General features: G+C 39.8%; 2 protein-coding genes across 5 annotated transcripts; both read right to left on the minus strand.

Annotated features, from left to right (window-relative positions):
- Nucleotides 1–2,677: 2,677 nt before the first annotated feature.
- Nucleotides 2,678–38,867, minus strand: nipbla (NIPBL cohesin loading factor a). 4 transcript variants are annotated; one of them, XM_012882321.3, is made up of 49 exons: nt 38,485–38,867; nt 36,873–36,948; nt 35,406–35,555; nt 34,984–35,149; nt 33,864–33,964; nt 33,661–33,772; nt 33,336–33,496; nt 31,896–32,044; nt 31,666–31,756; nt 31,239–31,460; nt 30,158–30,418; nt 29,888–30,063; nt 27,237–27,447; nt 26,920–27,096; nt 26,513–26,686; nt 26,086–26,247; nt 25,881–25,987; nt 25,707–25,793; nt 23,803–24,034; nt 22,907–23,058; nt 22,729–22,809; nt 21,928–22,028; nt 21,668–21,794; nt 21,498–21,580; nt 19,609–19,741; nt 19,309–19,452; nt 18,516–18,602; nt 17,263–17,483; nt 16,997–17,099; nt 16,109–16,207; nt 15,756–15,902; nt 14,801–14,935; nt 14,217–14,315; nt 14,021–14,074; nt 13,821–13,929; nt 13,510–13,640; nt 13,163–13,303; nt 12,932–13,025; nt 12,600–12,754; nt 12,321–12,411; nt 10,853–11,026; nt 10,499–10,689; nt 10,270–10,377; nt 8,564–8,764; nt 8,256–8,402; nt 6,875–7,263; nt 4,509–4,683; nt 4,132–4,329; nt 2,678–4,037 (listed from the first exon to the last, which is right to left on the minus strand). In XM_012882321.3, the coding sequence occupies exons 3-49, from the start codon at nt 35,467–35,469 to the stop codon at nt 3,675–3,677; spliced, it is 7,086 nt and encodes a 2,361-aa protein (XP_012737775.2). In that variant the 5' UTR covers nt 35,470–35,555; nt 36,873–36,948; nt 38,485–38,867; the 3' UTR covers nt 2,678–3,674. The 4 variants fall into 4 exon arrangements, with proteins under 4 accessions (XP_012737775.2, XP_021164189.2, XP_012737772.2 ...); XM_021308514.2 differs by having other exon boundaries at nt 25,881–25,984; nt 29,312–30,063; XM_012882318.3 differs by having other exon boundaries at nt 29,312–30,063.
- A 3,400-nt stretch (nt 38,868–42,267) lies between these two features.
- slc1a3a (solute carrier family 1 member 3a) lies at nt 42,268–56,857 on the minus strand. Its single transcript, XM_012882323.3, has 10 exons — nt 56,681–56,857; nt 55,958–56,289; nt 55,231–55,368; nt 47,731–47,935; nt 47,163–47,205; nt 45,725–45,987; nt 45,396–45,629; nt 45,097–45,291; nt 42,752–42,886; nt 42,268–42,512 (listed from the first exon to the last, which is right to left on the minus strand). The coding sequence occupies exons 2-10, from the start codon at nt 56,139–56,141 to the stop codon at nt 42,305–42,307; spliced, it is 1,605 nt and encodes a 534-aa protein (XP_012737777.2). The 5' UTR covers nt 56,142–56,289; nt 56,681–56,857; the 3' UTR covers nt 42,268–42,304.
- Between the last annotated feature and the right edge of the window lie 15,232 nt (nt 56,858–72,089).

Raw genomic sequence — 72,089 nt, forward strand, 5'->3', positions numbered from 1 at the left:
TGAACCGTGGCACTGAATGACTGGGAAGACATGGCATGGGAAGGTTCACTTGGCTTATGCTTTTACTGTAGTTGTATACCTGCTGCGGTCTGGTTGAAATTTGTGGACAAACAAACCAGCGCAATAAAACTTTACAGACTGGTTAAAAGTTGATATGCTGACAGGGCTTTGTGTAAACTGTCCATGAACAGTAGCCTGATTTAGCATGATGGTCAGCTGCTAACCGAATGAGCAGAAGGAATTGGTGAGCTGTTGGTGCTTGTGACCAGGTGTGCCGCCAGGAATTTTGGGCCCTTAACAGAGGCCTGGGAGCTTTAGGATTCTTCTAAGGATCTTAGCTTTTCCTAAGATTACGCTCTTCTAGACTGAGATGTCTGATGTCTCTCCAGGTATCTGTTGGAGCTACTTATGTAGCCCCCATCCTCCAGAGTCGGGGCTGCTGCTCCAATGACCACAGGCACTAATTGTCTTCACCTTCCAGGCTCTTTCTAGATCTTCCCAAGCCCTATATTATATATACATAGATACATATCTATATCTATATATATATAGATAGATAGATGTAGATCTATCTAAATATATCTATATCTATATATATATATATATATATATACTGTATATACACACACACAAGCTTTTAACATGATTTCTTATCATAGGCCCAAAAACCAACCTGTTTGTAACTAGTTTTTTGACAGTCTAAATGCTTATCGCTCCACTGCAACAGAGTTGACGAAAGCAGCATAGCTAAGAAATACAACAACTGTATATTAAACCAATAATATTAAAAAAAGTATCTTAGCCTTATTTAGCGCATTAACTGGTGCTAGTTAGTGACTATGCTGCAGTTCGTTCAGAGTGGGTGAAATCCTCGCTCCAACTGGGGAGCGTTAATTTGCTGCGCAAAAGCTTTGACCAGACCAGATATCGCTTTTTATTTCATTTCAAACATGAAATAAAAAAAGAGCCTGAAATAAAAAAATGGACTTAAAAAACACAAATGTCCCTGAAATATATAAAGTAGCATTACTTACTATTTGACAAAAAATTAAATTCCATTATGAAATAAATAAATCTTGATGTAATATAAATGACAAAATAAGCTAAAAAAAAAAAAGTTTTGTTTTATGTCGTGTGGATATTAATGTGGTGGAATATTTATTAATGCTATGTATTTATTTAATTAAACAGAGTTCCATACTCAGGGGCTGGTGTCCTGCTACTTTTTGTGTGTCTCTGCTTCAACATGCCTGAATAAGCTGGACTCTGGATAACCTGACTGCAGACTGAGAAGGTAATTCAGCCATTTGATCCAGGTGCGTTGGACCAGGGACACGTCTAAAAGTTGCAGGATACTTGTCCTATGACGGAAAATATAATCAGTTTTGTTTTAAAAAAAAAAAAACAATAAGCAGATGTCTTGATCATCACACAAAGGGATGAATGTACATATCTATTTTGTAAAGGACCTAATTTTGCAGCTGGATCACTTATGGCGCATGGTTCATAGTTCAGTGGCAAAAAAATAAATAAAATAAAAATTAGGACACATGCAACGTTATCTCAATTATTCAAAATGTTTAAAACAGATATAAATTACAAAAAAAAAAAGCAACTATGCAACGTTTGAAAAAATCAATGGCCAAAGTGCCGCAACAGAAAAATCTTTGTAAAATAAATCTTTATACATTTGTGATACTTTACTTAAAAGTTTAACATACAAGGAGGCACTGAGCAGGTTTCAGAAGCAGAATACGGTGTGCGGGGAAGCTTAGGGATACATTTCTTTTGACAGGGTAAATAACTTCCCTGCATTATGCTGTTACATAGTTTTGCAACAGCATAGTAACAATCAAATACCTCAGCCAAAGCTACACATCAGAGAACAAAACACGTCATCAGTGAATTTCTAGAAATAATGGAAGGACGTGAATGGCAAATCTGAGGATATTTTAGACTTTTGAAGGTGTAATGTTAAGCTGATTAATTTTAAGACTCTGAAGAAACCCTTCGTCGCTAATTAACAATAATTTGGAAATAATGTAAAAAAATAAAATAAAAATCATTAATTTTAATTGAATTCCTTCTGTGTTAAAATCAGATATAATTGTTTAGTAGTTCCTGTGCTAGAGCCCGTCATGAAATCATTCAAAGTGCCTCCATAAGGCTCAAACAGACCAACAGCTGATTGGTTAACCTGAAGAACAACTCTACGGCAGACCAATCACCATTTCTCATACCGACTTAACGTATAAGGCCGGCAGATAAAACAAATTCCCGACACAGAACAAAATTCTTTAAAAATACTTTAAACTCTCTTCTACATATGAAATGCACATTCTGATAAGTTATTTCCTATTGTTTAAAACAAATAAATTATTGCAAGATTGAGTTTTTTTTGTTTAATGCATTTATATTTTTATTTAAATTATACGGTATAGAAATATTTAACAGCTTATTTGTTGGAACTGTGGCAGTTTAGTCCCTCTATATCGGAGAAACATACGGCGTGTAATTTGTTTTGAGTCTATGGACGTCAAACCAATGCTTGGCATTACTGATATTAGCTTCACCCTCATCACTTCAATGCAGTTACAACCCCGTCAGTCAATAGTTTTGGTTTGTTTTTTTTTTTCATTTCTAAAATGAACTCATATTCACACTTTGAGCAGACAAGTGAGAAAGAGAAGTAAAAAATTTATTGCAGTATTTGTTCCACCAAAAGGGTATGAATCCCCTTTCCTCTTATTACTAGGGTGACCTAATACAACAAAAATCTACATTTACAAAATATCTTCCTGCAATAGGCCACATATACTGCATGCGTAGTTCGAAATAGAATAAATTATATTCAGAGGACTCTGCCATTGTACAGCATGGACAAATAAACGTGAACAAAAAAAAGAAAAATCTTATTTTCTTCCCCCACCCCTCCCCTCCCCCCACCCAAAATATCTAAAAGCTATAAGGAAAAAAAACATCAGGGTGCTAGTTGTATAATAAACTCCAAAAAACACTTTAATAAGAACATCAAAAAGAAAAGTTTCCAACATTCACTTAAGGTTTTATTCTTTTTTTTTTTCTTTTTTTTTCTTTTTTACAGCTTTTTCGTATTCAGAGATATAAACATTTTAGTTTTTTTGTCATGTTAAACTATGATACAGTGGGAGTAGAAATGAATGAACTAGAATCTGCTGCACAACAGCGAAGGAGCTCCCACAACAATGTTGACGAAACATTTCCCCCCCCCCCCCCCCCGGGTCTCTTCTGATAGCCTTCTAAGGGATAATCGGGGTGAATTATTCCTTTAATGCCTTCAGGATTCTATCCTCTGAACATGTACACAAGCGAAACATGAGCAGTCCCTCTAATATAAGTCTCGTGGTTTGTGTCGTTTTTTTTTTTTTGTTTTGTTTTTTGCAAGAATAAGTCATGTAAAAGTATGTAGTGTCAAATATTCTTGCCCCCTTGTGTTCTCTTACAAAAAAAAAAAAAAAAATGAGGAAGAGGGGCTAGGTAGGAATCCAGTGAAGTTTGGCTGTGTTCTTGGAGGTGACAGGTTGAGGAGGGGGAGCAGGAGCAGGGAAGGAGACGGTTTGCGTAAAGTAGAAATGGAGCAGGAGGAACAAAACAAACAAAAAAAACAAAAAAAAAACAAAAACAAACAGGAGCCATTAGCTAGCCCCTCCTTCCCGTGCTGCATATAGTGAGCGTAAAGTCTGTACAACTTTGTTGCTCAGTTTGTGGTTGCTGGTCAAGGCAATCTTCTTGTATATGATGTCCGACTCCTTGATAGTGTCCACCCAAGGCACCAGTTTACGCCCGTCCCTTTTCTTGGCCTCCGCCCAGGGTCCCGAGTAAGAGCCCGCCATCCAGTGGATGGTGTATCCGTTGGCCGTCTTTTGGGTGACTCGAGCTATTTGCGGCCGGTCCTTGTATTTGGGGCAACAGAGGGCGATCACATCCATAGCTTCCACCGTCTCGCTCATTCGGCCCGGATCCGAGGAGTCGCCCGCTCGCCTTGACCTTCGAGAGGACTGCCGAGATGACAAAGTTTAAAAAAAAAAAAAAACAACGTTAGTGACGGGACAACAGGAGTTATTAAGTACGGTGTGAATTTCTCCGTCTCACCCCTGGGGTCCTTTCATCGATGTCGCTATCGTCGTCATCGGTCTCCGGTCCCGCCTGGTTGCGCGGACTGGGCCCTGATAAGGGCCCAGAGCCTCCCAATAGGGCGTTTATGGCTTTGTTACGGATGTTGGCGCTGGCAGAGGCCTCTCCTTCCTCGTCCTCTTCATCGGGATCCAGATGTTCCATCAGAACCTTGAACTGTATGCGATGAGACAATCGTATGAAAGATGGTAACACCCGGAAACAAAATGTACACACAGCTGGTGGGGGACGTATAGTTTTGCAAGAAGTTAGCTTCAAATAAATCTCAAATAAATTGCTGGGAAAAAAAACGGTAATGTGCTAAGAAATGTATCTGCGGCCGTTTTGCTACTTACGTCCAGGTACTGTTTGACTATCCGCCTTTTTACATCCTCCGTCAGCGTGGCGTTACCCATGTTGTTGAAGATGAAGTCCATGGTTTGCCTCGGGTTGAAGTTCACGTTGTTTTTCCTGTTCACCGCTTTATCGTACACCTTGGCTGACTCGGTCGGAGAGTACTTCTGAATTTTACTGTTGAGAGAGAGAGAGAACATTTCATGATTTCCAGGCGCTGTGAGATTCCCACCTTTGCTAAGTCATGAACTTTTCGAGTCCAAATGTGAAGTCTTCCTTCTGTTTGACTTGAAATGAGAACATTTTAAGTGGCTGAACTTAGCTTACATTACTCATGTTAAATAAACGGAACAGGACTTTATTTTCTAGGGTTGTCCACCTGTCACCTTGGCACCAGATTTAGGTGGTAAAATATTCCACCAGGAACTTCAACATTCCTTCGACAAACTCACGCATCATCAATCCTGGATTATTCCCTGACATAACCGTCCTCATACCTCTATGGATTGTGTAAAGACTTAATACTCCTACAGCAAAACATCAGAATACGTTCATTTTTATTCTTCTTAAAGAACTAAAATCTTTTTTTTTTCCAATGTCCTCAAGTGAAAGACAAACTTACTTTGTTGTTGCTACCAACGGAAAATACACGCAAGTCAGCAAAATATCATTAGCTCTGGTAAACACTGATATTATAATTAACACACATTTTCCTTCCTCTTAGCTTTCTTTTCCAGCATCACAATGTCCCCAAAGCTCTCTGTGAACATTAGCATCTCCACACCAGGATCTAGAACAGGGACGGGCATAAAGGAGTCCATCCATGGATATGTTTCTGGCCCCTGATGTGTTACAGCCCAACAAATATCACATTAAAGCAGTTCTCTGTGACTGTGATGCTGCGTGCTTTGATAATGTCACGATGACTCTCATTCCATACGTCATGCTGCTCTAGATATAAGGGTGTACATAATTAAATATACCGTATTTTTTGGACCATAAGGCGCACTAAACATTCTTCCCAATCACTCCGCCCCTTCACGTACGCAGCCCGTCTCTGTCGGGAGGACAGAGACTGGACTACACTGCCCCGTTCCTAACAAAAGGCCAAAATAAACCTAATTTTTATATTGAATTAACTTACTAGGTTTATTGTTGCTAGCGCTACTCCAGGCAGGGACTACCTGAAGGTACTGTGTACTGTGAGCTTGGTGGACTCTCTGCAGACATTTTACCCTTCATAATCGAGCGTACTATTGCCTACGTTTCTTGTGGTAAATTCCTACAATTCCCACACTCTCTGTCAGTGGGACGAAGCAGCAGAACGGATGTTAAAATGTGTGATTAGCTAGCTGAGAACTTAGAGCCTTTTCTTTTCCAGCAGGCTCCCACCTGTCAGTGTGAACAGAGAGGGACCGTGATACCATGCGTCCTGGAGACCGCCCGCTTGGAGCAGCTCAGTGTATCAAGCTCGGTGTTACATATTAAACAGTTCGATGTGAAGATGTCTTGATGCCGAGAAGTTTATATTGTGACACCCTGTACGTGGTCGTGAAAACTGAGCTCTGCACGTATTACCCGTTTGCACGGCGTCCGCCTCGAGTACTAGCGGCCCTCGGCGGAGTGAACTACGCCAGAGTATGTGGGGGTCTTTACATGGATGTACTTCTAGTTTAGACATTACAGTCAGGCAGTCTTGTAGACAGCTCAGGGGTCCAATCGGGTAGTGACACATTGTACCGTAATGATCCGAATATCCATTGAGCAGAGCGGCTTCGTTGCTAACCAAAGTCGTACTTACACATTTTAACAGATTGTTGAGCGTATTGTACCACATAAAATCAGTCAGTAAGCACAACGGTGACGGTGGTCAGCATTTATAAGGAGGGTTTGATTATCTTGATACCAAATAAACATTCTTCCTCTGACCCTTGAAAAGCCTGTCAAAATTTTTGACTTTTTTGGTTAAAATCTAAACAAAAACGGAGAAGTTTACTTTTGATAAACATTTTACTCCTCGTATATTGTCTTGATATATTTTGGGAAATGTCTGAGCCATTTCCAATCAGAAACAGACATCGTTGTTGATCGGAAACAACTTAAAATCCTTTAATATCTTTAAGAGGCATAATTAATTTTAAGCCAAACTATCTACTTCAGTATTTCAAAATCGTTTATACTTTTTCACTACAGTGGATGAATCAGAACCCATAAAACCCGACACTGCAGTGGCTCTTGTTGCTGTGAGCATATGTTAAACGGAGAAATACCTCGTTGTTCCCGTTTTTAATTTAATGACTTGAGAAAACAGCGATCTTAATATGGCTGAAAATCCCACAGCTCGGACTTGCCTGCTGGCAGATCTTACCTGTCAGAAAATCCGTACAGGTTCTTTAAATGCTGTTTGAGCACAAGCAGAAGCAGGATGCCCTGAACCGCATTGGCAAAGTCCAAGAGCCCGGCGGGATTGTCTGGCAGAAGCCTCATTACTTTGTCCACGTCCTCAACATCCAAATCCTCCAAATCCGATTCAGATTCTGAGCTTTCTGAGTTTTCGACGGGTTTCCTTGACTTCTTCGGCCGATGTACCACGTTGCCGTCTTCGTCTTCGTTTTCGACGATGTCACTTTTGCAGTTTTCCTCTTCGTCGCTCCTGGAAGAATCGCAGTTCATCTTTTCTTCTTCGTCCTCACCCTCAGACACGTTTTTCCACACCTTTACTTTCTTTTCCTTACGTCTCGGCTCCTTTAATAGAAGCTAAGAAAAAAAAAAAAAAAAGAGAAGAATTTTCTGTAAAATTTTCATCAGCTTCTAGAATCGATTTTGGTATTTCTAGAAATTCACTGATTTTGGTAAAGAAATTATTTTAAAACCTTGCTTTTTATGTCAAGCATTTCGTCAGGGAGTTGACCTGAATTCAAAGTGCAACTAAAAACAAGCTGCGAAACATGCTTGTAAAACAAGATGGCAGCCGTGCCATTATAAACAATGAAAATATAACAAAACATTTGCTGCTAGTGGTATTACACATTGAGCTAAGAACAGGCTTCACTGCACTTGTGAACTTCAAACTAAGTAAAAAAAAAAAAGTAAATAAAGTACCTCGTATTATGCTAAAAAAAAAGTTTCTACTTAACAATATTTTGACAATAATTTTGCCTAAACATATATTCAGCATCACATGCTGTTCTCTTCATGGAAACCCAATGAGTGTATTGGCAAAATAAAATCCAGATTTTCCAAAAATGAAATCTTAAAGAATTGTAAATTCGAATTAATCGATTAAATCGATTTATCACCCAGCCCTAGCATCGGCAAAGACAAGCTTTTACACAGAAGCACATCCTGCCGGGGTTTCTACACATCTTTCGTGTAGAATTTCAATACTTTCCAGTTTTCAGTTCTTTTTAAAATAGAAAATCAAGTTCACCATGAATATAAGACGGGTTTTTGTACAGTGGGAAGGCTTACAATATGGCACTTTGGGGATAAAAGGAAATAATACAAGGACAGAAGGAGGTAGAACACAAGAAAAGAGAGAAACTTAAAAACAAAAACAGAAAAAAGTAATAAAATACAAAAAATGGAGGCCTTATTAGACAACAGAAAAGGGAATAAAGACTTCAAGTACACAAACTTCTCAACCCTATTTTTCCATGCTCATCCAAATGTGGAAAACATTGAAAACAAATTCTCTGCTACATTAGACTTTTCCAAACTGTGGAGGAACCCTGATGCCGTCGACCCACCTCTTTAAAGGTCTGCAACAAGTTGCTGCCTGAAACGGACAGCGTGATGTCTATGTGGTGCATGATGAAGAGCGGCTCCTCCTGGCTCTGGTACGGGAAACACGCCAAGTTGTCGGCGATGAACAGCAGCATGTTCACTTCCGTCTTCTGCAGGACCGCACACAAACCAGGACAAAACAGAGTTGGTGCAAAACTGACTGCGCTCATAAGACTTTTACGCTTTCAGTTCATACTTTATGTAACTCTGATTTATTAGAAAGCGGCAATTAGCAAAAGCGATCTATTAAAAATATGCGGCGCTGACTCACAGCGCTGTCATCGAAGAGGTTCAGTAAGGAGATGAGGAAAGCCCTCCGATGCTGCCGGTTGCCGCGGATCATCGTATAAAGGTGGGAGCAGAGAGCCGAGTGGGTCTCGTCCTGTCTGAAGCCTCTTACGATGCTTTTACGAGATGAATTGATGGCCTGCTGCAAACTGTATGACATCTTCATCCCGGCAACGGCCTTCATCTGTAATGTTGAGGTACAGTAAAGGGTTTAGGGGTAGGCAGAAATCTCAAACAATTCACCGTTGTGTTGTAGTCTGACAACACAGACTACAACATTTTATTTATTTTTTACTTCTAAACAGGAAAAAGAAAACATTCATGCAGTATATGTTGCCAAACAGTTCATATTTACAATTTTTGTCTGCAGGCAACCAGTAGAACAGAAATAATTGGCCACAAAAGTTTATTTTTCAACAGACTAGAAGCTCCTTTCCTTTTCATATTTGAATAACACTTTGAAATACAAAAGGATTTCAAAAAGTTATTCATTTATAATGAATATAAATAAAGAATAGAATTTAAAATTCTTCTTCTAACGTATAAATCCCTTAATAATCAAGCCCCATCATATATCAGAGCTCTGATTACCCCGTATGTTCCTAACAGAGCACTTTGCTCTCAGACCGCAGGTCTGCTGGTGGTTCCTAGAGTCTCTAAAAGTAGAATGGGAGGCAGATCCTTTAGCTATCAGGCTCCTCTCCTGTGGAACCAACTCCCAGTTTTGGTTTGTGAGGCAGACACCCTGTCTACTTTTAAGACTAATCTTAAAACTTTCCTTTTTGACAAAACTTATAACTAGAGTGGTTCATGTTACTCTGAGCTACCTTTATAGTTATGCTGCTATAGGCTTAGGCTGCTGGAGGACATCAGGACATTTTTTACTCTACTGATTTCTACTGTTCTCCAGTTTTGCATTGCATTACATTGAAATGACTGTTGTCATTTCAGCTTCTAACTTTTTGCTCTCTCTCTTTTTCTTCATAGTAGGTACACCTGGTCTGGCGTTCTGTTTACTGTGACATCATACAGAGAAGACGGCTCACCCGCTATTACTATTTAACGTAGAACAGATTACTAGATCAATGTGTGCTTCTGTGCTTTTTTGTCTCTCTTGTTGTGTCTCTGCTCTGTCTTCTGTAACCCCAGTCGGTCGAGGCAGATGACCGTTCATACTGGTTCTGGTTCTGCCGGAGGTTTTCCTTCCCGTTAATGGGTGGTTTTTCTCTCCACTGTCGCTTCATGCTTGCTCAGTATGAGGGATTGCTGCAAAGCCATGGACAATGCAGACGACTCCCTGTGGCTCTACGGTTCTCCAGGAGTGAATGCTGCTTGTCGGGACTTTGATGCAATCAACTGGTTTCCTTATATTGGACATTTTTGACCAATCTGTATAATCTGATTGAATTTGACTTTGTAAAGTGCCTCGAGATGACATGTTTCATGAATTGGCGCTATATAAATAAAATTTAATTGAATTTCCTTCAAATTGCAGACTTTGTCAAAGGGGGGCAGTAGTTGCAAATTAACTACTATCAATTTGCAACTACTATTGTCACTTGGTGCTTTATTTCTTTTTTAATGGGGGGGGGGAAGAGTCCTGTTTCAGTTTGTTCAGATAATTCAGGTCCTCCTGAATTAAAAGGACATCCTTTTATTTTAAAAGCTGTCCATTAAACAGTGGCTTACGTGGATGAATCCGGTGTATTTCTTGTCAATCTCCACCAGCTGCTGGTCAGCTTTGTTTCTCATGCTGGGCTCTGGGTCTGTTCCCATTGCAATGAGGTAGGGTACACACTGCAAAAACAACCAGGAAAACAAATGAAGTCAGGTGGACATGCGTACGTCTGAGAAGACGGCAAGGGACAGATAAATGTCTGTTAGAGATCTTGACCTTGTTCGGGCCTTGGTGACTTACCTGTACAGGATGAATGAGACCCTGGTTGAGCGTCAGAGCGATGACGTTGAGAGCAAAGTGCCGCACGCTGGACTCGGTGTGAAAGAACGCCTCCAACACCTGTTTCAGATACAGCTGCATAATGGAGCTGCTCATCCCTGATGAAATGTCTCCCATCTCTTTCAGATCCTCCTGTTTGGACAGTTTCTTCCCTGGAAAAGGACAGCAATTTTAATTCTCCCAAAAAAAAAATGAATTGCACTGAAGCTAACAAGCCCAGACACCCACACCCCGCGTCGTCACGCTGAAAGCCTTCTCCGTGTTGTTAGAGGGCGCGATGTCACAGAGCTGGAGAAATGCGCAGATTTCACTTACATTCTCGGTCTGCTTCCTGCATTCTCGAGTCCTCTTCCTGCAGGTACGTCTGGAGGTTTTTAAGGACCTGGATTTTGAGGTTGATGGAGGAGGCGCTGTCAGCCAGGATGCCATTGTACAAGGATTTCACCTCAGGCACAAACATCTGGCTGGGATGCATAATAACAAGAAAACCTGCAAGAAGAGAAAACAGCAATGACATGTAGAGAAGGTAAACGACACTGCCTTCCTGTACAGCGGATCTGGACACTGTACACGACACTATCACAGTGGTGACACGAAAAAGTTTATCACATAATTCAGATGAAAAAAAAAATAAAAATAAAATCTGTTGTAGGGGAAAATGTACGACATCAAAAGCTGCATTAGTATCTAAAGAAAAATACGTTTCCTGAACCCTTTGATCCGATTTTAACATTCGGTCTTCTTGGGTACAAATCTAACATCAAGTACGTCTGATTAACACGAAATGTAAAGTCTACTGCTTTATATGTGTATATTCCTATTCAGAGAAAACCTTAATCAATAATAGGACCACAGTGACACCAAAGTGAATGTTAGCCCACATAAATCAAAAAGACAAGAAGGAAACCAGTCAAGGTTGCTGAGAGGTCGGCAGCGACACTAAAGCAGCTGCAGGAGTTTCTGGAAGTTCAGAACGTCTTTTAAAGAAAACGTTCAATCTAGACTGAAATAGACTGAAACCTTGGTGGAAAATGTCTGGTGGCATATTTCCAAGTGGCAAGTTCAGCACAAAAAGAATTAAAAAAAAAACATTAAAAAAAAAACCTCAATCACAGTTAAAGTTGAGCTCCTTCTTAGCTGCAGGAACCTTCAGCCATGAAAGTCCACTGCGCATTTTAACACAATTACACCTGAGTAATTCAATTTCCCGGGTCCACACTTTGCTGCATAAGAGGCCCAGGTCTGGGGGTGAGACCTTCAGATTACACCGGGACTATTGAGCTGAGCAACAATGATTGGTGGATCTTCTGACTTCTGCTCACCCGCCATATTTAAGACCTGTGTGTTGTCTTCTACTTCATACGAGACTTGTTTCTAAGCTTGCTATTTGTGCTCGAGATTGGACTAAAGGAAGAAGACGTCAAGCCAGCCGTGCATTTTCCAGATGGTTTCGTGAACAAATGACAAGATACCGGCTTCCGGATTGTGAAAGAAAGTTTTAAAGATGTTTTTAGCAAACAATTTGCTTTCTGTTGCTTAAGCTGATATATATAACTGTGAATGGTTGCTCTAGAAACATAATAAATATATAAATATAAGATATAATTCAGACCTAATTATAATTTGTGCATGATCTTATGAACCGTCTTCCCAGTGCTTTGAAGAAATCCACTCAGTATTACTATTCCAGAACTAAATCCGGTTAAAATTGAGTAACAAAAACCCGAGATGGCTTGGAAGATGTCTGAAAACGGTGCAAAAGAGATAGAAACTGTAATTTTACCTAAGCCAATGATGGCTTTGGTCTTGACCACCTCATCTTCATTTTTGGTAAAATACAGCAGCAGCTCAAGAACCTTCTCCTTGATAATAACCTGCACACAACAAAGATGCAGATATATATAAATAAATATATATAATGAAAAAAAGTATAATACAGGAATAAAAATATACTTTATCAGAACCAACTTGTAGTTTCTTAGCCTTAAAACCACTAATGTGAATCAAGGCTCTAACACAGAGCCTTGTCCACCATAAAGCAATGCTCCGTCTGTTGTCCCACCTTGTTGGTGCCCTTAAACTCTTCCAGATCAAAATCAAAATGTCGACCCAGGGCGCCCACAGTGAAGAGCGACCGCAGCAGAAAAGGCTTGTTTGCTACTAATGTTGTGCTGTTGGGGTCTTCTTGATGCTGAATCTTGAATTTGTTAAGTGCACCTGAGGAATAAATAAAAAAATAAAAAATAAAAAAAAAACACATCAGCAAGTCTTGTTTGTTAGTTGGTGTAAATGTATGTATGGCTAGATTTGCAAAATAAAAATGAGAATACAGCATTTAGATGGCTGCTGCCCATCACACTTCATGTACGGAGTTGTTAGAGGAACGTATCTCACCGTAGAACTTGTTAAAGCACGACCACACAAACTTGTAGTTGTGTGTAACTTTGTTGACGACGGCCCCGAGACAGCTCACGCAGTGCTGGACCACCTAAAAAAAAAAAAAAAAAAAAAAAAAAGGAAGAAACGCCGTTGCCGTTAAACTTAACATTTCATATCGCTAAAAAAAAAAAAAAAAAAAAAAAGAAAAAAAAAAAAAAGGGCTTGTGAAAAGCCGCTGCCACACACCGTCATGCCGTATTTGATGATGAGCTTCATGAGGTCTTCTTCAATGGTGGCGAGGAAAGTTTCACTCGGGTGCTCCATCAGGGGCACCACTAGCTCCAAGATCTTCGCCACATTGCAGATCACCATGAAGTCGTTGGCAGTCTGCAGGGAAAGATGCGGCAGAATCAGAATCATACTGAACCTAAATTACGGTTTACAGAGGTGGCAGCCCACCTCGGCAAAGTGTTGCAACACTGTAGGTAACAGTTGTTGTTTTTTTTTATGTAGCATGGTTTGAAGGATAATTTATTACCCAATCACTTAAAGGTGCTGAAACCAATGAAACACAGCCTAATGGAAGAACTTACATTACACTTTGTGGTCAGATAAGGCTGCATGGTCATGGCGTGTTTGACCATGAGCTGCGCTCTAATCTTGCTGAACAGGTATAAGGTGGTGATGCACGCCACCAGCCGCGTTGAGTTTACTCCTTTGTTTTCTACAGAAAGAGACAAAAACACATTCAGCCATTACTTCCTTACCGCCTATAAAAGAGATCACCAATGAAATCCTCTATCCGCACAAAACATAATGGATTCAAGTAGAAAACAGCCAAACAAAATAAACCCAGTCATTACCTAACAATATATCTGCGTTCATAAATAGAAAACTTGTATACCTGAAAGAGATTCTTCATATTTAAGGATGTGTTCAACCAGATTGTCCACTAGTTGAACGCAGGCCTTTTTAGCTGGTTTATATGACGCGTCCTCTTCAGATTTAAGAAGCTGGAAGAGAGAGAGAGAACAATGCAGGTCATCCGAGGCTTTCAAATATCCATCAGAATAATAATTACCAACCGCAAAAATTCAAACGTACATTCTGCAGCAGCTGCTCAAACCAGTCGTAGCCGGTGTCTCGGCACGCGGCAACCTACAAGAGGTCAGAGACGAGCAGATGAAATATTATACAGGGCTCCCCATGACACCACATTTTAGTAGCTAATCAGAGATAAAGTCCTCGATGAATCGTGGTCTAAGATCACATGAGAACCAAACTGGGAAGCTAAACTTACAACATCAGTGATGTTGAGAATCTTCCTGGTCATGGTCTCCTTGTCGTGTGCTGGAGTTGGAGTAAACCACAGCTTCTGGAATGTCTCATTCACCAGTTTCTGTGCAGAAGCATTATTAGATATTAAAAACCTTTTTAACGTTTATGTACACTGCAAAAATAGAACTAAAAATAAGAAAAACAAATTTGAAATGAGAGTATTTTTCTTTGATTTGAGCAGGTAAATAACATTATTTGCCAGTGGAATAAGATTTTTACACTTAAAATAGGAACAATTCATCTCCATCATCTTATTTCAAGTGCAGTATATCTAATTGTCTTATTTTAGGGGTAAAATAACTCATTTCATTGGCAAATAATCCTATTCACCTGCTCAAATCAAGGACCGATACATTAATTTCAAGAAAATTTTACTTATTTTTAGTTCCCTTTTTGCAGTGCACAAGACCACCTAGCGTTAAAACAGATCGATATAATGGAAAATATACCCAGAAGACCACTTAGGATACGTGTCGTATCTCGTTAAGACGAGAGGAAGGAAATAAAGATATTTTTAAACGACGGAAAGCTGGAGTTGATCCATACCTTGATGCCTTCTTCGTCGTTGACCCTGCGGATCATCTTCACGCACATCTCAGTGATCTTACTGAAGGTCGGTTGCTCCAGACAGATGTCTCTGAGAATCTTGATTACCCGCTTCCTGACGCTGATACCGGTGTCCTGTGCATCAAAAAGAATATTAGAAAAGCAGCAATATTTAACCTTCTACAAAAGGATTACATAAAAAAAAAAAAAATCTTGTCCACTTAAAAAAATAATAATAAAAAAAAATGCACAAAAACCAGGAGCGCCGTTTAGCCAACAGATGGCAGTATAAGACAGAAATAAAGAGGTGAACTTTGCATGAACCCTTTTTAACATTTCCATGGCAACCGGCTCAACAACCTCCATATGTTCACTAACCAGATGCAAAGTTCAAAACGGTAATTTTTCACCGCTTTTCAGTACAGATGGCTTTAATAACCCAGACAAAAGAGTTTTTTCCAATCCTGTTGTTTCAAACTCCTTCGTTTAATTATGTAGCCACAGACACTTAGCATGAATTAACCATTCATTAGCACAATCAACTTCACAGTTTTTGACCTATGGGCTATTTTTAAAGGTTTCTAAGTCTAAAGATACTAGAAACCCTCCAACAAACAATTACAACCCAAAGAGCAATTAACAAAATATGTAGCAAGGTCCACATTTTAATAGCACAGATCAGATGCAGGGTCTCGTCTGTACTGTACAAACAGGGAAGTTATATCAAACAATTCATCCAATGAGGCTCCTTGACTTGACTCTCAGCGTTTGGTCCTCTTCTTTAAAAGCCAAGATCACCCCTGATGTCGCTAGCATGAGGAAACGTACATAACATTTATCTGGCCACCATGCAACAGTTTCAGCACTCTGCTTGCTGCTCCTGTGTGCGGTCGGCCACTCCTACTATTGTGATGAGAAACAGCAACAGCAGTGACTGAATGAAGAGACGACCTACCAATATGCGTTCAATGAGCATGTCGTAGTACTGCTCGGTGAGCTGGGGGCGGCTCAACACGAACTTGCCCAGCAGCTCCACAGCTGCCTCTCTCACGCTGGTGGAGTTATCCATCAGACGACCGTGGACGCCTCGCTGCATGTCAGACTGAAGAGACGGAAAATCAGTGCAAGGAGTTTATAGCGGACGACTGTAATGAGATCATTTGTTTCAGTGATGAATAGATCAGACATAAAGAGTGGGGGGGTGGGGTGGGGTAGGGGGGAGTAATGAAAAACAACACAGATATAAAAAAATACTAAGCACGAAGCTGAAGCCATTCAATGACGCCCTGGACAAACATGGCTTCTCACCCTGGCCAGAATGCTGGGGTCCACAGCCACCACCTCCGACAGACACTTCATGGCTTTAGTCCTTACGGCGATGGCGCTTTCCCCCAGAACTCGTAAAATCTAGCAGACAATCAAATGAAGGGGTAAAAAAAAAAAAGAAAAAAAAAAACAGAAAATAGTCAATAAATAATATTATAAAAAGATTTTTTTAGTAAAATATTTTTTTTTTTACAGCTGCAGCTATCAATTGTTTAAACAGTCGATTAAAAAAATGAAAAATAGATTAAATTAATCGAGATTTCTAAAAAGAGATACTGTTTGTAAATTAACATACCTCAGTAAACAAGTTTTGAAATAATACAAAAAAAAAAAAATCAACTTTATAGCACACTTAAATTTCAAAAACATAAAAATATGCCAATTTAATTAATATAGTGGATCTACTGTGCTGTTACAACCTACTGTACCACATAAAATCGGTCAGTAAGCACGCCTTTAATCATATATAAGGCGCACCATCAATTTTTGAAAAGATTTAAGGATTTTAAGTGTGCCTTTTAGTCCAAGAAAATTTTGTTTTAATTTCTATTTATTTATTTCACAGGATTTGAACCTGGTACAGCTAACACTGTGCCACTTGAGGCATTTTTGGGTAGAGCATATTTACCAAAAATGCAAAATGTATTTATTTTTTTTGTACAGTTTTGACTCAAGTACTGCTCTGAGTGGGTTGTTCTTTCAAATGGCCCATTCAAGAGTCTGTATACTCCAGTTAACGACTACTTCAATAACCAATTAATACGATTAATTGTTCCAGCTCTAACATTTTTAAAAAATTAACAGTTTGGTTTATGGCAGTCACTGTCATTTAACTTCATTAAAAAGAGACATTCAGATAACGCATCTTACCTGTGTTAAATAAATATCAAAACTCTGGGCAAACGGCCTCATGGAGGCCAAATAACGCACGATTAGACAGGAGTCTTCATAGTCCACAGTGTCTGAGTTCATTCTGAGGAGAAGGAACAAAAAAAAGGACGGTTCTAGTTAAACCATTCGTACAGCAGGCTGATAAGAGCCCTGTTAATCAGAACCACTTCATGTCATGGATGCGCCCCGACAGGTCTATGCACACGGCAAAGATGGAGCACAGCAGTGCAACATGAAATCCTTACTTCAGTGTGGCGAAATGGGCCGGCGTCGTCTTAATGATGTTACGCAGGAACTTCTTGCGTTTCTCTGCCCGCTGCATAATTTCACCCGTCGTTTCCATCTCCTTTGCATGCTGGGGTCCGTCTGATGAGTCCTCGTCCTTCGGATTCTGGTTCCTCATCGACTTCTCGGCCTCGGTGGTCGCATCACGGAACCACTGGGCAATGTAAAACTTTCTAGCAAACTAGAAGACAGAGACGACGTATCAGATTAGGCTCAGTAGGGTGAAAGGCCTTTTCTTAGACTGGAGGTACTAATAAAGTGTAATAATTTTACCAAAAACATTACATCTTTAGCATAGCTTTCAGAATATATATATATAAAAAATGCTTTTTAAATAGAATACATATTGAAGTCATTAAACCAGGGGTGTCCAAACTTCTCGGTACATTGGCCAAAATTGTCCAGTCAAAGGACCTTTTTTTTTTTTTAAGCAAAAAATTATTTTATTTTTTTAAAATGTTCATTTTTTACCTGCTCTACAAAATATGCTAATTTTAAATACATTTGTCAGTTTTTTTTGTAGGAAATGAATGTGTAAATCATTGTAGATCCAAATTAAAAAAAAAAAAAAAAGAGTTTTGCTCATTTGTTTTATTAAAAGATGTTCATCCAGTTTGCAAATTATTTTGAAAAATGTAATTTGACCCTTTACCAATAATAAATTGTCTTGGCCTTTTGGCCTAGCAATATAAGAACCAGTTGTTCTTTGAAAACACTTTAATAAATTACAAATTTAATAATTGAATTCAAAGCAGATTTTAATGCACCAAAGTTTGCATTTGAGTAATTAAATGTCATTGGATAGTTGTAACAATGAAATTAAAGGGAATGTCAAATGTGTGTTTAAGATGAATACTTTGTGTTGTACTTAACATTTTCAGCTGTAGGATTTTAACTTTTCTGTGAGAATTTTGCCCTAAATAAAAACTAAAATTTTCCGTCTGCATCAGCCACCTGTGTTGGTGGACCAGATCTTTCTTGAAATACAGTTGGGGGGGCACCCAAAAATCAGTACAGGGGCTACAAATTGTCCCCGGGTTGCACTTTGGACATGCTTGCACTAAACTAAGATTCTGAGTGATGTGACTGTACAGCGCATTTATCTATTAGAACGTTTTACATGCATCTCATTTAAGACAATGTATCAAAAATCAGGGCGATGTATAGTATATTATATGTACAGTATAGTATATTCAGACTGATGTAAACCTACCACTAGAGAAGGATCCGTCTCGGCATTCTCTTCCATATAGTCCAGTAAAGCTTTCTGCAGCTGCTGCGTCTCGTCAGCGCCTGGAGACTACACAATCACAGAGGCACATTACACACTGATCAATCCTAGCAAAAAGGACAGGGTGGAAACGTGGAGGTAAAATAACAGAGCACAACTTTTATTTTTAGGGATTTCACAAAGGGAGGCTGCATGAATAGGAACGCACGGTCCAGCTACATCCAAAAACGTTCTGAGATCAGCCGACAACTTCCAGAGACCAAACTAAGATCGGCCTCCAGATTACTCCAGCACGCCTTTTTGACTCTTGAAAACAGAGAAAGCCTTTCTTTTCAAGAAAATGCTTCCACTAAAGGTCTGCCATTACCTCCTAAACGTATTAAAACACCCATCAGTGAGAAATAAGAATACATTTAGTTACAGAAGACCTACTTTTTCTTTGAATGTGCAGAAATCATTTGATCAGCTCATAAAACAGTAAATATGGTTTCAGATTTGAACATGGGTGAAGCTCTTGACTTGACATCTTGTTCTGCTAACGTCTCGCTCCACATATCAGAACCTTCACTTAAACAAAACCGCTTCTTATAAAGATGGTCGGATAAAATCATCAACACAAAATGACTAATTTAAAAGTTGCTCAGATTAGGATACAGGTGATCAAAATAACTAAACATTGGTAATCACTAATGTAATCTAATAAACCTTAGCCTGTTTCTGTGTCAAGGCTGAATCTAGTCTGTGATAAATCAAAGTTGTTGTTTTGTTTTTTTACCTCTTGCAGGATGCGATCGATAGATCTCTGGTCCATCTTGCTAGTGACGGCGTCCTTCCTGAGTCTGGCCGCCACTGTGCCCAGGTAGTCTAGAGATGCGACTCTCAGAGCCATTTCTGTCTGTTTATTACTGAACTGGTGCACCTGAGAGGAACAAAACAGAGGGGAAGAAGAAGTACTTTAAATACAGAACAAATGAAAGGCGACGATTAGACCATTTAAGTCGCTATGGAAAGTTGTTTTTTCATTACTGGACCAATCAAATGTGCTCAACACTTCCTAAGAGTTATCCGCACTAACCAGCAGTCTTCCAAGAAGACTGAGCAGCAGCTCTGCTGCAGGCCACTCCGGCTTGTTTACGGTTGACAGCAGGTCCTGGACAAAGTTTTCAAATAACGGTCGGTAATCTTCTTCTCCCTGCTTGCTGCCACATCTGAAGGTAAAAACGACAGAGAGGGAAGAGGCAAAAGGAAATAAGCACAAGATTTAAAAAAAAATAACTAAGACAAGGACCAGTATTAAACATAAAGACAGAGCAGTAAAAGTTGATTGAGAAAACAAAACCTGCTAAATAACTGGATAAATATAGAATTGGCTGAAATGGCGTACCCGCCATTGGCTAAGGCTAAACACGTAACATACGTGGGTGTAATGATTTTCTGACTGAGTTCATTAATGTTGTACAGAACTGGGTAACTAGGTTGAGCCACTGGTCAGTAGGGGGCGCTGTGTATCTAACAAATGCTGGAGACTGAGTCGTTCTGTTTTGTTGTGGTTCTTACTGGAATAAAACTAAATATCCTACATCACAGATCAGTCACAGCATCATTCTTATGGAAGTAACACGGTAGGTTTGCTTAATGGCTTAATGAATGGTTTCATCTGGTGTCACGATACCAACATGTACTTTGATACTTTTTCAAATAAAAGAACACAAAAAATATCATTACTGAGTCAAAAGTGCATAGATCGGGCCATACTTATACAATTTTTAATTAGGAGATCAAAGTCATAATATTGTCAGAATAAAGCGTGATGATAAGAGCGTAAAGTTGTGATATTAAAAGAAAAAAAAAAGGTTCTATAATTAGAAAAAAGCTTGATCTGACGTGATCAGTCTGAGCTGAAGAAGAAGAATGACTTCAGCAGCAACAAGCCACGTGACACGTGGAGAGGCATCAGGACCATCACAGCCCAGCAATGACCCGCCTCTCCCCAGCACCTTCTGAACATCTTCCTAAACCAGAGGTGCAGCATCAGCCCCTCGTCCTGCAGCAGCACCAGTGACCTCCTCCTAGAAGAAGGTCAAGACCAGCGAGGCTGCAGGTCCAGCCATATTTCAGCTCAGATGCTAAAATTGTGTGCTGACCAGCTAGCAGAGGCCTTTCTGAACATTTTCAACCTCTCCCTGCAGCTCTCCATGCTCCCTGCCTGCTTCCCAGGGAGAATCGTGGCAATTCAACACGGCTCGGACTCATCCGCAGCATCCCGACACTCATGTTAGGATGCTATCTGTGGACTTTAGCTCAGCCTTCAACTGGCACGGGTGCTGAGGACAGCGCAGGGGATTGTGGGATGCCGTCTACGAGATCTGGACGTGGTTTATGCGGCACAAGGCCAGAGAAGGGCCAGACCTGTTGCCACAAAACCCACCCACCCAGGCAATGCACCGTTTGACCCACTTCCATCAGGTAAACACTTCAGAAACGTTAAAAAAAAGAAACTACTGAGACTCAAAAGCTCTTCCTAAACAGCTGTCAGGGCTATCACCCCCTGCTGAGACGTTTGTGGTCTGTTTACATGTTACGATCACATTCCTGGTAATGCCTGTGATTTCTCAGGGAATGTCTGATTGCACAGTTCTGTAAACGAAGGCTTAAGATTACTGCCCAGAATTTACTGCAGGCATGAGTGGCAGCGTTTAGTGATTAATTCATATCTCTCGCACACGGACTGATATGGGACTTTCTGGACTCGGTTGGAGTCTTATCAGACCGCCGCGACTATTTACAGGCTTTAGTGGAAATATTACGCCTTGTTGTGTCTGCGTGTTATCTGTGGTCATCCTGAGCCGGGGTCTGTCTCAAAACATTTTCACCATGGTGACAATAAAGCTTCTTAACAAAACAAAACAATCGTTTAACTTAAAAACCCGACGTAAATGAAGAACGTTAAAACTGTAATTTTACTTTTTGAGGAAGACTGATAGGAAGTTTTGTGCCGTTCTCATCGCCGTCTCATACGAGTTGGTTATCAGGACGTCCTGATCCACCTTAACAACATAAAAACAAGATTAATCAGAAAACAGGTCTCTAAAGGACGTTTTTACACTAATAAGAAGAACACATTTGCGTCCCACCTTGTCGTACTCTTCAAAAACATCCTTGTCAGTGGGGAGATGGACCACACACTGAATCAGCTGCAGCACCAGGGCCGTCACCATCTGGATGTACATCGGTTCTCCGTCCTGGTCTGAGCTGTTCAACCTGAAAACAAAGACAGGGCAACGCGTTTGCCATCACCATGGGCAACCTAAATGTCAGGAAAACCTGGAAGCCTTTGGCGCGAGCCACAGCGAACCTTCACATGTCAGCATGAACAGACGTTTAAAGAAGCTACCTGAAATTCCTAAGAGAGCGCTTGCTGGTGGGTAACCTGGCCAAGGAAGTGAAGATCTCCTCCAAGATAAGCTGCCGATGCTTCTCATAACGCGAGAAAACCTGCAACGCCACGAAATCATCAATATACCTTCAGTTTTGCAGAATAGTAAAAAGGATAAACTAGAAAAAAAAAAATAATAATACGTTGTATCTCAAATTTAACAGTAAAGTACTTATATGTTTGGGCTGGACAATAATTCAATAACAATATATATATATATATATATATATATATATATATATATATATATATATATATATATATATATATATATATATATATATATATATCGATTGACTGACATATCGATAATAGCAAAAAAAAAAAAAGGTCAATAAGAAGTTCAATAGAATAAAAAACAGTTTTCCTTCCTTTTGCATTCTAGCCATGTTAGTTAATTATAGTCATTACATCTTCCCAACCAATCACAACGCACACCCAAGAACGCTCCGTCACCAAGCTCCGCCCCCTTCAAAGGGTTCAGAGAGTGAGTGTTCGTTTTTAAAAACTTCTATAAAAATAAATAAATAAATCAATAAAAAAAAAAACAGTATAAAATGGCCAGGGCTGCACTTAAGATATACGTTTTGAATTTGTTGCTAATTATCAATATCGATCAGTATGATTTCTATTTTATCGATACGCTTTTTTCTATATCGTCCAGCCCTACTTTATGTATTATTTCAGATGACTCATCAAACCAATTCCTTGAATTGTCTTCATATAAACAATTTTTCTCTCTTTAGATGAAGAACTCACCGCTGTGACGAGCTTAATGGCACACAACTGCAGCTCGCTGACATTCTCCACGAAAAACGGAGTTATTCCCATAGAGGAAACCTGCACAACGAAAAAATAAATAAAAAATGACAGAATTTAAAGGTTTCTACCAGGATGATTCCAACGTTATCTATATAACATTTATGTTTGTTTTTACCTGTAGGATGGTCGTGTCTGTGAGAAGCTGGATTTCCAGAAGCTCAGAAATGTTGCTGACGATGTCGCACACTTTGTTGTACAACATCACAATTACACGTTGCTTGTGTGTGGAGCACTTTGCGCGCTTTGCCTTGGAGCTCAACAGGCCACCTAGATGAAGGATGGATTCAAGTAAAAAAAAAATATTTTCTTTTTATAAAATCCTCTTGCATGATTAGGCATGTAAGAAGGTTATAAAAACAATATTTGAACAAAAGTTCAACAAATTCAGACTTCTCCGAGCGACTACAGCACTCAAGCTGAGCAATTAAGCCGTAGGAACCTTTTCCTGGAACCAGGACGACTTTCTACAGCCATTCCTTTCCCCTGTTGTTCCCGCTGCAGGAGCCAGGGTTGAATCAAACCACCAGACTATAGATCGACATTATAACAAAAAAAAAAAAAAAATCCCTGGTGGAGAGGTAGTCCGTTCCTCTTCAATAACCAGGGAAGTTTTCTGGGGTGATTTTTCCACTAGTTTACATGAAGCACCATCATTTTCTTCTGTTTGTAGCCTTCTGGTATACAGCTGGCTAGCGCTGGCTGTAACAACACTGAAGGGTTTTAACATCAACAGGTTCTCGTCATTCCTGGAGTTGTTAACATCATATCCAGGAGATGTCCGGAAATTTCAGCAAAATATTAGACTTCCATTATCCCGTGCGAACGTAGGAGGGTTATTTATTCATTATGCTCATGACGCGCTAATAGGGCTTTTGACCATAATGAATCATTTACTTCGCTTAGATTTTTTTTTTCTCTAAAACCCAAACCTATCAGCTAAAGCTTCAAATAGACCACCCCAACGTCAGACCTTTGCTTTCTAAGCTGAACGCGTTAAGGGAGAATACCCACCTCCATGTGGGTCCACTCTGTAGACAGGATCATACTGTGGATACAGCGTGTTCTGGAGGTGAAACTTGGTGTACTGCAGCACCCGCTCAATGACATCCTCTATGTATACAGCCTTTGGCATGCGTGGTGAGGTCATGATGTTAAGAGCTGTTAAACAGGCATCGGCAGACTTCGTCACTCTCTCCATTATCAAGTCTCTCCAGAGTCTTTCCTCGTTTTCAGCATCGTGGTCCTGAGGGGAGAAAATAAAGAAATGTAAGGATTTTTTTCCCCACCCAGAAAGTTTAACGATCAGATTATGCACCGATCCACATTTTTCCCCACTTCCCATCCCGATACCAGAATTTGGGTTATCTGCCGACACAACGATACTATTCCGATACCAGAGCTCTTTGTGCTTTAATGTTATTATTGTCACACTGTTGATTTTTTAATAGGCTGTAAGAAAAAATAAATAAAAAACTCCTTTCTATAGGCAAGTATGTTATGTATGAATGTAAGCGTGTATCCCAAAATACTAGAAAAAGTAACAAAACAATAAATCGTGTTCACAGGAAAAATCTCATCCTGAAAACAAATGTTTAACTGTGCGGGTTTCAAATTATGAAAGCGTAAAACTTCCCTGCTGATTTTTAACCTAACTTTATTTTTAATAACTTCTGAATTTTTTTATTATTCTATTTTAGTTCTGTCTTCTTTAAACTCTTAATTGATGCAATTTGAGAATTGTAAAGTAGATTATAAAACAACATTAATATTATGATTATTATTATTATTATTATCGAACGCTTTCTAAATAAAATTCAAAGTGTTGATTCGTGTGATAAGCACAAATAAAGTATGGGCTACTGGTTCAGCAATAAATCCCAAATATTATATAAAAAAGTGCAACAACGGGATTGTTAAGTGTAAACATTCATGGTAATCCCACGACGATGATGATGATGATGATGATGATGATAGCTGTCAAGTCTGTCTGCTACATACTCCCACATACCCGTGCGTACTCAAGTCTCTGGACGTCCAGCCGACACGTTCGCACAAACTAGCGCCGTTTTTTCTCGGCACATTTAAAAGTTTTATTGCGTGGCGGCGAGCCGAGACACCGAGCTGCTCTAAGCTAGGTGTAGCGATGATGCGCAGCGGCAGACAGGAGTGCAGTGGCTTCCTGGTAGAGACTGGACGCTGCTAAGCAACTCAACTAGCTCATTAAACTTGCTAGCATTCCTTAACCTGCTATGCCAAACTGGCAGAAAGTGCGGGAAATTTATAAATCTGTCACAAGAAATGAGGGAAATGTCTTGACTAAGAAGTCCGTAGACAGCCCGCCCGGCTCGTAGTCGGCGCAGAATCTGCTGTGTTGGCTAAAACATCTCGGTGCTCTTCAGCGGGGTTTATTCCCCATGTTTAAGTCCGCTGTATTGTAGGCGGAGCTTTCGCTTTTTGGTGCAACGGCTTTGTAAAACATATACTGCGGTCTTGCTTTGCTGTGATTCTGGTGTGACATATTTCCACACAGTTGTGATTAAAAGTTGGTTAGCCACGGTGCTAGCTGGCTGCTAACTTTGGAATAGATTTCCTGAGCGGAAGCGGATCTCATCACGAGAGGCGGAGCAACTCGGCTCCGTCCAGGAAATCCTTTCCACAGCCAGCAGAGACCTTGGAGACTTTCCAGCAGAAAACAGTAAAGCACAGACGCAGCTTATGGATTGGAAATGTCCGCGGGTTGAATCAGAACTTTCCGATCCGTAAAATACGTTGGTATCTGAGCCCGATAGAGACACTGGATGTTTTTTAAATCTAATATTAATGTAGGTGTTTTTTTTTTTTTTTTTTCGGAGAATAATCGCTACACATTAGCGCATTCAGATGGAGATAAAAGGCGCCAAAGAGAAAGCACTCACGTGATTTAACAAGGTAGAGAGCTTGGATCCATCCTGGATGTTCTTTTCTAGGATGTTCAGGAGCTTCACCAGTTTATCTGATGGGATCTGCAGAAACACAGATGCCATTTGGCCCAATCAGCACACATAACTATGGGTCTAAATAGAGATTCTGGACCATCATCTACTATATACCTTGCTGGTGATGCTCATGGCCTTAATTTTGGCAGACTCGCTGCCAAGGTCGTTCAGCTGGTGTTTACCAAGCAACAGTTCCTGAGGTATCTCATCATCATCTGCTGCTTGTAGGGGGGAAAAAAAAAAGAACAAAGTTTGATAAACAGCAAAATTGAATTAAAGTGTTTTTGCAAACCCAAAATAAATGAATGCCGATACACACCCATGGTAGTGAAGTCCACATCCTCCAGATTTTCCAGGATGTTGTCAATGCTTGCCAGGAATCTTTTAAACGTGGACGAGTCCATCAGCTCTTCTTGGGTGAGCTTCGGTTCGTACGCTTTTCGTTTCTTCTGCTTCTCTTTCATCTTCATTTTTCTGGCAACTGGGGACGGGAAAAAGTTTTTGCAATGAAATTTCTCGTTGTGGCCGGGACTTAAAGACTTTGATAAAACAGCATCAACAAAAAAATTTTCCACTTGCCATCATGAAAACCATTTTTCTGAGTATTATCATAAAAAGCATTTCACTTCAATGTAGATCTAATATGGAAGTTAATAATGAATTTAAGAACCATATAAAATGTGTCAATTCTTTCCGTACAGCACACATCCTTTAAAAGGAAAACCCTCCTAATGCATGGGGCATACTTTCGCTCATGCTGGGCGGAGGCGAATCTTCCTCGGAGGAGTCGCGGTAGCGGCTGCCGGAGCCTCGCCGGCCTTCCCGGGGCCCGCTTTTCCGGTGATCCCCGGAACCCCGACGTTCCCTCTCCTCGAACTCCCAGGCTCTGTCTTTGTCTCGTTTGTGGCGCTTCCTTGCCGCTGCAAAGATTCAAGGAGGACGTCAGAATCCTAATCTCCTAATTCAGACGTGTCCTAAGTGCGGCCCGGAGACCAGCTGTATCGTCTGACATTAAACGCCAAAAACAACGCCGATTCATAACGTTTAACACCGACCATCTCCGACGCATGCTGGACCGACAATAACGTTTCAATATTCCTCAAAGGAACTCTCTCGAAAATAAAAAAGATAAGTCGAGAACAGTTTTCCTCACATTCTCCGTTTGCGTCATAGTCTTCATCGGAGCTGACTTCAGCGTATTTGGGCTTCTCGTTGACGGTACTTCGTTTCCTCTTGTTCATCTTTACCCTCTCATACATCGGCATGGTCGACTCGATTTCTTCTAGTAACTCTGGGGGAAGCTCCTTTAAAACGTCTGGGTCCATACCGCCTGAAAGTTGGACAGTAACATTTTAAGTTAACAGCTGACCTTAATGAGGAGTTAAAGAAAAATTGTAAGAAAGGGAAAAAAAATATATGTTTAGAACAGAAAATGTGCGTGCAGTCGGCCACATGGCTACAGTTTCTCACCTTTTCCCGACTTCCCTGAGAACCTGTTCTTTCCGGACTTGCTGTGCCGAATGATTCTCTGGATCTGGTCGACTGAGAGCTTTTTTAACACCACGACGGGCTTGGGCCGCTTCTCAAAGTCCTTCACCAGACCTAGCCTCTCCAGTTTCACCTTAGGCTGGCCCCACATCTGACTTTCAGTCGACCCGCTGTTCTCCCGATCACGATTAATCTACAAGAAGAAAAAGAACAAAAACACACAGCTGTGTCACATTTGAATGCCTGCTAACAGGATTTAGATAATTTTGGATAGAAAATAAAAACGACGTAAAAGAGGAAAAACCAAGAAATGCATAAAATGAAAAACATAAAATAAAAAAAAATGATTCAACTGACAAGGTTTGTGATTTTTTGATGGTAATTCCCAGAAACCCAAGAGCCAATACATAAAGAGATATTCCACTTCCTCATAATTTAGGTTAAAGGTCAACACTGCAGGGCAATGACAGAATAGTAATTGCACAAAATCCACAACGCACACACACAAAAATCTCACGTTTTCCTTTTTATACCTCACCTATTTCGCCGCGGTGACAAATAAAATATTCAGATTCTGTTCTTACCGGTGGATCTGAAGCATTGGCCTGGTTGCAATATTTGGCTAATTATCATCCTTTTATTTGGCTCATGCGATTGTTTGCAGCTGGTCTGGTTTTAGTGGCCGAGATGCCGAAGCTCCCAAAAAATGTGGCGAATTTGCAGTGATGGAAAAAGAAAGCCAACCGTCAGGAGATAGCGGGCTAATGACGACCGACACAGTCAACACCACAACGCCGACCAACATGTCCTGATACTGTGCAGCGGTGTTAAAAGCTGACTGACGGGCCAACATTAGCTGATAATGGGAAAAACAGGGAGCGGAGCTTTCTCTGCCGACACGCAGCACAAAGTGTGCAGACAGCCTGACTAACAAACCAGCTAATTTTATGCTAGTGCTACTCTATGATGAGCAGAAACACAAAAGGGGAATATTCTACACAATAAACACTGGAAAACTACCATTTTTAGCCACTGTTTGTTGTAAACCTTTGCTTATGTGCATAAATATAACTATAAATATATATTTTTATATCAGTAGGAATAATTTATGTTTTTTTTATTTTATCGTGTGAATCTGTGCAGAAAGATGTTTTATTTTCATAATAAAATACGACTAATAGTTCTACTGTACACCATCGGCCATAATGACAAAATAGCCCACGTTAACCGAACCTTTTTATTTTTTTTTAAGTGTTTCAAGCGCTTCAGCTTCTCAGAATACGACTTCGTGAGTTCAACTCCAACGGAGGGCAAGCAGGACTCGTCAAACCCGAGATTAAACTCACTGTCATTCACGCAAACAGTCAATTAATCATATTTTTGTCCCGACAAAAATAACTAAACCATCGCTGACAACAGCAATAACACAGACTTCCTACTCCACAAGACCTACAAAGCAACTTCAAGACAATATTTGCCCCAACGTCCCACTCAGGGGACTTCCTCCGCTTTCAATTCTGAAACAAGACCATAAGAGGCGCTTCTAATCAGCCGTCGTATATCAACTACGCCGTGCTTCTAATACAACTGAATTCTAGCATAACTTAGACCAGCATCTCACTATCATGGAGCCCCGTAGTTGCACGTCCTGTTACAGCGTTTCTAAAGATGATTCTACCTAGCGGCAGGTAAGAGTTGATCAAAAGAAGACACTTTGCTTTTCAGGCCAGATTTCAGCAAACTATTAACCGCAGAGGAAGATCTCCTTGACGTACTGGCTTCTACGTGTCCACCAACTACTTCTACATGGACACCGACTAAAACACAATCTAAGCTCAACAGATGGTTAGGTTTGAGTTAATGTGTTAACAGAATTTAAAAACAAAAACCAGAATTGGGAGAAAAAAATAAATAAACAATGTACGTAACAGTGGGGAAACTAAAAATCAAGAGTGAGCCAGAGAATGATTTGGTTTTGTGAGATTGCAGGCAGTGACAGCTGAATGATTGGTAGGCGGGTACACATTTTTTTTTTTGCTTTGCTCAGCCCAGATCACCTTGGGGATCTGGAAGTTCTTCAGTGCTCCGGTATGCCCTCCAAGGAGCTGAGCGGGGAAAGAATCTGGGATTTTAGCACCAGTGGAAGAAGAGGCCGCTTTTGATCCGTCCTGTCTACCGCCGCTCCGGCCGGGCTCTGCGGCGGAGGACGCCTGGAAGCCGGACCGATCGCGGTCGCTCCTGGAGCGGGGATCGGGGGACCGCCTGTCTCTGCCGCCGGCCTCGCTTCGATGCCGCCTGTCCCTGTCGGACTCCCGGTCCCTGTCTCGTCCGTGCTCCCCTCTGCTCGACGGCTTTGGCAGCTCCCCGCGTCTGTCTGAGGACTTCTCGTGGTGCCGGTGCTTGGACGACTCCCGGCCTTCCCTCCTACCGTCGTGCTTGTCAACCCTGTTTTTGATGACCTCCGGCCGTCCGTCCGGCTTCAACCGCAAAGCCGTGTCAGAACCTTCCACTGCCGCCGGCCCGCTCGCTGGTTCTTCGGGCCAGCGTTGGGCTTCGAGGGCAGGGATAGGGGCGGCCAGACAGGGGTCGAGCTGGCCGTCAGCTCTCCCCGCCTGCTGGAGGTCGATGCTCACCATGAGGGGGGGGCGGCTGGCACCGTTTCCGGCTGCAGTGGCCTCTTGTGGGGTCAGTTTGCCTGCATTGGCCCCTCCAGTTGATCCGCTCCCTGGGGCCCCAGTCGGGGCCCCTGGTCCCGCTGCACCAGGCTCAAGAGGAAAAGAGTCCTGTTTTCTCTTCTTAAGCGGCTTATCTATAAAAAGACGAACAGATCCGGTCAACACACGTCGTCGTTCCCGGCATACCGGCGTGAAGATTTTGGATGACATAAAAAGGCAGCAACGCACCTTTATCTTGAACCTCTTTAGAGCACTTTTCACTGGCTGCCTCCCGTTCGATCCTCTCGATTTCGGCCAGAGCGTCGAGCTCCGCCTCATCGTAGGGCGAACTGGAGGTCTGCAGGCCGGCCGCTCCGCCCGCCTGCTGCGCCGCCTGCTGCTGCTGCTGCAGCCGGGCGGCCAGGTTTGGCTGGAGGACGGCGACGTGCTGAAAGCCCAGCTCTGCCTCCATGCTGTCCGAGTTCTGATCCATGCCCGGCACGACGTCGCCTGGTAAATAAATAAAGCGCATGAAAACTAGGGCTGAACGATTTTGGAAAATAATCTAATTGCGATTTTTTTTTTCTTAATATTGCGATTTAATGTGATTTTTTTCCCCAGTTTAATTTATCATGTGTTTTAAAATGTATACAAACAACAAATCAATTTGTTTCCTCGCCGTGTGGATTAGTTGCTAAAAGACCGGCAGCATCTAAACTCAGAGCAGAAATTATTGCGTTCTGCCTACAATATATTTCAACCAAAATTGCAATTTTGACTTTTCTCTGCATTAACCACAAGCAACACAAATGGCCTCTAAATAAAGATATTTGTAAACAAGGACTATTTAAAACATGAACTTTTAATGTTTCTATTGATCAGAATATTATTTAAGAGAACAGCTTTTAATTTAATTGGACATCAATCCTTGTTGAACATAAAGTGCAACCAACAAGCAAGTCTATGTATTAAACTGATTGACCAGTACTCAATGTTTTGCATGACTATATAAACTCTAAAAGAAGTAATACAATTAGATTATCTCACTGCTGCAACTGTCTTCCCTTCCATGTGGAGGCAAACCCACTTCAAACATATTTCTAACACCTAATGGACGTGTCTAATTCCCTAATTGTGACATAGCCAAAAAATTGCAGACCTCTGCAATTTGGAAATTGCATTTTTTGAAATCACAAATATATTAAAAAAATGTTCAGCCCTAATGAAAACAAAAAAAAGGTTGGATTTAAACAACCTGCCCCCCCAGAGAAGCCCCCCCCCCCTCGTTATAGTTTAGAATATAAAATAAATTGTTTTAGAAAATGAATACCTGGCGGGTCGGATTCGTTTGACTTAACCCTGGACAGCTTGAGGGTGAGTTTCGTGGAGTCCTTGTTCGGAGAGCTAACGATGTCGTACATGTCTTTCTCCTCTTTCACCGTCGGCGCTTTCTTTTTTTGCTGGAGATGATGCTTCTGGTCGGGTCCGCCTTCCCGGGGCGAGGTCGCGTAGGGAGGCGGCGACTGGAGGATCAGCGACGGGCGAGAACCCGCTACGAACAAGCAGCAAGATGCGGAGAAGCTCAATTTAGAAAATGACATTTAAATAAAAAAAAAAAAAGAAAAAAATGAAAAAACACAACAAAATACCCACTGACAGCACTACTGAGGAGTGACGGCTTAAAACTATACATGTTTCACACTGATGAGTAAAGTAGGCAAAGTTGTAGGACTGTGTTATTCTCTAGGAATCCTTACGTTTGGGGGTTCCCTCACTCGACGCTGGAGAGCAGCCAGACTGGGGAGACCTCAGCTGGAAAGAAGGATTTCTCATAATCGAATCCCCCTCCTGCAAAGAAAAAAAAAAAAAAAAAAACATCAATCGGTCCCTTTACATCGGACACGACTAAAACTTTTTAAAGCAGAAATAATCTGAACGTAAAAACCATTTATTCCAAATCTTCTATTAAAGCCACGATCGGGCGTACCTCACTTCCCAGCCGCTGCACCGTGTTCAGGTAGTCGTCCGTACCGTGCCTGTCTGAATGGTGGTTGGGGGCGTTGGGTAGCTGCCCTGACACTTTGCCATCTTGGATATTTCGTATCCCACCCGGCACCATCGGGCTCACCACTGACGCTGGAAACATAAAGAACCAAAATAATACAATAAAAGTTGTGCATTTTTATTTTTTTTAATAATCCAACTTTAAGACAATAATATTGAAAATTGCGACAGACAAATAAATAAAACAGGAGCATTCACATAAGCACAAATTTACACTGGAAACATGTTGGATATTAATGACGGGACAGATTTATTTTAATCCTCTAGGCTGCAAATACTGCCGTAAATAAACAGCTGCAGATACACATGCTAAATATTTTTATTGACCTAGAAAACTTGTGTTGGCTCTGAGCCGTGTTTGCTGATGAACTGTAACCATTATGTTAACTGACTAATCAAATCAAACGTGTAAATTCAAGATCCACAACCATAAAGTTAGAAACCATAAAGTTATTCCTCAAACATGAAAGAATGTTGCTGACGAGGAAGCCGCCAATTTTATCTACATACAACACGCAATCTTTCCATTTTACATAGAAAAACATCTTAACTAAAAAAAGACAGCACTAAAATTATATCAAATACCAAAAGTAAGATCTAAAAACCGGCTCTGATTAGAGGACAAAATGTGCGCTATTAATGTGAAAAAGTCCAAATTATTGTACAATTTGTTATTCAACATTTTTTTAGACACAGTTAACAAAACAGTAGAGTTTTTTAAATTAAGATTTGTTTATTAATGTAGTTTGTTTACAATCTGTAACTTGAAAAATATTTGTCTGATATAACTGACCCGATATGACGTTATGTCACAAAAGTTTAAAGATCTACGCATTTAAAGCTGATCGAAGAGCAGACTTACTAACATGAAAATTTCAACACAAGTTTAACCATTTTTCCCCACACATGTCAAATGGCCTAAGATATAACATTAGTTAACGTTAGGGATGCTCGACATATCGGCATTACCATCGGTATCGGCCAGATAAGTGAAACCGGGCCCATATTAACGACCCATGTTTATTTCCATCTAGCTGCCCTTAGCGCCCGTGTTTCAAGAGGGGGAGGCGAGGGCGTTGGTCCTGTGGTTTTTGTTCGATCATTATAACTCGCGTTCAAAAGTTGAGTTAGCATAGCTTTCACACAAACAGGTAAATATCGGTTATCGGACATAACAGCAATATCAATATCGATATCGATATCGGTCCAAATTTTCCCATCGGTGCATCCATAGTTTACGTTTAAACCATTTTTTTCTTTTAATGACTTCTAAAATACGAACAGAAGCAAGGATGCACGGCGCCAAAGCTTCACCGTCCAGCCTCCACGTGACCGAGCAGCACGCTCACACATCCACTCTCACCTTGTATCTGTTGGTGTTGGTTGTAGCTGGGCGGCTGCTGATGGGGGTACTGCTGGATGTAACCTGGCGCGGGGCTCTGAGGAGTGTAGGGGCTGGGTACGGGACTGTTCTGCTGGCCCATGTACCGACTACTGGAACCAGTCTGGGGCCCCACAAACCGGCTAGGTGCAACGAAGAACAGAAAGTGGGCAAACACATTCAAAAACAGAGCAAGACGGTCTGATGTAAAATGTACTATTCTGCACCGAGGTTAAGCAACAGTTCGTATGATGATGATGTATTTAAATATTATCCACAGCCAGGCTCGTTTTACAACCAAACCCACCTTGACGGATTGGGAGAAATTGCAGCTGGTTGGAAGTTTGCAGACTGTGCAGGGCTATGCATGGAGTTTTGGGTGATCTTAAAAGGTGGTACCATTGGTTGCTGCATAACATCTATTTACAAACAAATAAAATTCTTCAGTTAAAACCACAAACCCTAAAAATAATATTCCATTACAAGTTCATACAAAAATTCTTCCCATACTTTTCTCCCTGAAGATGCCAGGGTTCCTGGCCAGCATGGTCTGCAGCAACAGTGGTGCATCTCCCTCTGGCTCATCGCTACCCAGGTTATCCTTCAGTTCTCTGAAATGTCGCAGAAATATAGAAATAGCTCAATTAAAGTTGCCTAGTGGGGGAATGAATAAACAACATGCAAAAATAAGATAAAGACAGGAAGCAAGGCGGATTTTTTTTTTTTATAAATCTGAATGTCTTAGAATTGTTATCCTTTTGGTCAGCACCAAAGAATCCAGATAACTTCTCAATTCCAGAAGACATTTGATGGAAACACAAAAACCAAATAAAAACTGCAACAACGTCAACTATAATATTCCATTGATGCTTTTGGTCAACTTTTTATAATTCAGATCTCTCTCTGGTTGCTTAAATCTTTTGAACAAAACAAGATAAGCTTATTTTTTGTGGACTTTCTGTAAAGTTTTTTTGTTCGACAGAAGAGAAGCACAAGAAATTACACTGTGTGCTTCCCCTCGACAGTGGGGGGAGCTCAGACTGACAGGACAGCATCACTGGGCTGTCCCTCTCTGTTTACGTTTGTCCGCTCTTCTAGGAATGTTAGCGTTTGAATTTTACTTTCACAAAGCAAACGCATTTGCTTTTATTACTAAAAACATACCGTAACCGCCGTCCACTGCAACCATAACATAAATAACAGCGAACATTGTTATCTAACGATGGCTTTAAAGTAACTAATAGATTCATTATAGTCTAAGACTATAACACATTTACAGTTAAAACAGTAAAGCCGACGTGAAATGTTCTTACTCAAACACCTGCATCCTGTACATTTAGCAGCAGTGAAACCATTAGCATCTATTTGCATTATCCCTCCTATGTCTGCCATGACTCCATTTAAAATAAAAACGGGATCCACATCCTAATGAGCAACGCAACATAATGCTCAAACATCTCCAACAGCCAAGAAGCAGAAGCCAGTCTCGTGTCGCCGTGCTTCGCTCAACTTTAAAGCCATTTTATGTAAATGTCAGCCTCCTCCACAGACTGGCTTCTCCCTGTTTTCATATCACGCTTTTCATCAGGGAACAGAACGAGAGGAGGCCGGGTCACTTTGATGCACTCACATGTGCTCCGTGGAGACCTGGTTGAGGCCATGGGCTAGCTGGGAGGCCAGATTCTCATCTCGACACCCAAGTAGAAGGTTAACCTCCTCCGCTATCCTCGAATTGAACAAGAGGCTCTTAGTGGTGGTGGCAGGTAGAGGGGAAGGAAGCGGCAGCTGGTTCAACACTGAGGAAAAAAAAGAACGCAAAATGCAATGAGAGAAAAGGACTAAACGCACTTACAGGACACGTGGTTGTACGGAAAGAAAGTAGCGAGAAAAGGAAGTTAAGCAAAAAAAATTATAATAAATACAGCAAAAAAATATACATATAACAGCGTGAAATCAAATCTGAAAAATTTTAACTGTTAAAGCGGAAAACGTCTGCCTCAAATGTCCTCACAAACTTTGACAGGTGTTTGGTTTGCGGAGGAAGATACTTACAGTCTGTGAGGCTAGCGATCCCAGCAAGAGTGGTGATGGGAACATGGGGCATATCCCCATTCATGCTGAAGGTGAGGGCGGGGGAGTGTGTTGATACACGGGTATATCAGGGGGTCGACGGACAACACCAGTCCTCACATCTCCTGGCACCTTGGAGAGAGCGGGGTTAGAGTCACAGCAACGGACAAGATCAGGAATCAGCGATGGACAGGAGACGATATGAAAACTCTGTACCTGAGACATAACTTGTTGACGTTTCGTTTATCGAAGAAGTCAACGATAACAGATTTAAATTAAGATCTTAAACTTGCAAACTATATTTTAACACAGTATTTGACCTCAAAGCAATATGGCTCAGTACTGTTGTACACTTGTTTTTTTTGGGGTTTGTTTACTTGTTGTTATTTTTTCTCCATGCTCCTGAGAAGATTTAAGTTCTTCAATCACTCGTGTCTTTGTATGTGTGACAGATGGGATTTTAGACTAATTAGAGCTTCATTTAAATGCACAAACACAACATCCACACATTTTAGCGGATAACAGATAAAAGCCACTACATGCATGGAAAACATTTGGGAAAACAGACGCAAGTACCGCGGTACATAAAGAACTTTGAAGGATGCAGCTCAATAGGTACAGCAGTACATAAGCCCCTGCTCCTATTATAACATAATCTCCTTAATAATCACTGATTTACTAATAGGATCAGTCCTATGCAAAGCATGGGTACGCGCCACTAATTGTTTGGCGGATTTTTACATATTCAGTAAAATTAATTTGTCTAAACAAAATTCGATTATGTATTATTATGCTTTAAGTTATAAAACCTGCAGCTTTGCATAAATGAGATCCCTCTGCTCCAAGAGTTACATTTATTTCCCCTGCAGACGCTCCTTACCACTAAGGTAGAGCATCGCGGCATTAGGAAAACGTGCACTTTGCAACGTTGTTGATCAATGTCACGATGACAACATGACTTCCGACAAATCACCAAATAATGCAAGATGATGTAAATGCCTTTCTACACAGGGCCCAGATAATGGGAAAGCCAAATGAATTATTTCCAGCTTAACAGCTTGGCTTTATTAAAAAAAGGTTACACCTGGCTACCTGTGCTGTTTTGGCAGGGGAAACAACGAGCATCACCAACTATATTGCTGGCTCAGAGTGCATAAATCCACGTCACCTAACGTAATTCATATTTATTGCAATAGCAGCAGCTCTTTGCAATGCTGATATTGCGTAGAGCCACCGTGCCACAACGGCAAAACATCTGCGACGTGTTGAGCAGAGCTCCTCTGAGCGAATATACCGTAAGAGGTAAGGTTACGGCAAACGGAAGAGCATCAAGCAGTCTGTGAATATTAAGTGCATGCATCGTCGACTCTGGAGCCGCCTACCAGGTCGAGGATGATACAAACTTCTGCCTGACGGGCAGCATGCGGTGTCTGTTCTGACCTTTAATACCTTTTTAAAGAATCCCGTGCAGTCTCCGGCAGACCCACTGGCATCTCAGGCAAAAACGTCCGGCGCCTTCAGTCTCCTAAACGGGAAGCATCTGTGTCAAACTTTTTGTCCATCGAAACTGGCACTTCATTAGTCGCCGGGACGACGACAACATGCAAAACAGCGAGCCAGCACGGTCAACCAGCATGTAATTATTTCTTCTTCTTTTATTTTATTTTTTTGCAATGACACCCTTTTTCAAATGATACAACCTTTGAACCGTGGCACCTTTGAAGATAGCTTCTAACAAAATGCTCAGTGACAATCCAACACACATGGAAGTCACATAAAGCCATTATTACCCTCCCCAAAGAGAGAGATGAGAACACACAATCCAGTCTACCCTGTAACAGAGGGATAACTCAGACTGTACATTAGTAGGTGGCAGCGTTAGCATGCTTAGCCCGTGTGGGGTTTTTTTTCCCCCCCGCTGCACGCAGGGGCTTGGCTCTTGGTTGACAGCTGTGAGACTGACAGGCAGGAGGCAGCACAAAGGAACAGATGCACTATGATGGTGGCGGCAGTAGCGGGGTGGCAGTGGTGGTGGGTGTGTGTGTGGGGGGGGGGGGGGGGAAGCTGCATCCTCCAGGAGCAAACAGTTACCGAGTAGCTGCAAACCCCGCTCTACAGTTTTCATTCGCAGCAAAAATGAAATAAATAAATAAATAATAAACGTCCAGCGAACTCACGGCAGAATAGCAAACTACAGCTTAGACAAAGTAGGCTGTGCTCAGGCAAAAAAAAAAAAAAAAAAAAAACTCCTCGAGCCAAAACCGCCACTATCACGGCAGCAGGGCTCGGAAGAAAACAACAACACGGCGCCGTTAAATAAATCCCCGCGATAGCAACGAGCTCACAGCCCCACAGCTGACGTTAGCGTCTATTTTGATGTTTAGATCCGCCGAGCTAACGCTCACAAACGGCCAATCGTCAAACTGCCGAGAACTTCTCGACTGTTTGGCTCTTACCCGCGAGCCCTGAAGTCGAGCTACAAAAATGAAAAAAATAAAATAAAAAATTTAAATTTAAAAACAATATCCGCGGCAACGGTAATATTTGCTAACAACAACCGCCGTGTTTTTTTTATTACCTAGCTAGTTGTGCTAGCTAGCTGTAATTGTTATTAGTTGGCTTCTAATGCTTCCACTTGTTTAAATAGAAGGGAAAGCGATTCTTTATATTTCAAATACAAGGAAGCGCTGGTCGGGGGTTGCTAACTATTGGCCCTTTTTTTTCCCTTTTTTTTTTTAAACTGAGTTCGGGGGAAGAAAGAAAAAAAAAACAGTGATGGGTTTTGAGAGTACAAGTACGGGCAAGTGCGGGTAAAGCAATTCCGTGGCAACGGCCCAATCCTCGGGCTCGACAAATGACATCCAGTGGAGGGCCGTGCGCCTCGGCAGAGCAAAAACACACCTAGCTAGCTTGGTTAGCTAGTTAGTAGCTTCCGTTACCTCCCGGTCAACGATTAACGACGCCTTAGGTGGTCTTGCAGGAGAACATTTAATAACATTGTTTTCAATAATTGCAGTTCCTAAGTTATCGACACAAGAAGCAACTGTGCGTTAGCATTTACCTTCGGATGTTGCGTCCAAAGGGAGGGCAATGTTTTAGCTCGGTTTGTGTTCGTATCTCTAGCTCCCCCTTTCTTCTCTCTCGCAGCTCCTCCAGAAGGAACTCGACTGGCTCGCCAGCTAGCCGACGAGCTAGCCTGCTAGCTATCAACAATAATCCGGGTCGGACCGATTCGTTCTTCTTCCGTCAGTCGAGGGTGAATGTTTCAACGTATATTCATGGGGAAACATTCGTTCTTCGGAGTTTCAGTCGGTCCGTGCCGACGTAAGCAAGGTTGACAGCCAATTTCGACCGTAAATGAGAAAAATGACGATTTTTGCGATCATCCAGAGGCTCTCCTCTCGTAGAACAAAATGCCGACCGGAAGTTCTGTCGTCTGACTGACCAAAGATCTCAGGAGTGACTCCCTCCATCGGCGCCAAACAAAATGCCATGCGACTTTACACGTTTGGTCCGATAGGGGGCGCTGTAAGACAACTTTGTCTTCCCCGATGTGTCTATGCACGCTGATAAAACACCTGTTAGAATGAAATTAATATTATTGACAAACTTGTACTTTCATTCGGTAAGATTTTAATAAAAATTTCAGAGTAAAAATTGTGCAAAACAAATTAATAAATTAGGTAAATTCCGACCGATTTATAAATTGTATTTGCTCAATTAAATTTGATAGATTCTAATCTATTAAACATCATTTACCCGATTTAACTATTTCAAATACTCACATCAAATAGTTAGGTTTCATTATCACTCAAATTTAAGTCAAAGACGTTTTATTACTCAAGTGTGGAGGATCTGCACAATAACAATTTTTAATGTAATGTGGAATTTAAGAATGTAAACTCAGCAGTAAATGGCTGAGTCTATGATGTCAACACGAACAAAAAATTCTGAGGAATATGTCAGCAGCCTCGTTGAATCTGTACCACAAAGAAGATCTTAAGGCAATAGTGGGTCCGACTGAGCAAGTTGCACCTAATAAAGGGAACACCTGACTGTATGTCTATGTAAGTGTGTGTGTGTGCAGTTTTTAAGGCTGTGTCTCTGAGGTGTTACTGGTGCATTAATATAACTCAAACTGCAAGCTTCCATAAAGAAACAATATTTGTAAAATACATACTCAGATGTGGCATAAAACCATTCCCATAAAGAACATTCTGCAAGTATTTTAACAGTACAGTTCTGCAAGTACAATGTTTCTATTTGTGCTAATTCCATCTGTTTGCAAACCAGTGCGCCATGAAAAATCACATGATGAAAAAATAAATAAAAAATAAAGGTTTAACAATACAACTTCCCATTTAGTGAAAGTTTGGAAACATGCAAAAGATTTTAGGTTACACAAACAAGCTTCTCTGGTACCCAAACACCTAAATGTAGTTATGAAGAAGGGCAGAGACAAAGTAGTTGCAAATAGGCTAACATTTAAAAATGAAGACAATATAAAATTGCATAGTTGTAGGTGCTAGGTTGGGGCAATTTAAAAATATGCACTGTATTGATGTAAACTGGAATCATGATCCAAGATTCTGATGGCAGCAAAATAAAAGAAAGCTATTGTAAAACTGCAGCCTGTAGTAGAACAGATAATTTAGCATCAAATACACACCAGATCCACCAGAAATTGTTCTTCAAATGCATTTTAGGGACATTTCTCCACTGCTTGTGAAGTTATATTGATTTGATATAAAGCTAATGACTGGATTAGCAAAACAATATTTAAAAAAAAAAACGTGTGCTCTCTCTGGCCGTTACTTTTAAAGGTCTGTTTTATGGAGATGCTCTCCCTTTCTTTTGCAGGGAATTTTATTAATATCTAACTTCAACATGGCAGAAGTTTCCCCTGTTGATTATGGCTTGTGGAAATTAAAACAGCCACAACTTACAGCAGCCGCCAGTGCACCTTCAGGCAAGTTGCAGCCTTGCCTCATTCACTCAGCCGTCGAAACAGTTCCTCTTGTTAAGCTGTTTTAAGTGGGTACCTAAGTGTTTGAAAAATCTGTGATGACAAAATGATGAACATACCATCAAATATGTTACTCATTTATTTTTATTTTTTTATTAAAAATACTTCATGCAAGTCAAAACTACAGATATCCAATCAAATATGTTTTCAAGTGAATTCATGAGAAGCACTTGTACCAGGTGAGGCACGAGCGACTGTAAACAAATGAACTTTTCCATTTCTGTAAGTGTGTAATGTAAAAAGATGGGAGAGGGAGGGGGTAGATTGGTGATAAAGTTAAAAAAGAATGCATACATATTTATACAACCCTCAAGAAAGCATTTCCAATGAAATTTTAATCAATAAAATTTGTATACACATTTATCTACATATCTTTGTAAAAGTATGCTATATTTGGATTAATCTTCTATACAAAATATCTACCATGAAAATGCTAATATTTATAGTTAATCAGTTAATAAAAAAAAACCAAGTCAGACAAATTAAAAAGGCAGCTGAAGATAAATGAGTTTAACATAGAGTATTATTAAACCGACGGAAATGAGAAGCAGACTATTCAGAGAAACATAAGCCAGAATATAGGTATGGTACAGTATAAAAGGCAACATATTCTGACACCTGTTTCACTTTTCCAATCCATTCAAATCTGATTTAAAGTACGCATGCATGTACATCTCAAGCCTGTTATTATGTGAGCATCGCATTCATTCTCAAAATAAACAAGCTGGTAAGAAAAATAACATAAGAGCACAGGAAATCACATACAACAAAAGTCTTCTTTAAAAAAAAAAAAAAATCTGTAAAATGCCCAGAATTTGAATGTTTTGACTTTTGCTGAGAAATAAAAACTTTCGAGCGTGTTTTCTACTCGACTTCACTGCCGTCTTTGGGTTTTCACGTGTTTGTATAAAATTAGATTAAATCTGCCGCTCTCTTTCGAGTTTGGTTTTTGGTTGAAAATGAATGGCTTTACATCTGGGGTTGTTAAGTCATCGCGAACTTGGCTGAGTAAGTTTTCATGGAATAAAACAGGCCGAGCAGTTCAGTTGTACAGCTCTGACAATATCCACTGGTTAACAAAAGCTGTGTAACAAAAGCACATGTACTTGATCACATGTTATCCCAGTTAATGCGTACCAAAAAAAAAACTTACTGCTTTGGTCAGTTAGGACCCAAAAGAATGTATGCCTACAGGTAGAAAACATCGTCCTCTAATCAAATAGAAAATCTGTACAACACATTTAAAGCCACAAGTGTCTGCGCTGAGGTTTTGAAGGAGCCCCTTTTCTAATAAAGAGTTTGGTAAACCATTCTATGTGCATGATGTCTGACACATTTCATCAGTCTACATGCAGAGTCACCCTAAGTCGTTTCATATAAATCAGCAGCAACGCAACAACAGCTAAAGGATCAGTCTCAAAGCAGCCATCAACCTGTGCACCTCAGGGCTGTTTGTGTTGCTGGTGGTCAAAATTACAGAAATAGCTCCCTCTAGCGAATAACATTGGTCATTACATTTATCACAGAAATTGGAAAAAAGGACTAAAGTCCACAGACAGCTAGGCTCTGTAATTCATTCCTTATGGTAAATAGCCACCAGTTGCTGTCCAATCCCTCCATCAGAAAAAAAAACAACAACAACATGACTGTGAATTATTTTCAACCTGCTGGGTGGAAGGAAGAGCCTCACAGCCTTTTTTTTTGCCCTGAAACATGTTCCAACAATACAGTATAATTCCATTTAAAACCACCATTATTGCGAGAACCCAAGGGGGCTTAACAGAGAGTATGGTGCAGCATGACATAGTGATTTTTTAGTTTTTTTTATCTTTAAGAAAGGGTGTAAATTTCATCACTACATCTTGGTCTCGTCTGGAGTGGGCCTCTCATTCTCATATTCGTTCTCCTGGGAAATGAGATGGTATGGCTTTTTTTCTGGCTGCTCCACCATCTTGTTGCCCAGCTCCAGGTCGTTGCTTCTCAACTCGTGGCGGGACAAATGTTCCACTATGCCGGCTCCGATGGAGTCACCCAGGACGTTGGTGGTGGTGCGCAATCGATCGCTGAGAGAAACCAGAGAGGTGACAAGAAAACAATCAGGGAGCAGAAACAGAGGGTTGCAAGATGAACCAACAAAGATAAAACAAACAAGAAAGAGGACGACGACTGTGTGGCATGTCCAAAATTCAGCCAATAAGCAAACAGTAGAGCGATTGGGATGTTCAGTGGTACTATTTTATGAACAAAAAACGTCTGCCATTTAAAGTGAGATACTCTTGACGCCGTTCTCAGTGATACGTACAGGAACCAGTCAACAGCGATGATCAGTGAGATGTCGTCTGTGGGAAGGCCTACGGATGTCAGCACTATAATCATGGTCACCAGGCCTGCCTGAGGTATTCCAGCTGCTCCGATGCTGGCCGCCGTGGCTGTGATGCTAAGGAGGAAACGATAGACCCCAAAACGTTAGTCAGCTTTTGCAATACTCTTCTCATTTTGACCACTGAAGCGTTTCTTTCTGATGCCACTCCCTTGAAAAGCCATTCACATTCATTGAGCCATTCCTCAAATTCATTGAACCGTTCCTCAATTTGTTACATAACAGCCAGAAATGTTGATGTGTTCGGTGGGATTTTTTATGAGATCAACATAAAGCAGCCCATTATCGTGGCAAGGGCGAAATAAGTATAACATCAAATCTTTTTTTTCTTTTTTTTTTTTTTCTTTTTTTTTTACAAATACATGAAAAGATTGGCATGTGTGTGTTTTCAACCACCTTTACTTTTATTCCTCTACAAAAAAACAACTGCCTCCTAAAGGTGCCCAATTGACAAATAACGTCCACCTCATTATAATTTCATCTAGGCCCAAAATGAGCAGGAGGAACGTCAAAGATCAGCTCAACCATGCACAACCAAATCCACGTTGTGCATTTTCACACAAACTTTACTTACACTGCAAAAAGGGACATACAAGTGAGTAAAATTGTCTTGAAACGAGTGTATTTTTCCTTGATTTGAAAAGATAAATAAAACTATTTGCCAATGGAATGAGTATTTTCATCCCTTGAATAGAAACAATTAATCTCCATCATCTTATTTGTGCAGAATATCTAATTATTATATCTGTGAGGTAGAAATACTCATATCATTGGCAGTCTTATTTACCTGCTCAAATCGAGGAAAAATACACTAATTTCAAGAAAATTGTTAGTTTCCTTTTTTGCAGTGTATATGGAAGAGCGGCAAGAGTAACAGCAGCGTTGAAGAAAAGCCATAGGAAGTCCATTTTAGGGAAAGATAAAGTTAAGAAAGAAGGTGCTCTGGCCATAAAAGACCACATTTTCTGGGCTTACATGCAAAGGTATGCATGAAGGAATGATAAGAGTGCACACACCACAACACACCATCCCTGCAATGAAGCATGGGTGTGGCAGAATCATGTTGTGGGGATCCTTCTTTTCATGAGAGAAAGCAAAGCTAGTCAGGGTTGATGGGAATGCGGAAACACGTTAATACAGAGCGATTAGAATTAGACTAATGTGTGAGACGAGACAGTTCAAAGTCCAAACCTAAACCCTGCTGAGAATCTGTGGCAAGATCTGAAAACTCATGCACTGCAAAAACAATTACAATGTTCTTAAAGTTAATCTATCTGTCCTTGATTTGAGCCAATAAATAAGATTATCTGCCAATGGAATGAGTATCTGTAGCCTCAAATAACATAATTAGACATCCTGCACTTGAAATGAGAGGATGGAGATGAATTGTTCCTATTTTAAGTGGAAAAATCTTATTCCATTGGCAAATAGTCTTATTTACCTGCTTAAATCAAGGACAAATACACTAATTTCAAGACAATTTTACCTATTTTTAGTTCTGTTTTTGCAGTGTGTTCTCCAATCTGACTAAACCAGAGCAAAGAAGAATGGGCAAAAACAGAAGTCACACCCCAACAGAGCTGTAGCTGTAACTGCAGTGAAAGATGGTTCTACAATAGGTTGATTCAGAGGAATTGGACACATATTTTTAGTACCAAAGACATACCTGTGTGTTGGACTAGCACATAAAATTCCAATAAAGTACACAGAAGATTTGTGGTTTTAAGAAAAAAATGGTTCATACATTAATGCTTTAGTAAAACACTGGTATCATACTCTGTTAGCTCTAGTGCTAAGTCTCTCTTGTCAAGTAAATGACTGATGATGGGAACATCATTTTGCAATGGGATGCTGTGGTTTTGGGGTTTGGAGACATTCCACTCTGGTTAAGAGAATGCAGCAGAAACATTTCTTTGTTAAGTCGGAATTTATCAATCAGAGACTTGGATCCTACTAAATACAAAAAACGATAAGATAAGATAAGATAGTCTTTATTGATCTCACATTGGAGAAATTCACTTGTCACATCTGCTCAATAGTCAGTCAATAGTCAGGATTAGGAAAGGTGCATCAGTTATATACAGTGTATCTTACTATATACAGTAGATCAAAAAGAAAATGAGAAAAAAATAAGATCCCTTATGAAAATCCCTTATAATCCCTTATAAAATAAAAATCTTATAAAAAATCCTTGTAAAATCCCTTAAGTATTACTATTCTTTTGAATTAAATATTGTTATATGTTTTAGGAATAAAATGTGCTTTACCTGATGGTGAGAATCTGTCCGAAGTTCAGGTCATAGTCATTGACCTGTGCGATAAAGATGGCTGCCAGGGCTTCGTATAAAGCTGTTCCATCCATGTTTATGGTGGCTCCGACGGGGAGCACAAAACGCGTCACGCGCTTGTCCACCTTGTTGTTTTCCTCCAGGCATTTGAACGTGATGGGCAACGTGGCAGAACTGTGTGAGGACAGAGGCGTCTTGGTATGAAAGGTTGAAAGACGGTACGAGTGTTCATGGAGACCATTCCTGGTCTCTGCACAAGGATCAGCCAAACCACAAACCTGGAAGAGGTTCCGAGGGCAGTGACAAGCGCTTGCAGCAGCCCCGCGATGAACACTAGGGGGTTCTTTCGGGTGATGACGAAGTAGAGCGTCGGCAGAACAACGATGGCGTGGATGAGCAGGCCACAAATAACCGTTACTGTATACATTCCCAGCTGGCCACCCATGGCTGATATGTCATCCATCTCCATGATTTTACCAGCAATGAGGAACAAAATACCCACAGGGGCATACCTGAGGACAGTAAGTCACACAAAGGCAGGATGGAAACATGTTATGGTGTGTTGTCTCTTTCTGATCATCTACCTTTGCAGATCACTGCCACATACCACATTATGATGGCCACCAGCCTCATGATGGCCTCATTGAGGCAGTCAAAGAAGTCCTTCAGGGGTTGTCCCTTTTCCCTCATGTTCCCGATGATCAGACCGAAGCACAGGGAGAACACCACCAGGCCCAGTGCGTTAATTCCATTCACCGATCCTGGTACTGGAATCATCTCCTCTATTTGCTGGCTACCGTTTTGGAGGAACGTCGTGTCGTTCACGGTAACAGTCACGTGGATTACTCTCTTGGCATAATGCGTCTTGAACTGGAGTTTAAAGAGAGGCAAAGACGATTGGATTCCTTCCTTTAAATGTATTTTATTTCCAGGCTCAGTGATGATGATAATAATAATAATAATAATAATAATAATAATAATAATAATAATAATAATAATAATAATAATAATAATAATAATAATAATAATAATAATAATAATAAAATCAGCAAAAGTCATCGATTTCTGGCCAGGGCTTCATGGTCTCGAGGACATGTTAGTATGTACGTCCCAAAAGATTTAGATATTTCTATTATTTACATGTCCAGTCAATGGCTATAGTTGACTATGGTTGAAGATGGTGTTTTACTGCAATATTAAAGGGCTATATTGGTGTTTTTTTGGAATTACTCTGATTTAAAATCTTACATATCTGCCTGCCTCTGTGCCCCTCTGCCCAGGCGCCCGCCAGCCCTCTCGCCGGTCCATCTGTCCACCCATCTTCTTTAAGTGTGTTTTTGCATAAATAAGGAAATTAAAGTGAAAACCTAGTAAGGATCTCAACAGCTAAAATTAGTTTATTGTCCACCCCTGAAATTACCGATATGAGCCAGCTTTTGGAAACCCCCTTTGGTTCATCTTTTATTGCATTTATAATTGTTGAATTCTGAGAAATGTATTGCTGGGATTAACCCCCGCCCCCACCCCCAATTTAATTCAGATTACAAAAGTCTCAAGAGCCCAATTCTATGGGAAAAAATGCAAACAGCATCCTCCAATATAACTTTAAGTATTATTGTTTTACTTTGGCTTTGGTATATTTATTAGTGGTCTAATTGAAAAATACAATATAATATTGATAGTTTGCTTACCGCATAAGCAGAAAGGCAATACAGATCCCGAAATAATGAGGAAAAAAACATTTTTGTGAGGAAGATGGCAACTTCTTTCAGAAAAGATGTATATTAAGATGTAAGATTTAGATATTAACTCTTGTGACATATTATAGGTTTTAATAATAATGATCAGTTTGTATTACGTGGCTAACAAAATGTGAATTTTCTCCTGAGATGTTTGCACAAGAAGGACTCTGGTAATGCGAGTTTGGAAAAAAAATTATGAAACCAAACCCTCCTCTAGAGAAACCTTTAATAACACCAACCGGTCCAGATAATGTTACACTTATTGAGTAATAAAACATTTAGTTAGCGATGAAGAAAATGTACCTGTTTGGTGCAAGCTTCCACCAGGTTGGGAGGAAACATATTTCTGTGGGGGAAAAAAAAACACAATACAAAGTTTGTTTTTTTCAAGACTAGATATATAACAACTGCTTCTGTCTAACGTGTTTCTGATTAGAAACAGTAGCTTTAATGTGAAAAATGACATTGCACACATTTTTTTATACAATTTACGTTTTTTTAAAAGTTACTAAACTCAAAAGGTAACTTTGAACACACGCATCTGAGTGTGAGACTGAGTGTGAGCCACAAAAGGCCCTTTAATTGTTATTGTTCAGTCAGGATGTGATGTTTAAGATCTGATTCAAAAAGGAAGAGAGTGGCTGAAATAAGTGCTGCTACCACCTGCACAGTTTTCTGACCCTTTGAGTTCCTATTGGAAGACTGAACTGTTTATTTTCTCTCTTTTTTTACGACAAATAATCAAAATGAATGAAAAAACAAGACCAAATGATCACTTTCAACAAAGGTGGCTGTTGTCTTATTTTTTGTGTATTTGACTGATTTTTCGGAAAAACTTGTTTTCCTTGTTTAAGAAGCACTATTTGAATACCTGATAAGATCCAGAAAGGCATCAGCAGCGCTGATCTGCTCTATCTGCTGCTGCTTGGTGAACTCGTCCTTGGATCCCTTTCCAGGGTGAATAATGAGAACCATGACTATACCGATGAACACAGCAATCACAGTGGTGGTAGTGTAGTAGATCACTGCCCTCATACCCATTCTGCCCGAAGCCCGTCTGTCCAGAGAGGCGATACCTAAACAGGACAAAATCATTCAAACATCAAGAAAAAAATTTAACCTTTGAAATGCTTTGTTTTTATACATTATAATCGCAAACTTGGACGTTTTTTGCTGCTGTAGGAGGGTGTCTTTTCTGCAGCCGCCAAACTAATCACTCTAACAAAAATATCTCAAAAGTTATATAAAATACCAGGCTTTTTCTCCTTTATTTTTGCGATGTATCCTTTATAACTCTGCTGAGAAATAAAAACACTTATTAGGGGACATATCTGAACATTTGTGATGAAAAGCTACCATAGCGACATGTTTGCTGTGAACGTGTAAAACCAAGCCAGCTTTCATTATGAAGCACTTTAAAACCAGCAGGCACATTCCAAGGTCAAATTCCATGTTTTTGAACACAATTATGGCAAATAAAGCCGGTCCTGACAGCTTGCTTGCACATGAGTGGACACCCTGAAACTGACATATTGCCAAAATAATATCCCTTTGAGCCCAAAGCGGCAGTCGCTCTTATTTAGTAGGACTCCTTTAGCTTATGAGGATTTGAAGTTTGCAATACTTTACCGCTCTTTTTACTGCAAAGATCTCTGAGTTAGATTGTGAGGCCATCTTTTTTTCCACAAACCCCTTCAGGCAATCCAACAGATGTTCTGCTTGATTTATTTTTAAAATAACTTTCCATCTAAACTATTTTTACTTTCCAGCTGAATTGTACAGGACAATACTTTTTTTTAAATAATTTGCCATAATCTCAGTTCCTTAGTCTTTACACGAACCACCTTTTAGAAGACATTTTACCAGGGTTGTTTTGACTTTTGAGATATACTGTAGATATGAGTTATTCATTGGAATTTTCTGCTTATTATTCCCCGTGACGGTCGGGATAGCGTTGATGTGCCGCTAATTTCAGTGCTTGCGTGTGCCAAGTTAGCCTGGGAAAAGGTCCTGTAATTATAGGGGGAATACACCCAGCTGGATTATCATCTCTGACAACAAAGAGCCACAAGAAACACAATCTGACTGCGACCTTTGCTGCAGGAAAAACACCACCTGCTACAAAATCCCTTTGGGGAACACTAATAAAATCATCCTTTTCATTGCAAATTTGCATACAGCTGCATTGGCAAAATATCTGGAATATAGGTCCTGAACTGTAATTCCGTCCTCAAGCTGGAGTAGTACATGATCTCTGCTTCTGTGTATCCTGCTTGTCCCTCTGTGTGTGTCGTTAGCTTGTTGTGAACACAGCGTGCCGAGATGATCGCCGCTGATTGCCCCGGCTGAATCCAGGGTAACGTTTGTCCCTCGGAGAAAACGATCCAGGGGAAGGTGTAGCTGTACGTACAGGTGATGTCTCACACAGAAAAGACCCCTTTGAAATGTCCTGTTACTGAAATGTGTCATACAAATAAACTTGCCTTGCTTTTCAGAGGAAATCAGAACAAAAGTGTCTTTTTTTTTTTTTTTTTTTTATTGCGTCAGGCAAAAATTTGTGACGTGGAGACAAAGTTTGCTACAAAATTACAAAAAAAAGTTGAAATGAATGGAGAGCTGATGGTACGCACAATAACCCCGGTCTATAGGGACAAAGACGGGGGTAAAAGTCACAAAGAGAAGTGAATTAGGAGACGGACGGGCTGCTTTAAAAATGCTCCTTTTCAACTATTATCTTTCTTCGGGGCTGTGAAAGCAGGCTTTGTGGGTTGGCAAGATATATGTATTCCTTTACAGCTCTTTGATGGTACGGCTGCTGAGAAGTTTGTGGATGTCTCAGAGGGTCAGCCGTGTTTCTGGGGTCAAAAACACGATTGTCTGACTTGGGCTTTGGGAATTGAGTCAGGACACGGAAGAGGATTCGAAAACTGATCAGAAGTATCAAAAAAAGAGAAAAAAGTTTCATTACAAAAAGTACAAACGTGTTTGGGTGTACATCCCGCCCCAGTTTTGCCTCTCTTTGTTTCTCTCGTCTCGTGTCCAGGGCTCAGGCTTTACTCCGTCTCTTTCTGATCTTCCCCCTCTCCTCCCTCATCCGCCCTTCCCCTGTTGTTTCCCCTCCTCTCTTTTCCAGCCCTCCATCACCATCTCTTGTTTCAGGGTGCCTCCTTGCACCCCTGGTCCTTTTCTCTTCTTGTCTCTCCCCAAATCTTTTGTCCCACCGCTCTTTTTTTTTTTCTTTTTTTTTTGTAACACACTGATCTTATTGCTGCAGTTCTTTCATTCGCTGTTCGCTTTCTTCCCGTTCGCTGTCTGACGACCCTGGGAAAACCTGTTGACTTAGTCCGCCCTGCACGTACACACAATGATCTCCAGACTGCTGTCCTGGCAACAACAGATGCAGCCTTACTAATTCAATCTTTTCAAAAGATCGAAAAGGAACAAGATTGAAGGAGTGCAAGTTGAATGACTTTCTTTGTAGTTTGGGGGGAAACACTCATCAGAGAGGCTTTGTGGGAGTCGGGGTATAAAACACAGCACATACGGCGCCTTCACCTTTTTCGCATTTTGTCACGTTACCACCGCAAACTCCACTGTGTTTTTGTGATTGTATGCAACAGACCATAACAGGGTTGTGTGCACTTGTGAAGCAGTAGGTAAATGATGTATGCTTTTACAATTTCCTACAAATGAAAGCCTGAAAAGTTTTGTGTCCATTGTATTCAGTCTCCCGGAGTCCATACTTTTTGGTAAATCTTTTGGGATATTTTTACACATTTAGCCTGTTTTTCTTTACAAACCACCTCTGGTTCAGTCTATTTGGATGGTGTGTGTCTAAACAGCGACTTTCTCATCTTCTCACCCAGATTTTCAGTTTGATTTACTCAAACATCTGACTCTGATTGGATCTAGATTTGTAGCTCTTCTTGTCTGTTCACAGTTATTGTCCTGCTAGAAGCAGACCCCCCCCCCCCAGACCCCCCCCCCCTGCCCCAAGTTTCAGAACTAGTTCAACCTCTGACAGGTTTTGTTTGATTTTAGTCCTGTTCTGATTTTCTTGCATTTGTTTCCATCCAGCTCCCCTGTCCCTGTCAAAGTGAAGGATCCCCACAGCATGATGCTGCCACCAATGCCATATTTCAGAGTGCTGATTGTGTTTTTTAGGTGGATGTTCAAAGTCAGTTTGCTGTTTAGCATTTCGGCCATGAAGTAGTCAAAATGCAAAACGCTATTTTAATGCTTTTTAATACCCCATCCACACCTCCCACCTTCGACAAAGCTTAGATTTGTAAAGAGAGAGACAAATGTCTCCAGGCTGTTCCACCTGAGTAGTGGATCTCAGCAGCTCCTCCTTGACTAATTAATGGAATAATTCTTTCCTTGTCTGTCAGTTCATAAAAAATGAAATCAAGGCACTGGTCTGTGGCTAAAATCTAAGTAGAATACACTGAAGTTTGCGATTGTAATGTGACGAAATGTGAAACTGCTCAGAGGGTATGAATATTTATGCGATGCATTTCAGCTTCTGTTAGAAATGTTTTCGGAAACAAAAATCATTATTGTTGAAACGTAATTTGTCTGAATGTCTGTTAATGTGATTATTTGCCTGATATTGTATATTGTCATTATGTCTTGTGTTGTTTAGTCTTCCTGCCTCTAGACTACAGATGAAAATTAGGTACTATGCAATAACCTGGCTCAATTACAATTACAGTCTGTACACAAGCATGTGATTTCTCTCTCTCTCTCTCTCTCTCTCTCTCTCTCTCTCTCTCTCTCTATATATATATATATATATATATATATATATATATATATATATATATATATATATATACACACACTTCAAAATGTTTTGACCTTATTTTGAATTTCCAATTTTTCCATTTTGTGTTTGGATATATATCTTCAGCATTAATTTATTTTCCTTTTTTTCCCCCAGCCCTTCCTTTTCTCTCATTTCACTGCTGTGTTCCACCATTACTTCTTTAATCTTTGCAATATAAAAACACTTTGGTGGTCTCTCATTACTTATTTAGTTTTCAGGTTATATTTAATTGAGTGTGACGGAAATACATGACTGAAATGTAGCATGACTGACTAACTAATAAAAGCTTCGTCTTCTATGTTCTGTTTCTCATTTAATGAGTGCACCACATAAGCCTCTTTCTAATAAGCCTCTATCCACTGTTCTCCTCCTCATCCGCCTTACAGCTCACCCTCCCTCATCTTCCCTCATTTCTTACCTTCTGGGGCCCCACTATATTCAATTCAAAATACCTATATCAGGGCCCCTCGGAGGTCTACTTGAAGTTTTGTAGGCTCTCAGTTCAGCTTCTCTAACAGATGAAATCAGCTCGCAAGCAGGACCTTCAGATGGGACAACTCTTTTCACACTATTCAGGCTCAGAATCAAGGCCTTTGACAAGTGATTGTAGATATTTCAGAAATGGGTTGTTCGTAAAGTCCTGTTTAATGTCCTATAGATAAAAAGGCTTCTGATGTGTTAACCGAGTAGGATGAAAGCTGCTGAAAAATGTTTTTGGTTAATTCAGACCATGATTAAGAATCTTTGAATCGTTGAAGTGGAGTAAAAAGACATGGCTGAGGTGTTACAAGATTTTTTCTTAGATTAATTATTTTCAATACAAATGTAAAAGAACAAACAAAGTAACCCAAAAAAACAAAAACAAAACTAAAGCTTCATAAAATTGAAAGACCTGCATTTTACAGATATTTCTATCTATCTATCTATCTATCTATCTATCTATCTATCTATCTATCTATCTATCTATCTATCTATCTATCTATCTATCTATCTATCTATCTATCTATCTATCTATCTATCTATCTATCTCTCTGTCTGTCTGTCTGTCTGTCTGTCTGTCTGTCTGTATGGATAGATAGATAGATAGATAGATAGATAGATAGATAGACAGATAGATAGATAGATTATTTAGCTTATTTTATTTTTGTCATGTCGTCTAAATGTCCTCAATGTCGCACACAAGTCTTAATTAGGTTCACTCCATCACAATGTTAAAAATAATTTTTGTATCAAATATCATTGAAAATGACAACAAACAGGATTTCATATAAAAAAAAATTTGATGTGTTTGTAGAAGTGTTTTTTTTTTATTTATTCTAAGAAAATTTTCAACTTTACCTTCTAATTGATCTGGCAGTGGATGTGCAATAATTTAAGAATTAAGAAGACATCCATGTTCTATTCATCCATATTGTGCAATGTAATGCATTTTAAGATTAAATACAATAAAAGCTCTGAATAACAAATTTTTCATTGCAGTTTTCACACTTTTTTAACCTGGATTTGATTCATGTTGGTATGGTGATACAATTACTGTAGGTTTAGTTATAATGTCTTTTTGGGTACAAGAGTAGGGTACATCATATTGGTCCTTGCATGCAATGCCTTTAAAGCACTGCCTAAAAAAACAACAACAACATGAATTTAGAATCTGAATCTCCAAACGTAGCTAAAATTTAAAATCAATATGTATTTAAACCCATAATGAATTATTAATTCATATTTAATTATTAATTAATTCCTTCTGCAATCCTTCTGCAATAATCACTCCTAAATGGTCATATCGAAAAAGGAAAACAATATTTAAGCATTCAGTAATATATGTAACTGCTGATTATTTATATGTTTCTTTAAATGGAGACAAACAGCTTTGAAGCTGAAGGGCGCACTGCTGGGACTCCCACACGCTGTGGCTGCGATCATGTGTCATGAACGAATCAGGATGCTGATGTTATGCTCTGCTGTAGCACAAAGCAGACTATTATAAGATGTGCCTCTGTCGTCTCCTCGGGAGCCTGGGCTTTCTCCCTGTCGGTCACTGCAGACGCCGCACATTTGCTCCTCCACTATTTGTCAGCCAGGGTTACGTGAAATTAACCACTGGGTGCATCCTGGTACTGCTGACCAAGTCATCATACAAGTAAAAATAACTTTCCCTTCCATAAAGAGGCCACGGTCCATAGTAAACTCACAAGGGGGGCCTTCTGTTTTTGATTCTCAGAAACACCAGTCCAACCGAGGAGGGCACAGGATGGCACGGAAAAAGGTTCGCAAATTTTAAAATACTCTGAGCAGAATAACTGGTGATGCTGACATTCAGATCAAAACCGTCATTAGCAGGCAAAACATCTAATTCAGAGCAGGAGTCATCATGTTTGGATGTTACTCATGAGATCATCCACCACTGTCCTTGAACGCAACAAAGCACGTGGGCTTAGGAAACAGCTGGCTCACCCTGTCCTGCACGATGCACACATAGGTCAGCGGAGCCGCAGAAAAGTAAACAACATCGCCCTGTTGTGCTTTACGACGGAGAGTCTTCCTCCATAGACGTAGATCCAAAATCAAAGAACCAAATGTGAGAGGAGCTGCGGATCGAAACAGCTTTGGAGGACACAGGGGGGAGAATTTTATAGCTACAAAAGGAGAAGTAAGCTGTGGAGCCCTGCAGAGCAGACACACAGGAGAGGGGAATGAGGGTAATACAATACTGTTAATACGAAAAGGTGGAGGAACATGTTGCATTGTCTTTAAGTTGTGCAATACGAAGGCAAAACTAGGGCCCATTGGACTAGTTTTGAGGATGCCTGTCTAAATCTGTTGCTGTATATTTAAACTAGATACAGGCAAGGGCAACACTTTGTGCCTCGAACACTTTGGCTTTGCTCGATACATATATTATTATTATATTTACATATATTCACTAACGTCAAGATGTAGTTACTGATGCTGCTAATGAATGGGATCAAATGAGTCCAGCACAAGTGGTTGTAGTGAAACATGAAAACTTCACTGATACGCTGTACCATGTAACGCTCTTTTCTGTTTCCTTTTCTTTTTTGTAAAAAAAAAACAACATTTAATTTCTATTTTGTTTGCTTATTTGTTCTCTAACCCTTGTTTGCTAACCTTATGATACTATGTGATGTGAGGTGATCACCGGAGCGTCACTGATTTGAAGAGGGTTGTTTGTTCAGTCAGCTTGTTAAGGTAACACAGAACAGGAATGTGTGCTACTATGGACAATGGGACCAACGCTGCCCAGGCTTGGTTGACGTTGCACTTGTCACTATTGGTTCTATTCAAATGACCATGTCAAATGAGGTAATTTAAAATACTTTTTAACCTCCCCTATAACCATTTTTATTGCCTTACTTTTATCACACCAAAACTTTTTTTTCCCCCACTGAAAGCAGCGTTTCCAAGAAATTAGGAATTATTCTTAGTTTTTTGCTTATTAAAGGAATCTACCTCTTCTTTCTGGTTCCAGCGTGTTTGTTGGTTTTGTTCGGCTTGTCATTTCACAAAGCCGTTATATAATACCTGTGATAAGACTGGAGACCAGCAACGGCAGCACCAGCAACTGGAGCATTCTCATCAGCAGCTCTCCAGGGAAAGAGAAGTACTTCACTTCACGGTAGGACAGTTTGTATGGACGCAGGGAAAATCCAAGGATTATACCTGCAGGGAGACGAGATGTGGAGGCAAAGGGGTACATTTAAAAGTAATGCACAGCACCCAGGAGTGGTAGAGCAACACCAGTAAACCAAGAACAGGGCAAGTAATTGCAACTTATTTCCACTGGAGGCAATTTTCTTTACTAATGAGCCGTTTGTTTTAACTAACTCGAATGAACTGACAGTGCCAGGTGACAGATTCTGCAGCCTGACAAGCATCCTGGCATCCTAAAATGAACAATCTGTCATGACTTGGTGTATTTCTAGCTGCAGATGTCCTTGGTTCAGTTGGGTCAGCTTTGCCTCCTCCTGGGTAGAATTCAGAGGTCAGTAGAGAGAATTTAAAGGTCAGCCACAGGGTCAAGAAAAGACTGGCCTGTTAAACACATTAGAGCTGACACTCTTAGGTCCTCTGTGATTTCTCTATTTCCTCTGTTGTGCTGCAGGGTGACATGGAGCTTATCAGTTATCGGGCTGATGTGGAGAATTGGAACAGGAGTGATGAGGTCCTCGTTTGTAAATTAAGTAAATTGCCCAGACAGCCCAGACTTTAAACCGTTCACGGGTCCAAGAGAAGAATAAGCGTTCCTTACCTATAATAACAGCAGCGATGGTTAGAATGACAAAAGCGTTCCTCATGAAGAACCCCTTCACTTGATCCTTCTTGATGTTCTCCACTCTCTTCTTGGCGAGCAGCGATCTGGACTGGATCCCAGCCCGGATCTGGTGAAGACCACCGCGGCCCCGCTGTGGGTTCTCTCCATTGCTTTGGGTCATAATTGTGGCCAGAGTCTGCAGAGCTGCTGTTCACAAGCAGGCCTCCACAGCGATGAGAATGCCGTAGATGCACCAATGACTCGGGTCTGTCCTGTTGCCCCCCCCCCCGAGGTCACACCTCTCCTTTGGTTTAAAGGGTGGTAGTTGTCTGCTCAAAGTACCGACATGATGTAAACGTTAATGAAAGGTCCACAATGAGAGGTGGGCATGAATCTTAGTTTGTTGAAACACACAGAAACTACAAAAAGAAGTTATCAGTATCGAATTACAACATTTCTGACTGCTCTTGTCTTTGAACGATTAAAAAGGAACACTGCTAGAAATCTTGCTTACTAAAGATTTGTTAATGTCCAAGTCAAGAAAAGCTGCACTGCGAGACACCAGCGTTCTGCTTGCAGCTGTAAAGGATTTGCAAGCTTCCTTCTCTGCACACACGTGTACAGTTTGGTTTAGATAAGCAGGTCAATATAGACAGAAACTCTGAGTTTTATCATAGATGCTAAAGTAGAAAAAACACAGGAACTTTTCTTTTTCAGTACCTTTAGACGTCAGCAATAAGGTCCTCCGGAGCAGTGTCAGAGTTTTTCCAGGGAAAAGTTCAGGCTTGAAGCTTGGATCGGTGTGAGCGGGGAACAGGGGTTCTTTGGCTACGGGCAGGCTGTACAACCAGCATTGGAAAGATATTCAGTGGAGACAGAAAGGGGAGGAGAAAGGAAAGGAGGGTGTAGAGAGGGATGAGGGAGCCATAGAGCCAGTGAGAGAATGGAGGCGGTGCTCCCACAGAAGAGGAGTAGTCACTGAGTAGCACAGTGTGGGCTTGTGGGGAAATGAAGGGGGGGGGGGGGGGAGCTAAAAAAAAGTGAAATAAGGTAGAAGGGGGGGTGTTTTTCAGGCGGAGGCGAACTTGACGAATAATGAGCTTTTCAAAACCCAGAGAGAAAAAGAGCCTTCTTGTTTTCTTCCTTCCCTCTCAGCTGTCCTTTGAAACAATTTTTTTTTTTTTTTTCACGCTTCATAACTTCAGCCTGACTGGAGATTCCTGCGGAGAATCAGTCAACACAGTCAAAGGAACCCCATCTATTAAAACAGGATTGATTAACAGTGTGTTAAAAAAAAAAATCCAAACTGCTTTGTCTTGCCGCAGCCATGAGATTGGCGGTCATAAAAATGTGCACGGCTTTCAAGTGGAAGAAAAATGATAAAGGCTTTAAAAAACATTTTTGCAAGGAGAAATCTGGTGTGGCCAGGATATTAATTTGGCTGAATCATTACCACCGAGACGAGTCCAGAAAAGACCAGGCCTGCAGAATAGTGAGTGAGGAGGCTGGAGTGTTAGCTAAGTGAAAGCGTCACTAGATAGCGTCTTTGTACTACTGTATTTCTGGCTTGTCGCCACATCGTGCAATTGCTGTTGCCCACCATGAGAACGGCCAACGATGTGTAAGGTGAGCGACAGCATGCAAAAAGTGGTGACATTGTGGCTGAATTCGTGTCCGGTGTGAACGCACCTTAAAACGGTCGGATTAAATCAAAACTTAGCGTTTTTCTTTCTGACATCGTAAACAATATGACCTTTACAGTGGCTGTGCCAATTGCCGTCATCTTGCTCTCTGATAGTTCTGCGGCACTGCCAACATAAACAATGTTTATATCTGCTGATCTCCTCCGGTGCAAAGGTCTTTTCAGGCTCAAAAAGGACTGAATAAACACTATCAGTACGAACGCTTGTCATATATTGCTTAATCTGAAGATGAATGTGTTGTTTTTGTTTCTGTTTTTTTTTAAGGGTCAAAATACATGCCTAGGCCCCTTTAAGAAAACCTGTTAGAGGCTGAAAAAGACTTGTTACAGTAGCAAAGGTTGCTAAAAGGTACCATAACAGGACATCAACCCAAAACATACATCCAGAGCGACCATGGATTACTTTTTTGTGGGCCTGTCACTTAAAACATCAAGAAAATACACTGACCTATCTGTTTATAATGTCATGAGATGTTAAAAAAAAAGTTTCTGAAGGCTTCTACAAAGCCCAGTGTGCTTATGATGCTGGAACATTTCCAAGTAACCAACAAAAGGGTCTTCTTCTTCTGTGGTATTTCAGTACCATGTGTGCCATGCAAAGTCCATGTGACAGTCTGTCCTTAAAACAAACAAACAAAAAAAAACCTGTGGAAAATTTATCGTGTTAAACTGAAAACAAATATTTGCCAATTGCAAGCGGGGCAACTGGTTAACCAGCTTCTGCCAAAAAGGCAATGTCATTTGCACATCAAGGGTAGACGGAGGTTTCTAGAAGATGAGCAGATGACAGCAACTCTGTGTGTTGTTGAAAATAATGCTTAACCTGACACAGGAGCACTGCACAATGAACAGTTATATGCTGTGGTGCTGATTCAGCAGTGAGGTGTAGAAGAAATGTTTGTGGATTTCTGTAATTGAGATTTATATAGGTAATGGATTGCCATACATGTTATTTTGTCCTGAGGTGTTTTATTAGGTCTCAGTGTACTAAGAATGAAGAGGAAGATCATCTGTGCTTCGAACAAACAACAGTAGCTGCATTTGTATGAATGTAAGGCAGAGTTCATTGAAATTACCAAGGATTTTTTTTTTAATCTCTTTTACCGTGTGTTCGGCTCCGGATTACTTGGATTCGCTTTAGGAAAAATGAGCTGCACATTATTACAGTGGTTGGTTTGAGTTAGTTTGAGGCAAATTCCAAGTGGAGCGGTAATGTGTTTTAAATTATGCAACAGTCTCCCACTATGATGAAAATACTTTGTGGACAGGTTGTTGTTAGTGTTCAGATAAAAACTGTTGTCTTGAACCTTGAAAAGGTTTTAGGAGTATTACTAGTAATATAAGGGCCTCTGTTTTTCAAGAGTTTATAGCAGGTAGGTAGACACTTTAAACGTTCCTTTTTTGGTGTGTACTCTGATATTAACGACACAATCAGAAACACAAGGAGGTGTAAAGGTTCTTCAGTAGGTACGATTCTTTTAATTCACATGGAACCATATACGTATAGTTCGACCATAAAAGTCAAGATTTGCACACTTCCAGAGAAGCTTAAAGCGTGCAAATAGTCTTTTGGGTCTGATAAGATTCGTATCCGAGACCAACATGTCCAATATCAGTACCTTTGCAATACCAATATGAATTACTGTATGAATTGAACACTGAACGCTCCCTCAATAATGCACTCTTGCCCACAGTTAATTCTGTGCAGTAATCTTGAGCCTTCATTTACAGAACTGTGCATTCAAGCATCGTCTGAGAAATCAGAGCGTGCAAATAGGCATTACCAGCAGTGTGTGTAACATGTAATTGTCCCTAAAACTGTATGAGTTGTTCCACCTCAGCAGAGGGCGAGTGCCCTGACAGTTTTTGGAAAAAAGCTGCTTTTGAATCTATCAGTGTTTACCTGATGGAAGTCAAACAGTCCGTTGTCCGGGTGGGGGGATCATTGGCAATGCGTCTGGCCCTTCTCTGGATTCCTTCATCATAAACCGTGTCCAGATCTTGTAAACGGCATCCCACAATCCTCTAAATCAGGGATGTCAAACATACGGCCCGTGGGCCGACTCCGGCCCACCGGACAATTCAGTCCGGCCCGCTGTCTAAATAGATTATCATTATAAAAAAAATAAATAAAAAAAATTTCTTTTTTTTTCTCCCGTGTCCTGTCTGGCAATGTGGCAATAAGAATTGTTGTCTTAATGCCACAAAGAGCTCATCAGATTTGACTTTCACAAGTGGAGCAGAACTGCTTTTGCCATAGTGCTCCGCTTGATTTATGAATGTGAATAGTTTTATTATGATTCATGCGGGGAATATCTCAAATGATATGGACACGACAATGGGAAAGTAGGAGAGGAAAGGAAGAACAAGAAGAAAAAAGAAAAGGTGAAAGAAAGAGGAGATAAAAGGAAGAGAATGATAAAACAATTATTGAAAATAACATGTACTTCGTTTAATTGAAAACCTGCAGTTCCTATATTGTCCACGAGGGGCGCTGTGTTTTAATCAGCAGATGGTAGCACTGAGCTTCAGATGTGGAAAATTGATTTGAAATCATTTCTTAATTTTTATCTGTTTGATGTATTTTGTCATGCAGGATAGTGTTTTTAAGTTCCAAAAAATGTGAATAAATGTTTTTCAACATTGTACAATCACTGATCAGTTCTTATGCATAATGCACAAGTAAATGTTTAACTGAGTAAAATTATTGTTGAAATTGCACACACTTTTCTTAAAAACGCTGAGGTTATTCATAATATATTGTGTAAAAGTGAAATTAATTTAATATAAAAATTAACAACAAGTCCACATTTATTAGTTCTATTTAATCTTGCAGTGAGTTTACTCGTGTGGCCCTCTTGAGATCAGATTAAGCTGTATGCGGCCCCTCAACCAAAATGAGTTTGACACCCCTGCTCTAAATTTACCATAGATGGTAAATTTAACCATAGCGTCATATAATGGTGAGGTGCAGGACCCAACTGCAGGAAGGAGACAGCAGGATTAAAGACTTTACTTTAACAAAATAAATCATAAACGTACTAAAACTAAGGTCTAGGGAGGAACTAAGATTGATATATCACAAAAGGACCTTGTGGAAAAAGGCTGGTGGAACCACCAGCATGATCTGATTAAATATATATATATAAATATAAAAACCAAAAATAAGAATAAGAGATAATAAGAAAAAAATACTAAGGAGCAGGTGGTTGATTAGAAACTTAGTGCGGCTGCTCAGTGAAGGCAAATAACTGTAGTTGAAGTGAGGAAAAGGGGAAAAGTGGCTGATAAAGCACACTGGGAACCTAGGAGAATAATTTAAATACATATAAAGTACCAAAATAAAGCAAAACTCAAGACCAAAGTCTATGGAGCCCAGCAAGTATCAGCAGGTAAAATAAAACAAAGCCAGTGAAAATCTGTGCTCATGCTGTACTAAATTGTGCGCTCAGTCTGTGCACAGGGATGATCAAACTGATCACATTTTCGCATAATCTAACAAGCAGAGTTAAAGTCGTCCATTTGGCTGTGTCGGGACCAGAGATTGGCTCCGCCTCTCCAGCACATCCCAGGAATCAACGAGCAGGTCGCCTGGACAAGTCAGTTGTCTATCACAAACCCAGCATTCGATGCACCGGTGACGCAAAACAAACATGTACGTCATGCTCACGCCTCAGATCCATTTAGGACTGAATCGTTACATAACATGTGAGTTTCTCAACAGTTGGGGAAAGACGTAGTAAACTGGCTTGCATAAGTATTCATTCAACATGACCTTTTCCCATTTTGTTATCTTAAAATCATGAACTTTCATGATTAAACATTCATTTTATGTGATTGACCAACACAAAGGAATTTTCACAACATTAAAAAAAAAATGCAAAAAGAGCGTCATGCATTTGTATTCAGCCTCTGGGGTCAATAATCGTATAAAATGATCTGTCTCTGCAGTAGTTACAAATCTTTTGGAGTATGGAAATTCAACCCATTCTTTGCTAAATAGGTCAAAGTCAGTCAGACTGAACTGAGAACATTTCTGAAAATTAACCTAAAGTCTTGCCACAGACTCTTAATTGGATTCGGGTCTGGACTTTGCATGGACCGTTCCAACTCATGAATGCGCTTTGATCTAACCCACTCCACTGTAGCTCTGCAGGATTGTTCTGCATTTATTTCCAGGCATCATACCATGAAGAAAATCATCCCAGCAGCATGACACCATCATGTGTCACAATGGTGATGATCTGTTCAGGGTGATGTGAAATGTTAGTTTTCTGCCTCACATACTGTATGATTATTGCTTTAGACTAGACAGTTCAGTTTTCGTCTCATCTGACCAAAACCTCTTCTTTGTCATATTTGCTGTGTCCCTACATGGCTGGTGGCGAACTTCACAACTGATATTCTGATATTCTTTCAGTGATGGCTTCTCTTCTTCTAAGGCAACAGTTGCGGAGGACACAATTAACCAATTCTCCAACCTGAGTTGTGGATCTCTGCAGCTCATCCAGAGTTAGCATTGGTTTCTTGCCGAGTAAATCACTCCTTGTCTGGCCTTTTAGTTTGAAGCTGTTCCACTGTCCATACATTTTAGACAATGGATAAAACAGTACTCCTTTAAGATGTCAAAGCTTGGAACAGTGTTTTATATCCTTAGTCCTTCACAGGCAAGGCAAGGCAAGGCAAGTTTACTTCTAAAGCACTTTTCTGTAACAAGATGATTCAAAGTCCTCAGAACAGCTGTATGTATGATAAGGTGACATTAGGTGTACTATGTTTACTCATTAGGTGACTTCTTAAGGCAGTTGGTTGCACTGGATTTTATATAAGGGTATCAGAGTAAAGGGGGTTTGAATACATTAGCTTGTCACACTTCAGATTTCTACTTGTAAAGATTTTCAAAACCATTTATTTTTCTTTCTTTTCTCAACTGGGAGCAACTTTGTGCTGGTGTGTCACGGAAATAAATTTAAGTTTGCAGCTGTAATGCTTCATTTTGTTCAAGGGGTGTGGATACTTTTGCAAAGGCCTACACTGGGAACCATAGTGAACCAGGGACCTCCATAAATTAGACCAAGGTAAACTGAGTAAACACAAAATGCAGCTTTCAAATGATGATTTGATTTAGTTATTTATTTTTTCAAACAAGGAGAAAATCTATCCAAACAGATCTAGTCTTACATGAAAAAGTAATTGCCCTTAAATATAATGATAGGTTTTTCCACTCTTGGCAGCATCAACTGCCATCAAGCATATTGAGAGTATATGGGTGGCAAAGATCTTCATCTTGGGACTCTCCCATGGATACAGTTTTTCTTATTCCTGAATGATGAATACTGACACTAAATGAGTTGTTATTGTTTTTTTTTTTAATTCTATTTTCTTATTTGACTTCCTTGATCACTTGTTAATGAATTGTTGGAGTAACGTTTGTAGTCTGGCCATTCCTGCATTTATGGATAAGGGTTCTTACTATGGATAGTTGTATTCCCTAAGCCATAAACATAGTCATATTGTAACCCCTTCCAGACTGACAGATATCAATGACTTTTGTCATGTGTTTGGAATTTCTTCAGACTGAGAAATGATGAGTTGCTTTTAGAGATCTTTTAGCCTTCTTCATGTTGTTGAACAACATAATTTGCTATATTATATTCATCCACTTACCGTAGGGGGCAATCATTTTTTCACATATAGCTACAGTTTGCCCCGTTATAAATTAAATACAACAGCCTTATTCTTTGCTATGGCATATAATGTCTAATATAAAAATGATGATCTAAACATTTAAATGTGACAAAAAACAAACAAAAAAAAACTGTAAGGGGCAAATACTTTTTCAATGCAAAGGAACTAATATGAATAATTCAGACTGGCACTGTGTAAATATGTGCAAACAATTGAAAAGTGAAGCGTCATAACCACAATTGTTACAGTTTATGCTATGTTTGTCACGGCTATCATTTCAGTGCATGCATGGTGAATTTTAAAAATACACTTAAATCCAGCATTTTGTCGCACTGTTCACCTGGATCCACAGAGGCACAGATACCAATAATCACTAGATATACAACTCTTAGCTGTGATTTAGCAAATGAAAACTCCAGAGACTGGACAAATTTGACGATACGCTGAAGTTAGCAGATAGTAAGCATTTAGATGACCTTTCAAATCTAAACACCAAAACGTGAATGAGAAATGGAGATAAAACTTTTTTTAGGTAGTGAAATAAAACCATAGTTTGCTATAACTGTCTGTTGGTTAAATCCTAATTCACCTGAGACTCCAGGATGAGTATCGGTGGTTTAGGACACAAAAAGTAATTTCTATCTATGAACGTCTGGGAAACATAATCTATTAGGATCTTTCTTTGTCATCTCCTGGGTCTCAGAAAGACTGAACAGCTTCTTTCAACACTTTGGCTTTAGACTGAGTCACATGCTGCGCAGAATGCATTGTCTGTTGTTATCTTGTCAGTGCTGCTGATCCAACTTTATCTTTGCTGTTATGACATTTGTTTGTTACGACGAGACAGCCCTGAAGGAAATCCATGGTGGTCCAACAATATCTTTCAACAACTCTTCTTGCTCAATCCAAAACTTGCAATTAGTCACAAATTTCAGTGATCCTTTTTAGAAAATTTCAAACTTTTCACAACATACACTTATTATAGGCTTTAGCAGTTACTTGAACTCAGCTTTGTATCTATTGCTGCATGTTAATTGTTGTGGGAGGGATGTAACATTTTTTAGGAGAACCCATCAATTAGTTTAATTGTTAGTGGTTCAGTCATGATCTCTTGGTTACATGCTTCACCACTGAGAGCAGTACTTAGAATCTGTTTTTACTCAGTGGAGAGGGTTTTGTATTTAAGGTTTTCCCAGAATACTGAACCACACCAAAAGCAACAGACTCAAACTCTTAACTGTTTTTGAAAAAAAACAAAAAAAATTAGCTATCACCATTACTCCCATTCAGAGCAAAGATCCAGAGTGTGACTGTTGTACAGATGAACGTACAATGAAAAGATGAAAATATTCAATCACTCTTGCTTGCATCGTGAACCCAAAGGTTTGCTTGCAGCAGGGCCACTTTTAGCTTAGTCTGGCTTAGTTTAGCATTGTGCACCCTAGTTTGGTTTTTCGTGTTTTTAAAGCTACAGTTGGTAATCCTGTTCAGAAAGACTTTTTGTTATACCGGATGAAATGATCCTTCCATCCTGACAGTAGACAATGCCTTATGTATTCAGAAAAAGGAGGTTAAAAATTAGATCTCTGTGAGAGCTGCAGGTCTGTAAAAACTCTAACCAATCCTGTCATTCAGTCCGAATGGCAGTGATGGGTCAGGGTTTTGGTCCTGCTGTAACCCTCTTCTTAGACATAGACTTAGACTTAGACACTTTATTTGTCATTCTGTATGCACAGAGTGCGTACAGAACGAAATTTCGTTTGCATACAGCTTGAAAAATCACAGTAAATTGCAGTAAGTTTCAGGATAAGGTGCAGTAGTAATTTATGTAAACAATTGAAATGTTAACAATGTAAACAATGCAGGGGAAATAGACAGCGTGCGATTCACAGTGTACAGGTGAGTATTATTACAACCGTGCAATATATGAATGTGGTTATGTCCCTTGTCGCCTTATCTACTGGTTGTCCTACATGCCAATCATTCTGACGCGCTCACGTAACACCAGTGTGTGTGCACGTCCCTTGTTAGTTTCCGCTTTCTGGCTACGCATGCCTACTTCTAGTGTTTATGTATCCGGTTAGCTTAGCGGTTAGCTTCGGTGTTAGCTGTTAATTGTAGTGCCGTTGCTCTCGCTGTTTAGTTTGAACATGGCTGAGAGTCGCAAGAAGCAAACTGCATAGAAGTTTATGAGAAGAAGAGGAAGGCCTTAGTAGAAAGAAATAAGACCAGAGTAGATTTGGGAGATTTATTTTCACTCAATCCCCCTGAGGAGCGAGAGAGCAGGTAACATGGTTTTGCATATGTGCAGTTATTCAAAAAGGAACTTGGGGAAACTTGAAGAAAAATTGCAGACTCTACCTTTAAGGCAAGGACATAAAGAGAGGATAATTTTTTTGTATCTGTACTGATAACATGTTGGTAGTTTATTTAGGTGCAACACAAGTAATCCGTTTCTTAATAACCACGCTTTTCACATTCTTGTTAATTTCATAGTAAATAGAACTACATCTATCCAATGACTTTTGCTCAAATGCAGAGTTCAGAGGCATTAAAATGTTCTTTGGATACATGTATTAAAATTAGCAAAATACAACAAGTGTTTTCAAACAAAATGCTGACACAAATCCTCTTCTTTTATTGCTAAAGTAAAAAGAATTTAGTTGTTTTCAGTCGAGCCCAAAGTAATTTCCAAACTGGGCGACCCTCTTTAATACGACATTTGAGCAAAATCCATTAACTGCTGGATCTACAGTGATGTACACATCCCTGTCCAACAGGAAATCTGACTAATTGGTTTAATTAAAATAATTATCAAATTTGCAGTGAAGGTAAAAGAAATTCACAACATAATTTTTTTTTTTTGTTATTTTCTTTTTTATTAAATTTTTTTGGCCTAGGGTACTTTTGACCTGACAAATCTGGCCCACGTGCCGAAAATTTGGGCACCTCAATATCATAATTAGGTGAAATGTAACTTTTTTTCTGTGATCAAAAAAGGATAAACAGGAATGTAAGTTTGATTTGTGGGCATGTATGAGAGAGAGAGTTCAAAATAAAATCATCATGAAAGGAAAAACAATAAATAATCTATATGTATGTATGTATGTATGTATGTATGTATGTATGTATGTATGTATGTATGTATCTATGGAACATGTATATGTTCCATAGAGCCACAATTAATGTCACAAAAAACATAATTGGCTTAAAAACACAAATATTTACATTTCATTTGCCTCTAATTTGTTTTTTAAACTGTTCTGCTTTATATCAAGCAGATTCTCTGTATTCTGCAAGTCACAGCAGCTTTCAAACTATCAGAGGTCTGCACTCAGTTAAGTTAAACCAATTATGAGTGGAATGTGGAACCAAACTGGTTTATTTTGTTAAGTCTTGGCATGACTATCTGTGGATTGTTTATTGGCTATTTTATTTTTGTTAATGGTGTCACATTGGGATCACAGAGAAGATTTCAAATGTTGACACCTAAGTTTGTTAAATCGTAGCAGAATGACTAAATGTTTGTATTTATACTGAGTAAACGATTGTATGTAGTGCAAAATGAGGAAAAGTTGATTTCCCCATTTTGATTTTCCTCTCCTCTCAAATCAAATTACACAATATTCAGGGAAGTTTGTTTTTTGCAAAGTAAGGCTTTAAAAATAAGCCATGGTTTAGCAGCTCCAGGGACAGTTATGTCATTAAGTGGTTTCCTATATAACATTCCCATCCCATTGCATATAGATGCTTACAAACTCATTTCATCCATAAACAACTGCAGCCCTAATTCTCAGCACTAGTCTAAGGAGCAGGTATGTAACTCTACCTGCTTCTGATTACTGTACCAAGCAAGATGGGAGTGGTCTATTCCCAGTGGGGAGATGTATCCAGGACAGGTCATAAGATCTGCAGTGTGCAGTGGCCCACAGGGGACACATGGAACTGGGGCCACATTGTACACCAGCAGCTTTGTGTGCGAGGGTTTCCCATGGATCAAATGTTGCAAACTTCAAACCCAAAGGTCTCATAGCTGCTCAATGAGCACGCTGGGAGACAAGGTCGTTCACACACGGTGTCTCACTGATCCGACTGCAACAGTTGGATGTAGTCGAAGTCACTCATCATCCAGATGCTGAGGAACGATAATGAGAAGATGCTTGAGCTGGATAGAAAGATGCAAAAAAAAAAAAAAAAACAGCAGCAAAAGAGACAGAGGAAGACTAAAACACAGTATTGCTACTACATACTGGCAACAAAAAAACAGAGCTAACTAAACAGGAAAATAAAATTCATCTGTCAACCTTTCCATTTCCTTTTCAAATGCCAGTCCTGCAGACTCTATATTTTCAGAACTGAATTGTTAAACACAGTGTTTGACAACTTTAGGTAAAACAAAAAAAATAAAGTTTTATATGCTGAATCTGCAGCACCTCATGTCAGGCAACATAACAGCTTGAGTCCAGAGCAGTTACACTCGCCACAGTTGTTGAAGGACATTTGTGTTTGATCAAAGATTTTCTCTGGAGAGCAGCAAAAACACAGCATTGATCTTTGAAAAAAATAAAAAATAATTGTGGCAGTAAGAGTGTAAAGTGCCCAGAAAAAAATCCATTAACAGCCTTTTGAACTTTCACTTGTTGTCAAGTTCCAACCTCAAACTTCTATGTAAAAGCCCAATAAATATGTAATTTATTGGGCTTTTACATGATCAGAAAGCGGTACATAAATTTCGAAGTGAAAGAAAAGTGAGAGATGATTTTCAATCGTTTTTACAAAAGAAAGATTTAAAGTCTTAAAATGTATCATGCATTTTCAGCCCCTTTATCTTATCACTCTTGAATAAACCCCAGTGAAACCAGTTGCCTTCAGAAATCCCATAATTAGTACCGTATTTTTCGGATTATAAGTCACACTTTTTTTCATAGTTTGGCCGATCCTGCAACTTATATATATATATGTTTTTTTTTTCCTTTTTATGACTCATTTTTTGACTGATGAGACTTTTATTCTGGAGTGACTTATAGACCGAAAAATACGGTTATTGAAGTTGGCCAATGATTAAGTTGACCTTAGCATAGATCCAGTGGTTTGTGAGGGCCTCAGAGGTTTGTCAGAAAGCAATGGGGGACCAATAGCATTATGAAGACAAAGGAACATAGCAAACTGGTCAGGGAGAAAGTGTTGCAGAAGGTTAAAGCAGAAATAAGTTATACAACAATATCACATAGTTTGAACGTACAATCCATCACATAGAAATGGAAAGATATTTGACACACCTGCAAACCTATCAAGACATTTTCATCCACCTAAACTGACAGGCCAGGTAAGAGAGCATTAATGATGCATCACAAACTACACTGGAGGAGCAGCAGAGATCCACTGCACAGGTAGGAGAATGTGTTGAGAAGCTTTTAGTTGTGCCTTCGACAGATTGGACCTTTATGGGTGACAAGATGAAAGCCTTCGTTAAAGGACAGGCTGTCACATTCTCGTTTTGCCACAGATCACAAAGAAGACATATCAAACATGTAGACGAAGGTCCTCTGATTATATGAAACCTTACCCTCATCCAGAAGGAACAGGCAATCTGCACTGTGAAACGTGGTGGTGACAGCATCATGTTGTTCTTCAGCAGGGACATGGAAATCTCACAGAGTTAATGGGACGATGGATGACATTAAATACAAGACAATCCTGAAAGAAACCCTGTTAAAATTTGCAAAGGTTTGGAGAGGAAATTCCCCTCCCAATAGGATGATGGGTCTAAATGTACAGCCATAGATGCAATGGGGTGGTATATTTTTGATCCTGTGTCAGACTGGCCTAGTCAAAGTGTACATGAAAACCCAACAGAAAATTTGAAGCAGAATTTTGAAATGGATGTTTACATCAATCTAACTAAGCTTGAGCTGTTTTGCAAAGATCTGGCAAATATTTCAATCTAAAGATGTACAAGCGCTAAAATAAAAATAAAGAAATTGGTTCCAAAAAGTATTGATTCAGTGGTCCTCATATTTTATATTTTCAATCTTACAAAAAAGTTTCTTTTCATTTAATAATGATAAAATACTTTATATCAGTCACATCCAAATCCTAATCAAGTAATTTAAAGTTTTTGTCTGTAGCATTAAAAAGATTGCATGTGATATGAATAGTTTCACAAGGCTCTGCATTATTTAATATTTTTTTATTATTGATTTATATTATAAATCATATAATTTATAACTGATATGAATACTTTATGCTAACTGAAATATATATATATATATATATATATATATATATGTATATATATATATATGTATATATATATATATATATATATATATATATATATATATATATATATATATATATATATATGTATGTATGTATGTATGTATGTATGTATGTGTGTGTGTGTGTGTGTGTGTGTGTGTGTGTGTGTGTGTGTGTGTGTGTGTGTGTGTGTGTGTGTGTGTAAAGCTTCCAAAATAAACAGGGATATACTTCCAGTGCATTTCATTTTAAAATTTATAATGTTTTATGGGTACAGCGTTTAGGTTTCTCAAATGATGTTCACTTTGTGATCCCAATGGGGATCGTCTGAAACCTGATCAGGACTTTGTTGAAGATCTTCTCTAGGATTTAAACATGACACCTTTCTTTTCTCTGCTTAACAAGTTGAAAGTGAAGCACAGCTTTACAAAAGATTAAAGAGACAAAAGAATAAATAGGAGATGATAGAAAAAAGAAAAGATAACAATCATGTCAGATTATCAAAATTTATAGTCTTTATATCAAAACTGCCTGTCAGATTATCACCAATGACATTTGTTTCTTTAGGGATGTTAGGTCTTCCTTTAATGGATGTTAAATGGATGTTAGGATTACAATTATATAAATTAAATAAACTAATTTTATCAATAAAAATCAATGTCACCCAAAATAGTAATTTCCTTTGGTAGCAGATCGATAAAATAGATACTTGCAAATGTAAACACAAAAATTTCTTAAGTTGTTACAAGAAGACTTTGGACCGGAAAAGATCTGAAACAATAACACTGCCTCCCCCTAGTGGTGGCAACTACACTGTTTAATATTTTTTACAGTTTATTGGAATAGAATAGAATAGAATAGAATAGAATAGAATAGAATAGAATAGAATAGAATAGAATAGAATAGAATAGAATATTCAGTTGCTGGTTTTAGAGCATATTTGCTCAAGGAAGGAAAGTTTTTGAAGAATCTGACTGTCCTGGTCCTGATGCTGCCAAAAATGAGAGAAGTCCGCAATGAGGCTGGCGCTGGAATCGCAGATGATGGCATGACGACAGAAACACAAAAACTGGTTGTTTCCTTTTAAATAAAAATGCTTGTGTAACAAGTCATTTAAAAAAATCTGTGGTTTCATTTTGCTTCTATATTAAAACACAGCAGGTAGGTTGACTCTCACAGTACAATCACACATGACTTCTATGCATTTATTTCCCCACTATTTATATTGCACCAAGACATATAAATGTACATGATAGAATATCTCATAATTCCTTTGTGTGTTGACTTAATGTGAGAAAAATTAAAAATAAAAGAACATAAAAGAATTAAATCTAAGTCATATGGGGTTCTCCATGAGAAAACTTCAGGACATATGAGGAAGTATGTTGTAGGCTTGAATGGTCAAACACCTATTTCTAATCTGTTTTAAGCAGGTTGGATAGGCTGAGCCTGCGGGCAGGCAGATGGCCTCCCTAAGCACCTGTCAGGGGCTCTTATCTGTCCTGTGACTGGATCAGGCCAGTCAGACAGACAACGCGGAAAAAAGACAGAGGTAACTCATCTCAGAAACACGGAAATGTGATCAGCCCTACGAATCAAAGCTAAATGGATGAACAACGCGAACCGGATGTGGAGCACTTCTCTGCATGAACTGTTTATGTAAGCCTACACGTGAAGCTCCAAACACCTTTATGGACCCGATGGAGCTGCTGGAATACATCCTGGAGGACTGGACAGAGTCTTTGGACGTTTTTGGATCAGTTTTGTTGGAAACACTGGATATTTCCAGAGCAGCGGAAGACTGGACTCTCTCTCTAGATCTCGTAGAACATCTGCTCCCCGATGTGCTGTGCCACATGGACCTTCTGCTGGAGCACCAAGCAGTTTGTTTTAACATACTGGGCCCTCTGTATGCGGACGACCCGTGCCTGTGGCTTCTGCTCCTCTCCTGAAATAGACCCAAGATGGGTTCTTTCACTGCTTGTTTTTCTGCTTGTTTGATCTTTGATGGTTTAGAAAAAGCCTTTAGAATACGTGGCAAACTCTCCACACTGTAACCTTACTGTGATTTAAAAAGAGAGAAAACGTGTGGATCTGATATCAATGGATGATGAGGAGAACAAAAGGAGAAAAGTTAGGTCTGTTACGTTAAAAATGTATGTGTTCCTACAGAATCTGCTTCGGTATGTGAATGAGCTGCATTTTAACTTGACAGCTTTGATGCTTAAAAATGAAAGACAAAATTTAATTGGGATGGTGGAAGCTATTCGTTAGAAAAAAAACTATCTGGGAACAAAAGCTTATTATGTTCAATAGATATGTTCATACATTTTTTTTTCATATACAGCAAAGCCTTTGGCTTTATCTTGTGAATGTGTTGACCCAATGTGTTTTGTTCTAATGTGAACAGTTCTGTTCAGATGATTATTATTATTTCCTCCATCAAGATGTCAGTCTTAATTCTGTTAAGGCTATTTT

Source organism: Fundulus heteroclitus, chromosome 12, assembly GCF_011125445.2.
Source record: "Fundulus heteroclitus isolate FHET01 chromosome 12, MU-UCD_Fhet_4.1, whole genome shotgun sequence".
NCBI lineage: Eukaryota > Metazoa > Chordata > Actinopteri > Cyprinodontiformes > Fundulidae > Fundulus > Fundulus heteroclitus.

What these genes read in the sequence shown, in the direction of transcription:
- nipbla (XM_012882319.3), bottom strand. Translation starts at nt 35,469, where the DNA reads ATGAATGGGGATATGCCCCATGTTCCCATCACCACTCTTGCTGGGATC. An exon ending in CAAAGCCATCATTGGCTTAG is followed by an intron (nt 11,027 to 12,320) that starts GTAAAATTACAG and finishes CTCTTCTTGCAG; the next exon opens with GTTTTCTTGTTATTATGCAT. An exon ending in GCAGGAAGCAGACCGAGAAT is followed by an intron (nt 10,690 to 10,852) that starts GTAAGTGAAATC and finishes GTCCTTTTCCAG; the next exon opens with GGAAGAAACTGTCCAAACAG.
- slc1a3a (XM_012882323.3), bottom strand. Translation starts at nt 56,141, where the DNA reads ATGACCCAAAGCAATGGAGAGAACCCACAGCGGGGCCGCGGTGGTCTT. An exon ending in GGTCTCCAGTCTTATCACAG is followed by an intron (nt 47,936 to 55,230) that starts GTATTATATAAC and finishes TGTCCTGTTTAG; the next exon opens with GTATCGCCTCTCTGGACAGA. An exon ending in ATCGCTGTTGACTGGTTCCT is followed by an intron (nt 42,513 to 42,751) that starts GTACGTATCACT and finishes GGTTTCTCTCAG; the next exon opens with CGATCGATTGCGCACCACCA.